At 38.8% G+C, this 71345-nt stretch overlaps 3 protein-coding genes across 4 annotated transcripts; 1 reads left to right on the top strand and 2 right to left on the bottom strand.

Annotated features, from left to right (window-relative positions):
- Positions 1-2530: 2530 nt before the first annotated feature.
- On the bottom strand, positions 2531-21435 carry LOC141788079 (RNA-binding protein, mRNA-processing factor 2a). 2 transcript variants are annotated; one of them, XM_074666906.1, is made up of 8 exons: positions 20787-21435; positions 19006-19083; positions 18059-18097; positions 16674-16736; positions 15624-15774; positions 11851-12014; positions 7023-7095; positions 2531-2782 (listed from the first exon to the last, which is right to left on the bottom strand). In XM_074666906.1, exons 1-7 carry the CDS (start codon positions 21054-21056, stop codon positions 7030-7032), a joined length of 831 nt encoding a protein of 276 aa, XP_074523007.1. In that variant the 5' UTR covers positions 21057-21435; the 3' UTR covers positions 2531-2782; positions 7023-7029. The 2 variants fall into 2 exon arrangements, with proteins under 2 accessions (XP_074523007.1, XP_074523008.1); XM_074666907.1 differs by having other exon boundaries at positions 11866-12014; positions 20787-21408.
- A 37095-nt stretch (positions 21436-58530) lies between these two features.
- LOC141787896 (proteasome subunit alpha type-4-like) lies at positions 58531-61221 on the bottom strand. Its single transcript, XM_074666599.1, has 9 exons — positions 61142-61221; positions 60689-60713; positions 60556-60598; positions 59902-60064; positions 59717-59794; positions 59548-59636; positions 59302-59432; positions 58886-59009; positions 58531-58761 (listed from the first exon to the last, which is right to left on the bottom strand). Exons 2-9 carry the CDS (start codon positions 60689-60691, stop codon positions 58607-58609), a joined length of 786 nt encoding a protein of 261 aa, XP_074522700.1. The 5' UTR covers positions 60692-60713; positions 61142-61221; the 3' UTR covers positions 58531-58606.
- A 168-nt stretch (positions 61222-61389) lies between these two features.
- On the top strand, positions 61390-67431 carry slc25a44b (solute carrier family 25 member 44b). Its single transcript, XM_074666597.1, has 4 exons — positions 61390-61714; positions 63686-64354; positions 64455-64582; positions 66098-67431. Exons 2-4 carry the CDS (start codon positions 63727-63729, stop codon positions 66287-66289), a joined length of 948 nt encoding a protein of 315 aa, XP_074522698.1. The 5' UTR covers positions 61390-61714; positions 63686-63726; the 3' UTR covers positions 66290-67431.
- The last annotated feature ends 3914 nt before the right edge of the window (positions 67432-71345 follow it).

Consider the following 71345-nt stretch of genomic DNA (forward strand, 5'->3'; position numbering starts at 1 on the left):
TTTAATTTTATTGTACTTGTTACAATGACAATAAAGTTCGATTCTATATAAATTTTTCATCATATAACCTTGTAATGCTGTGTTCATGTCCAGCATGGAAAGTCACCTTCTCTTTCACTCCCTCATAGTCACAAGGATGCGTTCAGGTACCTAAACATGGTACCTTTTGGTTTTACATGAATCAGTACTTGGTACTTTTGACAGAATTCAGTCGGTACCTATAAAAGTTCCTGATTCGGTACCCATTCCTACTGATTAACTCAATCTATTCATCAGCTTTTTCTTTTAAAGTCTTCAAATCAGACATTTATCTGGACCAATCAGGTGATCAAGGCTCATATTTAGTCTAATAAGATAAATGTCCCTGAAAAAAAGACAATTTTTTGCTTGGGTTTCTTTTTTTTGTGTGCAAAAACTAAAATTGTATCAAGTTTTTTTTTTGTCTTCTTTGAGGCAAAAAATTGTCTTTTATACTCAATATGAGCCACATTCACCAGATCAGTCCAGAAAAATGTCTGATTTAAGGTTATTTAAAGACAAAATGAGGTCTGAATCGCTGTGATGAGGTTGAAAAATCTGCCTAAGGAACAAGAAAAAAGTTATTCATATTTTATTTTTATATTTTTAATTAATCACTATTTTAGTTTTAGCTCCTTTTTTTCCTCATTTTAATTCAAGATACTGTTTCCTCAGTCCATTATGTTTTCTGTCAGACTTTCCTTTTTATGTCTTTGTGTGTGTGTATTGAATGTGGTTTTGGGGAGGGGAGATTGCAAGATCTTATGTTTTCATTTCCGTTTTTTAATTTTAAATTTTAATTTTTTTACGCAATTTTCTGCTTTTGATTCCACTTCTTGTAATTTTATTTCATTTTGTTTTTTATTTTTTTTTGTTGTAAGGCACTTTGTATTACAGTCATGTATGAAAAGTGCTATACAAATAAAGTTTTACTGATTGATTTCAAGCAAATCTTTGAGTAATTTTTTTTGTTCCAATTCAGACCTAATTTAGTCTTTAACTTTAAAACAAGAAATTTTTCTGTATACGCGTCAGGTGAATGTGGTTCAGATTGAGTCTAAAAAGACATTTTCTGCTGAAATTAGACAAAATCACTTAATAATATTTCAGTTTGTTTACATTGTGGATCCTAGTTTCTCCCATTGTAAAAACATTTGTTGTTCTGAGGCTCGTTGAATCTCTTTAAAGCCAAAATCAGTGATTTTTAAACGTTTTCTTCTTAGCCGTAGTAAATGTTTCTGCAGTGAATAGTTTGGTTTCCTTTGTCTCTGACCTGATCAGCAGTGACGATCCTTGTGTCTTTGTGCGGTGAACGATGAACACACTTCTTTAAACCGTCGGCACCGTCACCACATCGGCACAGAAACCAGCAGCAGCAGCAGAGTTGCTCCTACCATGAGGCAGCTGGTGGTCCGGAGTCACTTAGGAGTCCCTGGAGGAGGCGCCACGCTCGGCTGGGCAGAGCGCCTCTGCAGCCGGCGAGGTGAGAGCGTGGAGGTCGACGCCGCACATGATGCAAACAGACACTAATGCAGCAGGGCGTTACAAACGAAAAGTTATCCTGAATTATTGATGCCAGCAGCTGATGTCTGCAGAGCTCACTCCTCAGAGTCAGCACGCCGTGCGTGTGAGGGCGTTCGTTAGCGCTGATTGGCCGAGGCCACAAACCACAGATGCAGAGGTGCATTCACTTCTTTTATTCATAAGATGGGAACATTTTTACATCTTATGCACAGCAGATACAAAGACAAACATGTTCTAAACCACAAACTAAAGTCCTCCATCACTCTGATCCTGCTTCCCATTTCAACATGGCCGCTCAAAATAAACACGCTTTCGTTTGTAGTCCAGTTTCACATTCTGAAAGATCGTTTTACAGCAATCTCAGTTTAGCAGAACGGCTCCAGCCACCTTCAGAATACTTCCTTTAGACAGATACCCATTCCCCTTTAAACAAATTGCACTTTTTTCTTCTTTAAAACTACGTCAACAGGATTATAGGTTCATAAAGTAACACCAAGAACACAAGAGACGACTAATCCATCCAACTTATACAGGTTTCATTATTTAGTTGCACAAAAATGCATAAATATACATCACGCAAAAAAGTACAAAAATACTTGTACTTTGCTTTGCTGAAATAATGACGGACACTGATATGATCAAAGGGACTGGGGTTGTCATCCAACGTAGGGAGGCATTCACGAGGTCCATGCGAGATAAGCCATTTACACAACAGCCTAGCTTTCACAGAGGTAAGACCAAGGAGCTACAGGAAAAACAAAACGCTTCGCTGTCTAGGCCAAAGTAGGGCGAGGCAACACAAACACTAAGAAAATGAGGATACACAGAACTCTGCGTTCTAAATTCATGCCAAAAAGACTAACATGCAATGACTCTTAACGCCTCTACACCTCCGGCGAGCAGCGCCCAGCCCCGGGAGGACTAGCTTAACAACGGGAACTTCGATTCGTCAGGTTTTCCTCAACAAAAATGATCCGTGGAGGTTGGCGCTGGGCTGCATGAGGCTGTACTGAGAAGTGCTAAGATGGTACCGCAACAGTCGCCAAGGAGAAGCTCAGATTGTCGACAGCAAGATGGTTTCAACTCAGGCTCCCCCCACAGGCAGACGGACGATCGGGGGGAGGTATAAATACTGTTTGTTTATAGTAATGCACATTTGTCCATTAAATAAACCTGATTAAATTAATGACGAGCTTGGCAAACCTCACTTCAGCTGGACAAAGGTGTGGTTTCCAGAGACCTGAGGAGAGAAACAGGAGTTAGCGCTGACGAGAAGAGGAAACAAAAACCTCAGTTTGACTGTTTCAGATCTTTATCGACACATTTAGTCTGAATCTCTCGCAATTCAAGACATGAATCAAGAAAAAAAGCCTCCACTGTAAAGTTTCATCTTTAAAAATGCTTGTTAGCAAAACGGTTAGCCACTAGAAGCTAAAGTCAAAGGTGAGCATTTGTTTGGGACCATTTCCTGCCGAAGCATCAACGCTGTGGAGGAACGACAACGTGAAAGTGATGAAGAGTTTTTTCAGAAACACTAGAGGAAAACAGATGTCGGTGTGATTTTTTATCGTGTCAATATGAAAAAACAAAATGTACAGAAACCGGACACTGAGCTCAGCTGTTGGGTGTGTTTTTCACAGGTTAACAGGTTTTGACATTTTTATCCTTAACAACTAAAACACAGAAATGAGCTGAGGTGTTCGTTGGTGTTTTTAGCTTTTTCTCTGTTAGCGCTGTAGCTTTAGCTCTTAAGTGTTTCTGGTAAACTTTTTGCGGCTCTTAAATCTGCACGTCGCGCTTTTTGATCCTTTTATTTCATCAATTCAGCTTTGATACAGTGAAAACTGTGTCACAACTTTAAGACCTTCTTAAAGACTGAAATTCCTCCATCACAGGAGCAGCCAGAGTCTGTGCAGTAGAGACTGTGAGGGATTCTGGGAGAATCTGAGTGGAGCTGGGTGACAAAAATAATAATTACTTTTTTCTTTGGAGAGTCTAATCACTTCCTGACTCTACCTCCAGACATATTTTACAATCCCTGAAAAAAATACAAGAGAACGTCAGCTGTTAATCATCGATAAACGTGACGTAAAACCTCATTTTTAACCTTGTATAACTAATGAAAACGAAACTTTTCAGAAAAAAGAGGACTTGGATACAAGACAGCAAAATGATATCTGTAAATCACCACAACAATCAGACGTGATAAACATTTCTACCAGGTGTATTAATTTTTTAAAGTTTGACCACAGCCCATCTGGAATGACTGGGGAGATGGATTTTTAAACCTATACTGCAGCCAGCCACCAGGGGGAGCAGTTTTTGTGGAGACTTCACTTCGAGCCGAGCAAGCGGACATCCATTTTTTTTACAGTCTATGATTTGGACAGCACCAGATTTTTACACTCACATTATCTTAGCAAAAGCAGATAAACGTCCAGTAGACGTCATTCCCCTCTCAATCCATCGTATTTTCTTTCTTTCACTGCAAAAAACTGAAATCTTATCAAGTGTTTTTGTTTTATTTTTTAAAAGAAAGTCTTTTTAGACCTAATCTGAGCCACATTCCCCTGACCAGTCCAGAAAAAATGTCTGATTTCAAGTTATTTAAAGACAAAATGAGGTCTGTTGTTTTGAGACTTTATTCTAGTTTCAAACAAATTTTTGAGCAATTTTTTTTTGTTCCATTCGCAGATTTTTTTTCCTGTAACAAGAAATTCAGACCTCATTTTAGTCTCTAAACAACTTGATACAAGACATTTTTCTGGACTGCTCAGGTGAATGTGGTTCATATCAAGTATAATAAAACAATTTTTACTCAAAATAAGACAAAAACACTTGATAAAATTTCAGTTTTTTTGCAGCGTTCAAAGACAAATCTCCCCCAATTTGTTTGTAAAACTACTTTTGACCACACGCAGCAAAAAAAACCCCGTCGGTAAGTGTGGCTCAAAGCACGCCAAACCCATGTGTGTCAGTGTTTTTCAGATGGGAAACCTGTGTCAGCCAATCAGAATGAGCCTTGTTATTTAGCTGTGACGCTTGAATTTGAATTTATCAAAGGATAGCCCATTGAGATGCAGCATCTCATTTTCAAGGGGTCCCTAAAGTAAAAATTTTCAGAACCAAAAACTCTGTTTTCCGGCGGAAACACAAAACCACGAAACCAGAGTTTTCCAAAATCTTCACTTTGGCCGGAGTTTTCAGAAAACATTGAATTTAGTGACATAAAAGTGCTGTTTTTTTGTGGACGACAGGTGTAAACAAGTTAAATAAAAACAAATCTGGTTTCCTAGATCCTCGGCTACGTGTGGACACGGCCTTGAAAACATGAACCAGTCTAAGTGTCCACACTTTCTTCCTGTTCAGCTGGTGAGCGCTGAGGACCGACCCACTCTGAAACCGCTGAGCGTGAGGGATCTCGCACTGACTTTTTGAGTCCTGAGGGAATTACCCAGAGTTCAAAGCAACGTGACGTGAAGCCCAGGATTCCCAGGGGAACCCGGCAAGCGTGACGAGGTCAATAAACGCTGTAACACGGAAATTAAAAAAAGAGACGGTAAAAAACAAGAAGCAGGAAAGGAACAGCTGAGACGATAAAACCACCACAGTCAGCTAAATCTATATTTATACATCTGTCTGTACGTGCTGTTTGATGATTACTGTGTTAAAACTGTTTAAACCTCCTGCTGCTCAGTGTTCACATACAAACGTTTCTCCCTCTCAGACCCACAGAGCTTCATTTCTTTAAACTTTACCGACTGGAGACACGGCTCACGCCATCTTGTGGGGATATCACAACATTACACACAGCATAATTAAAGACAACACTAATAACAAACCCAAAACACAAATAACCAAACTACCTGTACTAAGACCAGGTGTAGTTTTTATACGTACTGGGTCTAACTTATCCCAGACAGTAAGGAGGAATAAAAAAACAAACAGGAGCTCAGGTCTGAGGAGGTTAAATAGATTCGACTGTTTGGACCAAAAAAAAAAAGTGTGTTGGTAAATATTCAGTTATTCCTTGATGAAATGAAAGTGGTGAAGTTTTTTGGGCCTACGACTTGTGGAAACTCAAAATGTCCAATAAAAACTCCTGAAGCTGCTCAGGTGAGCGACGTGCTGACATGCAGGTTGCCTGAGTCTGGTCCCGTTCCCAGTTTAACCATTTTGACCCCTCGAAGCCTCGCCGGGTCCCAAAGGGTTCAGGCTTTGGGTTTAGGGAGAACGTTAAGAGGACAGAGAGGTGCATTCTGGGTTTTGACGGCAGCGTTAATAAAGAGTCTCATGCACATTGGGTGGGCGGTGGACGAGAATGGTCCCAAACAAATGCTCAAGTCTCTAAACTGAAATCTTATCAAGCGTTTTTGTCTTATTTTCAGTAAAAATTATCTTATTATACTCAATATGAGCCACATTCACCTGACCAGTCCAGAAAAATGTTTTTTTTTTTAACTATTTATTTGGTTTCTGAGAAAAAACAAGGACAGAGAACAAATCTAAACAATAAAAGACAAAACAAAAACAATTCCTTACATGATGGGATTAATATAGGTCCATTTTTTAAAACATTTTTTTTAAAACTAGACTAAATTTGTGAACACTTTATTTCAAATGGTCATGAAAAGGGCCTTTCTAATTCATTCAAAAACCAAATTATAAACAGTTCACCAAAATAAAATAGAAAAAAAATTCAACAATAGGAGGGAAAGAGAAAATGCACTCAAGTTTTGTTTTTGTTTTTTTTGGATTTATATTTGAATTTAATTTATTTTTTTATTGATTTAAATATTATTTTATTTAAATATTTAATTATTTTTATTATTTTCTGGATTAAGTCCAATAAGTCCAATAAGTCCAATGCTCCAGCCCACGCTACATTTACCACATTGTTTTTTCATTTAGTGTTTTTGTTTGTTTTTTTTTCTTTAAGTCTTGTTTCAAGTTATTTAAAGACAAAATGAGGTCTGAATTGCTGTAACAAAATGTGATGTTTTGGGTTTGTGGTGTAACACCAGTAAAAAAAATCTGCCAATGGACCCCAAAAAAATTGGTGAAAAAAATGAGCTTAAAACTAGAATAATTTCTTGATACAAGAAACTTTTCTCTTGAGAGATTTTTATTTTGTTACAAACAATTCAGAGCTCATTTTCTCTTTAAATAATTTGAAATCAGACATTTTTCTGGACTGGTCAGGGGAATGTGGCTCAGATTGAGTCTGAAACGACATTTTTTACTGAAATAAGACAAAAACACTTGATAAGATTTCAGTTTTTGCAGTGTGCACACATAATCTTACACATTGTCTTTTATTAATTTCTGTGCAGGATCCGTCGACAGTCTATAATCTTTGCATGTGATTTTGCAACATTCAAACATTGAGCCAGAGTCATTTAGTTTGATTTCAGTGATTTCAGTTTGCATGTGATCTGTAAAGTTAGAGAAAACACACTGTTGGACCAAAGGTTACTCACTAAATATCTAACAAAACTGCCGGGACTTCCATCCGGGCTGGGAAGTCTCAGAGGGAGTGGGGTACCAGCGCATCTGAAGAAACACAGATATAGTCATGTAGAGCAGACCAACAGCAGCTGCAGCGCTTCAATCCTGCACATTTTCACACATCAACTCTTTAAAATGCACTTTACACTCGACCAATCAGCTCGGATTACCGGCCAGGCTGATATTTAGCAATTTGAAGCATATCGGCATCCGCCCCTTTTTTTAAATCTGCAGTCTCTGCTCTGATTTTTGGAAAACTTGACTTCCTGTAGAAAACTTAGGGAGGGAGCTATTTGTTTTTTTTTAGTTTTATTTAGCTTTATAATACAGCTGCTGAGCCTGGGAGCTGTTTCATAAACAAGTTATGACACAAATGAATATCGGCCCCAAATAATCGGCCCTGAAAAAACGATATCAGTCGATCTCTGCTTTAGGTTTAGGACGCTGTCCCTTTAAGCCGAGGTCAGTGCAGCCCTGGGAATGTGGGTCATGTAGCCGCTCGTTGAGGACAATGGTCCTTGAGTAATTAACGGGCATGGAAATGTGGAGCTGAAGCTCTCTGTGTGTTAAACATTTCCACCGGGTGATCAGCTGGTATGCTCGCAACGTTTCCACACCTGAGGAGGAGTTACACCTCACACACAGAGGAGGTTATCAGCTGTTTGGAAACGTGGAGACGTCTGAGCCGGCTGGAGGAGAAGTCAGAGCTCTTAAGGGATCTTTCATCAGATTGTGATTAAAAAGAAATCCCTACAGCAGCTTATACTCCGACAGGAGCGTGGACAGCCAGTTGGCACCTCCAGAGGAGCCCATCAGGTCCGACCGTTTCTCTGAGCGAATACCTGACATTCCTGCGCCTCCTGTGCCCGTGTAGTATCAAGGCTGCGCTCCCTCTGCTCTTACACACCGCTCCAGGAAGTTAGATCACAATGAACTCCAAACGACCCAACCGGAGAAATATTTTCCATTGCTATTGTTAACTGAGAAAGGCCGGCCCACTGCGGCGAAGTCAGCAGCACTACAGCTGGAGCGTTTAGACTGCAATTAGCTTACAATGTAAACACGGAGTGCTGCAGATTTATCTTCAGGAGGCTCAACGTAAATCCTCAACAGGAATATCTGCAAACTGGATCTAAACATCAAATTTAACCTGTCAGAAAGTTAGAATGATGAAGCAAAGACGTGTCCCCGTTTTCTCAGACGGACGTTCCTCTGCCAGAAACCTGACGGACGGTGACTCAGAGCGCCGTTAAAGGATAAATTTATACCTCCACGTCTGAGGATCGTCCATTAAAGGAGGCCAGATGACAGCCACACAGAGGGATTAGAGCTAAGTGCATGCTGTTGTAACGTTAGACGACATCAGAGAATGCACGCATCACTTCCTGTTTTCCATTTCACCACGAATCATTTTACGACCGTATAACTCATGGTTTTTTAAACCCTGCTCAGGTTCTTGTTTCTTATTATCAAAACGAGGAACATACTGTACAGCCAACAACATCTGACACGTGTGCTGTTGTTGTAATACCTCTGATGACCACTGGGGGGCACCAAGAGCATCATTTGATAATAACCAGGAAACATTTCTTACTGTGCGTTCACACCAAAAGAGGCAAAAGTGGCAAAAGCAGCAGCACGCCGGAAGTTCATTCATTTTCAGTGAGAGCCGAGAGCGTCCTGAGCGGCTAAAGCAGCTAAAGTGGCTAAAGCGGCTAAAGCAGCTAAAGCAGCTAAAGTGGCTAAAGCAGCTAAAGTGGCTAAAGCAGCTAAAGTGGCTAAAGCGTCACCAGATGAGAAGTTGAGTCTTGGTTAACTTTATGTTCATTAGCTTTGACGCAGTTCAGCAGCAAACGGTGGTAACCAATCAGAGTAGAGATGTCCTTCGACCGAGCGGGCCCTAAAGAACAACACATGTAACTTTGGTTCCTAGTTCCGTCATGGATACAGAAAAGCTCATAAACTGTGTTCAGGCTCATCCTGTTCTTTTTAATATCCACCTTTTTAGCTACAGACACCAACAACAACAAAATGTGCAGCAACAGCAGAAAATAGTGACGTGAAGTGTAGTCTGTGGCAAAGACGTAGCCTAGCCTAGCATGCTAGCATTTCTAGCTTCATCTGAATGAGATGACACCAGGGCTCCAGACGCCGGGGGTGCAGGTTACTTTATTACCAAACGGTCTCTGCTGGATCCTTCTGGATCCTTCTGTGGATGGCTTCGTCAAGATTATAATATTTAACTAAAACGAAACTAAAAACAAAAAACTAAAATTTAAAATACATTGCAGTTAACTCAAACTAAGAAAAACTAGAAAAGAAAACAAAAACGATAAGTAAACTAAAACTGTATCTTGTGTTCACAAAACTAACTGAAACTAACCAAAATTAAAGACTAAATTTCGTTAGTTACAGTTTTTGACAATATCAATCGCCTTGAGGATTTAAATCAATCCGACACATTTTCCCAACCAATTTTACGACAGTTTTCGGCAGTTGTCAGCGCCGTACGGCACCATCATAGCGACGTACTGGGACAAGCTTGTTTACTGCACTGACTGGCTGTGCTCTGTGCTGAGACCAAACATAGAGGAGCAACAAATCAGAGCATCTGTTATAGTTTAATTGTTACAGAGTCCAAGTTTTTATTTATTGAAGCTCATATTAAATTGTTTTTTTTAATTTATGTTAATATTATTTTCATGTAATTTATGTTTATATTTTTTATATTAAGTTGATATTATTTTTATATTATTTATGTTTATATTATTAAAAAAAGTTTATATTAATCTTATATAATTAATGTTTATATTTTTTATACTAAGTTTATATTATTTTTATATTATTTATGTTTATATTATTAAAAAAATATTTATATTAATTATATATAATTAATGTTTATATTTTTTATATATAGTTTATATTATTTCCTTGTGTTGAAGGCAGCAGCCAACAGTTCAGTATCAGCACTGACTGAGCAGTGAGCTCTATGTTGGACTGAAAATAAACAGTATTACAAAATATTTACTCTGACCTTTTTGAATCCTGCACCTGGTTAATAAGGTATGAAAAACTAAACTAAACTAAAACTAAACTAAACTAAAACTAAACTAAAACTAAGCCTGTTGGAAAAATCAAAACTAAATAAAAACTTGAATGCCCGCTCTAAAACTAATCAAAACTAAACTGTGATGGAAAACAATGTCAAAACTAACTAAAACTAAACTATAATGACAAATCCAAAACTATTATAATCGTGTGCTTAGTACTGGACTGTGCACCAGGATCTGAACGGACGCCGGTGACCTGGTTTTCACTTCCTGTTTTGGGCGACCTTTTCTCTTCCTTGAGGATTTATCTTTCGTTTCTTGTGGATTAACGTTGTTTTGTGTTACGTACTTAAGAGGACCAGAAAAAACAGGATTAAAGGAGCGTTTAAAATAGTGTGAGGAAGGACAGCTTGTATTTTTTCATTAGTCGGAACTTTTTCATGATTTTGGTTTTATGAACATTGAGATTATTGTTATGTTTTGGTTGTGATTTATTTTGGAACGGGGAATACACACGGGGCTACGCAGGGGTTTAATTTATTGAATAAAAGATTAACATTGAGTCCGACTCCTGGGTATTTTTCTTATATTTTATTATTAGTTTTCTTCGTTGATAAATCAATATTACCTCCTTTGTAAACTGCTTCCTGCCTGTCAATCCGCCCGTGACTGATTAGACCAGGGGTGGGCAAACTTTTTGATTCGTGGGCCACGATGGGGTCTAACATTTGACAAAAGGTCCGGACCAGGAGCAGATGGATGGAGCGCTTTGGTAACTATCAGGGTAACATTCGTTCATTCCATATCCATTTTAGAAACCAAAACTGGAAAACGGATAACGACTTGTTATTCAATTTTTCATTTTCAAATCAAAAATCAGAAAACAAATAACAGTCTATTTTTTGCTGTTTTGATTTTGTTTTGAAATTAAAATTAGAATATGAGAGAATGGAATTGTAATGGGATTTTTAATCCGTGTACGGTTCGTTCTTTCGTTATTCTGTTTCAAAACAAAATAGAAAATTAAAAAAAAAAAAAAACGAAAAAAATGACTTGTTTTTTTGTTTTTCTGTTTTAAAACCAAAACGGAAAAACGGAATTACAGAAAACCACATTTTTTCTGTCCTGGTTTTAAAAATGAAAAATCGCTACAGAAGGGCTGATGGGTCAGAAGGTAAAGTGCAAAAGTGGAGTAATAGGCCTACGCTTCACCTCAACAAAGCCAATGTATCTACAGTGCGCCATCTAGTGGGAAAACATCAGACATGCAGGGAAAATAAAACATTAACAAGGTTTATTCATTTAAATTTTTCAAGTTCGGCGGCCGGATTAAAACGTTTAAGGGGCCGCATGTGGCCCCCGGGCCGTAGTTTGCCCATGCCTGGACTAGATGGTGATTTTATTACGTTCATGCTTTAAACTGAAGTTGAACAACAGAAAGCAGCTGCTGCTGTGAAGAAGTCGCTGTGCGGCTCCTTGAAATGACAAGAGCGATTTTCCTCTGACGTCGGTCGTGTGAAATATTTAGCCTCTTTGGTCGCTGTCCGCTTTCTCGGGCGTGCTTGCTGCTTTTGCCTCTTTTGCCTCTTTTGCCTCTTTTAGTGTGAACGCACAGTCGGTGTTAAATCCTAATCAGCAGTAAATATCCTTCATGTATCTCTGTGAACGTTCTGTCCTGTGTGGAGAAAAATGAACCGTGAAGAAGAGAACAATGAACCGTGAGAGAAGAGGAAGATAAAGGAGCACACACCGGTTGGTCCCTCACCTGGGCGTGGAGGGCTGCAGCAGCGGCAGCGGCGGCCGGGTAAGTGAAGGCTGCGTGAGGGAGGCCCGGGGTCAGCTCCGTGGTGTACAGGGGGTACGGAGTCCAGGCATCCGGGGATGCTGGGATCAGCGCTGCCCCCGTCAGATCATCTGGGGAAGTACAGGGCGGGAAACACAAAGCTGACTAACGAGGACGGGAAAATGTCGAGGATTCACTAAAAAAAATCTTCAAATAAGAAAATGTTTGTCACAGTTTGTGCTGTCATGAGGTTTTTAAAGACGTAATTTACTTAGAGCCTGAATTATCTGTGGTGATGGATCCTAAACGACTTAATCCTCCTAAAAAGGTGCAGTCAGACCAGATTTCAGATTCTGAAGCTGCCGCTAAAGGACGGGTCTTTGGCCCCGACCCAGATCTCCTCTGAGCCCCAGCTCGGCTCTGCAGACTCTGGTTGTGTTTGAGTTTCTAAGAAAAGAGCAACAATGGAGCGGTGTAAACACGTCGCCTGGGAAGTGGGTCATCAATCATTTCTTCATATCGTTCCTGCTCTCGCTAACGAGATGGAAGCAGCTGCTCTGAAATTCACCAGGACAAAAGTTTTTGAGACGTGAACCACGTTTTATCTCTAATCTTTTTCAACACCAACATAAAGACATAATTTCTTCACATCAGAGTCAAATCAAGCTCGTCTGTTAGTTTCATTTTCTTTTACAGTGAGTATTTAAAGGTTTGAGCTGTGTCCACTTCACAGACGGTTTCATCATAAAGACTAACGATGTCATTGCTGTGATGTCATTACAGGGTTAAACATGTTTAAAATAACTAACATTATGTGATAATTAGAATCTATTTTTTCATTAAGTGTTTTTTTTAGTCATGTTTTAAGTTATTTAAAGATAAACTGAGGTCTGAATTGCTGTAATAAGTTGCGATGTTTTGGGTTTTTGGTGTAACACAAGTTTAAAATAAAAATGCTGGAAATTAGCTCGAAACTAGAATAAAGTCTTAATACAAGAAACTTCTCTCTTGTTCCTTTGGCAGATTTTTCTAACTTGTTACAGTTTTTTGTCTTTAAAAAATTTGAATCCAGACATTTTTCTGGACTGCTCAGGTTATAATAAAGACTAACGACGTCATTACAGTGGAGCAAGTTAAACATGATGCTTAACTCTGACCTAAGATTAAAAAATAACTAACATTATGTGATGATTCGTTTTTTTAAATTGTAGTTTCATAAATAAAGATCCAAGCAAAAAGAATGCATTTTTAGTCGATAATCAAATCCCAAATTTCCCCAAAATAAAGTGATAAAATTAAACATCACTCCATCAAAAATCATTCTCTGGGTTAAATCCAAAACCCCAATCCACACTATATTTACCACTCTACTATTAAATCTCAAATTATATCTTAAATTATCATATTTATGATATGTATTTTATTTACTGTTGTTTAAATTTGGCCAATTTTTGTAGAGTTTCTTTTCAGTCTGAATCATTTTGTGACGTAGATTTAATATTTTAAAGATTAAATATTAAATAGGTTTAACACTAGACATGCACTGATCGATCGCTGCTGATTTCCTTAATTCTGGGGGATTGGTGATCAGAGATAAGAAACCGGTGATCTTATAAACCTCCAGGAAGCTCTGACAGCCTTTGTTACACTTTTCTCTGAGACCTAAAACTCCGGACACTTTATTGGTTAAGTTTTTTTTCAGTAAGTAGTAAGTGAGTGGTAGTAGTAAGTAAAATAAGATTGGAACATTGGAGATATATGCTGTCAGTTATAAAAAATAAAAATCGGTATCGGCTTTTTAAAGATCAGTGATCGGACAGAAAATCGTGATCGGTGCAGCCCTATTCAACACATGTATCAGACCGCCTGTCATTAAAAACAGGGAACCATCCAGCATCATGAAGAGTTTTAACGCTGACTGTTTGTTTAGATTTTCCTAAACTGAACCCTTTCCAACAGGAGTGAAGAGTTTCAAACTGAACTCATGTTTTTATTCCCAGGTTTGAGCCAGAAAGTCAGAAATTAAATCAAGAATAACAAAGAAAAAGATCAATTAAAACAGATTTTTTTGTTCAGAAACACAAATGAATAAAATAATTAATCTTTTTAATAATTCCCAGAATTAATAATGAAATTGGTCGCAAGTCATTTATTTCTAAAGCTCCACCTGACTGAACCAATCTGCCCCAATCTCTCAGATTATCTCATCTTTCCACAGCTCTAGGTCAAACCTGTTGATTTATTTAAAACAAAGATGCTCCTGTTTGAGTTTTTATGTTAATCAAACTTGTTTCAGTGGGTTTGCAAAATTATATCAGTTACCGTTTACTGGTGTGTGGGAATCTACATGTGCAATTTATTTATATGGATATAATGTTCTATCTATAGCTGCATGTTTGTACACATGTGAAAAATGTTTTTTTAGTATTTAGAAGCTGGAGATGGGTTGAAGAGGTTGGGTTAGTGGGAGAGCGATTTGCTTGTTTTTTTTTTTTGTTTTTTTTTTTTTGTTTTTTTTGCTTTATTTTATTTTTTGTTCTCTTTTTTATTTTATTTTTTTTTCTTTTTTTATTTTATTTTTTGTTTTCTTTTTTATTTTATTTTTTGTTTCTTTTTTTATTTTATTTTTTGTTTTCTTTTTTTATTTTATTTTATTTTTTCTTTTCTTTTTTTGTTTTCTTTATTTTATTTTTTTATTTTTTTTGTCTGTGTTGTTTTATATTTCTTGTTGGGACCCCTCCTTGAAAATGAGATCCTGCATCTCAAGCGGCTATCGCTCAATGAATTTAAACTAAAATAATCAAATTTTTTTTTTATTAATATTTTTCTGCTTGTTTTTTTAGAACAGCATATCTACAAATTCATGCAGAGCAACAAAAATCATTTTATATCAATAACTGAACTCATTCTGATTAAAGTGTTTGCACAGACTGGAGGATGAACCATCACAGAAACATAAAATATTTGGATTATAAGCAATTTATGTCACTATTTCATACCTTATTCTTAGTATATTCTTAGACTTAATTTCAAATTACACTTATGCTTCCAGTTTGTACTTTTTATATATATATATATATATATATATATATATATATTTTGTTTTTATCACTTTTGAAGGGAGTAACTGTAACTATAAAGTAATTTCCCCTCAGGGATTAAAAAGTATTTCTGATCTGATTAAGCGCTCACAACTTTCTTAATCTGACTCAAACTTCACTCCCGTCTTCAAGGATGATTTTCTTTTTTTGTGTCAGATAATCTGAACTTGTTTTTTGATTGTTGGTCCCAAACACACAGGAAGTATCAGAGCGTATAGCGTAGAGGTTTCCCTCTCAGTGCGAGTGGATTCATGCTTTTTTTCGGGGCAGAAACACGCCAACAGGAGGACACTGAGAGCTGTTCCTGCGTCTTCGTTAAATTCCCTCTGATGAAATCTGGTCTGAAAGCATCTCTGCTCCCTGTTCAACACTAACATCTCCTGCAGGTGTTTCTGCAAACCCTGAGAGGGCGCCGTTCCCAGCTGGACAGAAGCAAAGCGGCTTTAAAGAGTCGAGATGGCACATGCATGTGGAGGTGAGTTAGTCCTTCTTTGTTAGACTCTGTCTGTAACCCCTGACCTCCTAGTCTCCAACGCCTCACTGACACCTTAGACTTCACAGAGAGGGTCGTCTGAGAGCTGGCGTTGCCATGGTGAGAGTGGATGAAAGAGCCTAGAGTGGTGCAGCCGTACAACTTACATGGGTCCCGTGCAATGAAGTGAGCTCCTAGAGCGGGGTGGATATTTGTGGGGTTCGGTGTGGCCATCAGCTTACTCTTTGCCATCTTCGTGTTGGCTTTAGCAAACTCTAAGCGCAGGGTCTGGGGGCTTTCGGGGTCAAAACGGATACCCTGAGGGAGAGACGGAGGAGGGGAGGAGGGGGACATAGTTTTGTAAGGGAGGTGGGCTGAGTTTGAGGGGGCTGCTGCTCACAGGTCTCACATGGCCTCCTTTCCTAGAGCTGTGCCTCCGTACTCAGGATGTTTCCTTCTTTCCTTTCCTCTGGGAGAAACCTCAGAAAGGGAAGACCGAGGGAAACGCTCCTGAAATACTTCAACAGGCTCGCGTCTCCTTTTCCCCCGTGACGGGAGGCCGGAGGAGGGAGGAGCTCGCCGTCACACGAGGAAAAGGAGACGAGGAAAAGTGGCCGAGGGTGAGGCTGGGTGTAAATCCTGTCAGGTGGTTGAACCCTGCGTGTGTTTTGTGCCCTAAGCGTTGTGCCCACATGCAGGTGAGTAGTATCTTGGTGTGTGTGTGTGTGTGTCTGTGTGTGTGTGTGTGTCTAGGAGGTGATGCTCTTAAGGAAAGCTAGAGGCTATGAGAGAGAAGTGTTAGATCTGCCAATGTGGGCTACTGGGTGCCAAAATAAGAGGTTACACTACTGAAGATGTGTCCAGGTAACACTACACATGTGGCTATGACCAGGGTCACAGTAAAGCAGTGATAATATGCAAAATGAGGAAAGCTAGACCAGACTAAGAAGGGATGTGTATCAAGGTCAAAGTAAACTACCGTAAGGCTACGGGACTCTGGCCTCTTTCCAAAAATGGCCCTGCCATTGAATTATAAAAAGACACAAAGGGTTGGCTTTGGGGAGACAACTTTTCTGTAAAGTCCCAGTTTCTCTTCAGCTTCAAGCAAAGGTTAGAGCAAATCCAAGAAACACAAAACAGATATTTTTAAACACATAAGAGGGAAATAAAGAAAGTCTGAAAGAAGTAAACTAAACAGGAAATGAGTGGATGCTTACATTTAGTGAGTTTTTCGCAGCTTCAGCTCCAGAGCGACTGTCAAAGGTTACAAACCCGACCGGCTGAAAGGCAGAGAGGGAAGAAACAGACGTCAAAAAGCATCCACATCCCCTTCAATAGCAACCGATAAAACATCACCTTCTTACTTTGAATTTGGAAAAAATTTCAGAAAAATCAGGAAAAATTTTTGTTAATTTTGAATATTATTTTAAAGAAGTTATGTGCTAAATTATAAAAAAAAATGAGAGAAAATTTTGTCTTATTATAATCTCAGCGTGATTAAATTTGCAGACCTCTAAAGTAAAGTGTTACCCAGTACGGTACCGATGCCCAGTCAGGCAGGTTTATTTATACAGCACATTTCAGCAAGGCTTTACAGAGAAACAATTAGTGAAAAATATTAATAAATGAAAATAAATATTTATTTTTGGATAAATTCAAATATATTTATATTTATATATTTATATTTATATAACAAATAGTAAATAAAAAAATATTTAAGTAAAAATTGAATAAATAAGACAACTCAACATAATAAAAACAAAAAAAGAAATCTGGTGAAAGATGATAAATATTAAAAAAGGTAAATTTAAATATATATTTATTTTAAATAATAAATAAAACAATTAGAATTTAATTAAAAAGTGAATAAAAAATACAACAAAACAAAAAAAAAACCCACAAAAAAATCTGGTAAAATTTGACAGATATTAAAAAAAAGATCAATTTAAATCTATATATATTTATATACTTATAATAAATAATAAATAAAACAATTAAAATTTCATTAAAAAGTGAATACTAAGACAATACAACAAAATAAAACTACAAAAAAATCTGGTTAAATATGAAAATATGAAAAAAAAATCTTTATGTATTTATATATTTATTATGAAAAAATAAAACAAATAATATTCAATTAAAAAAATGAATAGAAAATAAGACAATTCAACAAAATAAAACCACAAAAAAAAAAATAATACTGTACTGGTACTCAATGGTACCAATTACCTGTACTTTTGTGTTTTTTTTTTCTGGTTAAATAAACATTTGTTTAATAATTAAATCTTAAATTTTGTAACATATTTATTTCTTATTATATAAACTTGTAATGCTGCATTCATGTCCAGTAGGAAAACTGCCTACTCCTCCACTCCCTCACCGTCAGAAGGATGTGTTCAGGTACCTAAACACGATACCGTTTGATTTTAGATGCCTATAAATGAACCTTATTCAGTACCCATCCCTTTACAGGAGAAATAAAATGATGACAGGAGGATTTAATTTTTCACAAACACTAAAATCAGAGCCGACATGAAATGTGTTTACGTATCTGAATGAAGCATTAAAGCCGTTTGTTCCTCTGGTGGGAGGCAGATCTCACCTGTTTTGATGTTAACTTAATCAGTGACCCTTCATAACCCTGTGGGGAAAAGAGATAGCCAATTATCCACCCTGCTGCAGTCACATGGAGGAAGTCAGGCATGAACATTTCTCGCTTCATCAAGAGGAACCTGTGTGTGCAGGAAAGATCCTCCACCATCAGAGCCGTCTACTCACATATTTAAAGAGTTAAATAAAATCAAAACTGAATGATTGAGCTTCTAAAAACCTGGGAAAGATTAATCCTGAGGAGTGAAATTAAAACTAGAATGATGTCTTAATTCAAGCCTCATTTTTGTCTTTAAATACCTTAAATAAAACATTTTTCTGGGCTGCTCAGGTGACTGTGGCTCAGATTGAGTCTAAAAAGATATTTCTGCTGAAAATCAGACAAAACCAGCTGATAAGACTCAGTTTTCTGTGTTTCCTCACTCTGCTCTGTTTGCCGGCCGTGGATTTAAAAAAAGGCCCAAAAGGTGAAAGTGTCTCAATGACTTAAGAAAACAAACAGCTCCGGTGGTTTCTCAATCCACGGCGTAACGAGGGGAAGCAGAAACGTCTCCACAGCGAGCGAGCGAGCGAGCTGGGTCACGGAGAGGGTTGGTTGGTTGGCCAATGGCGAGGGCTACTCATTTACACATTCCCCGAGATCATCCATGTGCGAGGGATACCACTTCCAATTTGGTTAGTTAGGACACGGGCAGGAGGGAGGGAGTGGTGTTTATGGAGGTGGAGCCCGGTCCGAAACCCGGACGAACAATGCTGTGGCCTCATTTCCATAAATGCAAATATCCGGAGCTCCGTTAACGGGGGATTGTTGGATGAAATGTGCAGAAAAGAGGAGGATGGAGCCTGTCAGACACTTTTCACTAACAGCAGCTGCTTTTTTTATTCATTACAGCACAAAATCACCTCTTAAAGAAGGACGTAGAAATCACTGCGACCTACCTTGAAGGGTCTGAAGAGCAGGTAGAGCTCCCGTGGTTTGATATCCACAGGTAGGCCGCTGACAAACAGGGTTCGTACCTGCAGACACGGAGAGGAGAAGAGACACGTCTTATTATCAGAAACTGGGAAATAAAAAAGGAGACGATAAGAAAAACGGCCTCATATCTGAGAGGCCACAGAGGTCAAAGGTCAAACTGCTCAGGTGTTATTTCTGCAGAAGCTTCCTGAGTTTTAATCTGACTGGAAAAAAAGCTGAAAGCAAATCTTCAGAGTGAGAATTCAACGTTTTATTTTGATAAAGCCGGACGTGAAAGAGTGGAAAAACTGTCCAAGAAAGAAAATTTCAGCCTGCTCAGATTGATCACATCTTGTGAATCTCTATTTTACGGCTTTTATTTTGAGATTTGATGAAAAGGAGATGTAAATAATCCCACAAGGTTTCATATTTCTGCTCTCGCTCCTCCAATATGTTAAAGATCCCCTCAGCGGCGAACTGTCCGAAGGAGCGTGCGGTGCGGGGCCTGTTACTTCCCCGTCGGTGGGGAGGCCTCAGTACAATGGGGCTGCCAGAGGAACAGCAGCGGACAACAGAGCTCAGCGTGACACCATTTCCTTCCTCTGACCCGCGGCCCCGGCCCCACCGGCCCTCCGGCATTTTTCAGGTGGCGCTCAGCAGCGTTTCCCAGCCTGGACGTAAACGGCTCAGCTGGACGCAGAGTGGACGGAGACGTTTAATGTTTTCATCTAATAAAACACAAAATGCTTTTTCCACTTTTATCCCAGTGAAGCTCTCTGAACGACCAGAGCAGGACGCAAACAAACGTCTCCAACAACCGCTCAACCATTCAGGCCTGTTTGCTTAAACTCTGTTCCCAACGCCAAGGAGAAGAAAACAGCGAAGCACCGAGGGTGAAAGAAGTCAAGTGGCCACGCGTGTCTTTGTGGTAAGATAATGGGAACAAAGGAGGAGCAACAAAAGGCCCGGTGCTCCCCTCAGAGAGCCTCCGTGAGGAGTCATTACAGAGGAGAGCCAGCCGGCCACACAGGCGCAGACTGACAGCTGGAGCAGAGACGACACGAAGTTTAAAACAAGGCGTTTCATTTTTAAAACATTTTAATATTTTTATCTGAAGGATATAAACTAAATCTAATGTGTGTTAAATCCCCAGGATGCTCTAAAGCTTCCTGATGCTGAAATTTGATTGGATGTTGGATTAGAAATCAACAGAGAGAAAACAGTTAAAGCACGGACGACACTGTAAAATAAACTGAAGCAAAATAAGTCAATTAATATAGAAAAAAAAAACAGCCTGAGATGTTTTTTTAAATATATTTTTCTGGGGATTTTATCCTTTATTCAAGACACATTTAACCCTGTAATTATATTTTTAAAAAATGTCTTTATTTATGTTATAGTCTGATTTAATCACTGTTATTTCTAACTAATAAAACACATCATTATGACTCATTTTTATAAAAAACACAATGAATAAAAGAGGATTAATAGAATAAAATGCAAATGTGCATTGATAAAAGAAGGTGTTAAATTGATTTGCAGTGACTGTGCACACCTGAGGTTTTAAACAGGTGATTGGAAATTAAGAAAATTTAAAAAAAGGCGTCATATCAGGGAGAAATGAGCTTGAAATAAATTATTTGGAGGTTTTTTCTTGTCTCAAACTTTCCCTCTAAGATTGCTTTAGCTCTCTGGTCTTAGGACCTGCTCCAGTCTGACTGTGGAGCCGGAGCAGGAGCAGCTCAGAGACTTGTTCCGCACTCACCTCCTCCTCGATGGACACGTTGTTGTTGGGCTCTGCGTCAGCTTTGAGACTCATGTTGACGGTCGCCTCAGCCGCTGCTGCTGCTTCAGAAAGGATCAGGAGTTTCCTCGTCGAGTGATATTTCCCCCAAGTGCGTCTGAAGCTGCTGTGAAAGTCCTGGTGGCGCTTGAACTTGACCAGAGAAGATGTGCCGAGGTGAGGTCGTGCGGACGCGGACGGAGACGAAGTGTCCGAGGAAGTCTTTGCAGAAGTATTGCGAGAGAGAATCATTCATAAAAGGGAGGAAAAGGAAAAGGGAAGGAATGACAGACGCGCTAAACTAAAGGTGAGAAGGTGGATTTGTGCTCCGTGTGTGAGGGTGAAAGATGGGGGAAGAAGTGCGCGTAAAAAACTCGGAGCCTCTGCGTTCACATCAATGCCCTCAGCTGCGGGACTGTGCGGGGGAAGAGCAGGAAACTTTTCTCATTGGAGCGCGTCTCTCTCCTCCTGTCGGTGAGTGAGCCCCCTCCTCCTCTTTCTCCTCCTCCTCCTGCTTTTCAATTAGGTCATCAATTATGTTGGAGTCCGCTGTGAGCCCTAATCAGGCTGGAGATCCGCCTCAGCTGTTGCAGGAAGGGCCGGCCCCTCCGCGGCCGCATCACCGTTTCTATGGAGCCCGCGGAGCCAATGGCCGGGCCCCCCTGACCCCTGCAGCACAGGTTCATGGGAGACACAGAAAATACATTTTTACTGTTAATGTTGATTTTAGTCCCGTTTAGTGTCTTTATCTCGTAATTTTCATCGCCACAAAATCAAAGAGGCCAAAGAAGAATAAAAAAATAGGCCTGTCAAGGCTTTACTCAGGGATCAGACTATTAATTTTTTTTAATTTTCCATTTTTATCAATTTTTCTAAAAAAGAAATCAAACAAAAGCTCAACATTAAAAAGTATTTAAAGGAGAATTTATATGAAGATTTTTTTTTCAAAGATGTTTAATGTTTCATATCAATTAGATGTGTTTTATCTAAAAAAAAAAAAAAAGCTGAAGCAAGAACTAAACAATAATATTAATTATTATATATTGTTTTATATAAATGGACCCTTTAGTTTAAAGTCTAATTATTTCTTATTAATTTGTTTTTTTTAAATGAAATGTTTTTGTTTTAAATTATATAGAACAATACCTAACAGTGGTAACTAATCAGTGCAAGATAAAAATAAATAAATAAATAAATAAATAAAAAGCTAAAATGAGAAATGAAATAAAAATAAAATAAAATAAAATAAAATAAAATAAAATAAAATTAAATTAAATTAAATTAAATTAAATAAAATGAAATAAAAACAAATAAAAAAAAGTAACCAGACATTACATTATATAGAACAATACCCAACAGGGGTAACTTATCAATGTAAGATAAAATAGAAAATACAAAAAAATTAATACAAAATAAAAATTAAATTAAATTAAATTGAATAATAAAATAAAAAAAAATAAAATAATAATAATTTTTAAAAAAAACACCTCCCCAACAACCTGACAAACAAAAATTGAATTCAAAATTATTTTATATACAGGACTTGACTACATGGCTATATGTAAATAAGAATAAAAGGAATAGAAATAACATATTTCCACAGCTGTTATATTCCAGATTAGACTGTATGGGTTTAAAATCTGACATTTTTTATGATTGAGAAAATATAGATGAAGGATTGAGACAGCTGTGGTTTAATTGTTGGATTAAAAGGATATTACCTTTGATTTTCATAAAGGTAATACATTTATTTTTATTTATTTGAGCCATTACCAAATCTGTCCAACAACACTAATAATTGCGTAGCCACAGATCGACTCAATCCTCTGGGCTCACGTTGGCGTGGGTGGGGGAGCGGCCTGTGTTGTGAACAGGACCCGGCCCTGGATCTGGACGTGAGCCCAGCATGCAGTGCGTTTCCTCCCAACAAGCAGCTCTGAGAGGCCAGACGGCTTCCTGACTTTGTGTAGGAACACAATCAGACCTGCAGGACCAGGAGCGGAGGGGGGGCGGCCTATAGTCTCTGTACTCCTTCAGATTCAGTCTAAAAATAGAGGAGCTGTGTTTGCTCTGTGTTTCGGCCCCGGTGGTACGTATGCTGAGGAGGGGGGGCAGTACACGGCCTATAGAGGAGGGAGGGGTCAGGTCAGAGACACGGTCGCTCACACAGAGGCAGAAAATCAAATTCTTTACATGAAACAAACTGAAACAGGACCACAGCAGCAGACTGATCAGTGAACCAAACGTTACCCTGCAGCAGGGTCTGACCTGACCCAGGATGGTACGGGGCCTCATGTAAGAGGGGCCCGCTCAGATAAAATGATGATGTCAGAGCAGAGAAAGGGGCCATGAGGCCTTCGCTCAAGATGGATCATATTTTAAAGCGATGACTCTCATCATTCAGGACATTTCTCTCCAACTAAAATATAAAAAATGCCTCTTTTCAGACTCTACAGTGAAGATAGATCTGTGTGTGATGAAAGTCTGTTTATTTGTTTTGCATAACACACATTTCTACATTTATAGATTTGAGTCAAATCTCTTCAAAATTGTATAAGCTGCTTTCTTTGTGGTTTAGCTGAAGGCCTCTTTCAGGAAGTGATGAGAAGATTTTTGCACAGACATTTGTGATTTAAAGCTCCCATATCCTGCTCCTTTCCTGCAGTTTAATCTGGATCATTGATGTCTTCATGAAATGGTAGTAACATGTTTTGGTCCAAAAAGCCAATAAATCAAGCACAGCAGCATTGTTTCCAGGCTCTCATAGCCCCTCTGTTCAGAACGCTCTGATTTAGTGGGCGTGGCCTTCATATGTAAATGAGCCACCGCTGATACCGCCCCGCTCTTCCACGTCACTGAGAGCGGCGCCACGAGCTCCGAGTGCACAATGTTTAGAAAACAGTGAAGCTCGTTTACCGTAACATTACAGGCTAAAACAACAGGCTAACTGCAGCTAAAGTTAGCATCCTGAAGCTAACACAGAGACAGGGGGGACACTGAGGAAAAGCTCTTCCATCTGCTCCACAGCACACAGCATTTAAAATACTCACATTTCCAGGGTCCCAGGTTTGTTGGAGGATGGTTGGTAATGCGCCTGGATTCAGGACCAGTCTATTGGCTAGCCCTCTGTTGGACTGTCCAAAGTTGGAAAAGCAGTCGGCCGTGAAGTGACTAGCACACACATGCTCAGTTTTACTGAGTGTAGCTGGAACATTTCCTGATAAATGAACTCTAGACACTTAGTCTGTCTTCTTCTGAGATGGGAAGCTTGAGCATGGAGCTATGTGGCTGTTTACAGCCAAAAACAGAGCAGTGATGGCTCTACAACTTTGGCATTCACCCCAAAATCCAAACAGCTGGTTTTAGGTCAGGATTTTACATTAACAAGCTCTACTAAGAACAGGTTTGGTCATTAAATATCACATTTTGTGGGCTGGGAGGAAAGACAAAGACCCACACATTTCACTAAAAGACTTAATAAAGTGATTTTTGCAGAATGTGGGACCTTTAATAAGCTGAATCAGATAAAAGCTGTTGGATAATGATAGATGACTGTGATTCCAGTTTTTCGTCATGTTTACATTAAAGTCAGAGTAAGGAGCCGATCTTTGTCTCATCAGATCAAAACAGCGTCTGTGAAACGATGGAGTCCTTCTTCTCCGTCTCTCTGCAGCAGCTGAGCTCCATCTTTGTCTGAAATGACAAGGAGCAGCGTTTACACGCTCTATTTGTTGTTGAACTTACACGGCTGTGTATGAAATATTGACTGAGCTGCAGTGTTCATTAATTCATCCGGCACATGCTGTACATACAGTTTGTAACGGGGGAGCTTTATGCACAGGAAGTCTTTGGGTGTTAAATCAAACCTCATTTACTCTCCGTACAACAACAAAACAACTCAAAGAGACACATCCGTTAAATATTATTGCTGTTAAATTAGATTAAAAAACAGCTTTGATGCCTTTACTTCCTGTAATCCAAATGTTTTCAACCAGAAAATTTACAAAGAACAATCCATCGTGCCAAAACAAAACATGTTAAAACTGACATTTTTCTATTATTCATCATATTGCTTAAAGATGAGAGAAACTCTTTTAAAGCGTCTGTGTTTATGTCGTTCAAAGGGTTAAAAGCAAAAATGAGTCACTGCAGCTTTTACATCTAAAGATGTCCCAGCATCCTCTCCTCCAAAGATAGCAGCGTGGACGCTCAGAACAAATATGTCTTATTTATACGTCACCTCGTCGGTTTAAGGAAGGTTTGGTGTTTGGAGATAAACTCACACAGCTCTCTGCTCTGAGCGTTAGCGTGGAGGCTTTACATAATTCAGAGCTGGGACTTTTAGAGATGAAATCATCAGGAGATGTTTTTTTTTTAATCTAAATGGACCGACTCACAAAGTTAAAGAGCTCAAGTGGTGGCTGCTGCTTTTCATTAATTAAAGAAAGTGGAGAATAAGATATTTTTCTGTTGGGCCTGCCAGAGGATTTCTGTCTCATGCTTTCACATCAACATGAATCCCACACGTGTCCAACGCCGTTTGGAAAAACTGTGGAGGAGGGATCGACTGTGACAGGTCAGGAGGCTGGAGAGTCTAAAAAACTGTTCGCCGTCTCTCCTCTGAACCAAACCTTGATGTTAGAAGGAGCTGGACTTTACATCTTTCTTTTTGGACTCGACTTTTTGAATCTGCACGCTATCACATGTGACCTGTTGTTAAAGGCTCGTGGCCATGATCTGAGGAAAACAATGATTTTTCTTCCCTACTTCAGTGAGGGAGCAAACTGAAAAATAAAAAACACAAAAAAACTCCTAAACCAACATTTAATACTAAGCACAAATGAGCAAGGTTTGCACATTTAGTGATAGGACACATTTAGTTTCTGTTTGGTGTCACAGAGAGGGAGATGTTCATTAAAAAAAAAACTAACATACAATTCCAGGTAAAGGAAAAACTGTTCAGTATTTCAATAAAGAACAAAGTCATAAATGATTCATTTTTCTTCTAATGAACTCTTTGGTTTCATCTATTGACTCCCTGTGATGTTCAGAGCTCAAAGCAAACACAGACTCAGTCTTTTAAGGCTTTTCTAAGTGGCTTTGGTTAATCCGTCTGCTCTTGACTCAGGATTTAAAATGAAATCAGCCCTAAACAGGCTAAAGGCTAAAACACAGGCTAAAGGTGAAAATACAAGTTTAAGGCTACAACACGGGCTAAATCAAAGGCTAAATGCTAGATCAAAAGCTAATGGCAAAAACATAAGCTTCAGGCTATTACATGGGCTAATACTAAAACAAAGGCCGAATGCTAAAACATATGCCCATGGCGAAAACATGGGTTAAAGGCAAAAACACAGGCTAAAAGCTAAAACAGGAGCTTAAGGGTAATACTAAGGCTCAAAACTAAAATAAGAGCTTAAGGCTAAAACAGGGGCTAAAGGCTAAAATACAGGCTAAAAGCTAAAACACAGGCTAATGGCTAAAACATGAGCTTCAGGCTAAAACACAAGCTAATGGCTTAAACATGAGCTATAGGCTAAAATACAGGCTTAAAGCTACAATACAGGCTAAAGGCTAAAACACTACCTAAAGGCTAAAACAGAAGCTAAAGGCTAAAACATGAGCTAAAGACTAAAGTAAGAGCTTAAGGCTAAAACACAAACTAAAGGCTAAAACACAACTTAATTACTAAAACACAGGCTAAAGGCTTAAGCACAAGCTAAAAGCTAAAACAGGAGTCAAAGGCTAAAACACAAACTAAAGGCTAAAACACAACTTTATTACTAAAACACAGGCTAAAGGCTTAAGCACAAGCTAAAAGCTAAAACAGGAGTCAAAGGCTAAAACACAGGCTAAAGGCTAAAATACCAGCTAAGGGCTGAATCAACAGCATAAGGTGAATATATGAGCTTCAGGTTATAACATGGGAAATGGAAAAAAAACATTAGCTTAGGCTAAAGCATAGGCTTTAGGCTAAAACACAGGCTACAGGCTATTATAGGAGCTTAAGGCATAAACATGGGCTAAAGGCTAAAACACAGGCTAAAAGCTAAAACATGAGCATTAGGCTAAAACATGGGCTAAATGCTACAACACAAGTTGAAAGCTAAAACGCAAGCTAATGGCTTAAACATGGGCTATAGACTAAAATTCAAGTTTAAAGCTACAACAAAGGCTAACGGCTGAAACGCGACCCAAAAGCTAAAACACAAGCTAAAGGCTCTAACATGAGCTAAAGGTGTGTAACATTACACGTTACAGACACGTCTCAGAGCACCGGGCTGAGAGGAACTCTAACAGAGAGTCTGCTCAGCTTCAGGACACAAAACTACAACCTGAGATCACAGAGTTTGACTGGTGTCACCTTGTAGACAAATAAATACCTGACCTTGTTGCGTTGGATCCTGGAAAACTTGTCTTTGTCAAAGAAAAGAAGAGATAAAAAAAAGATTTGCTCTCAAAAACAAATGCATGCCTTGGTAAGCATCACATCTTTATGACAGTGGGTGAAAGTGCTCATGGGAAATGGAGTCTTTGACCCAGAAAAACACAAATGATTGTGGATTGGGAACAGTGAGGGTGTGGGTTCAAATCCTCACATGGATAAATAGTGTGAATATTGGGATGGTTGCTGGCTGAATAACAGTTTACTTCCTACTCATGAGCAAGGCACTGAACCTAAACAGCTAAGGAGGGTTGTTTAAGTGAAGCCTCTTCACTTTGGCATCTCTCCTCTGAGGTCCTGATCATACACGTACAAATTTCTAAATGTAAAGTGTGTTTTTTTTAATAAACAAAGAAATAAATAAATTAAAAAAATTGAATTCTCTGAAATATCTTGGTAACATCTCTCTCATGCTTTGCAGCTCATGTTTTTAACTCCAAAGATCTGATTTGGTTTCATGGCCTCACTGATTCAGCAAAGTCGAACAAGTCTAAATTTAATTCCAGTTTAATCCCTCAGAATAAATTATTTTAAAACCTTAATCATTTTCTCTGTTTCTATAAAATGAACATATTTAAAGTGTGAATTCTGGAAATGTGTGCACAGTGTTTTATTGATCATTTCACTGGATTTTAATCTTTTAGTTTTAATAAGAAGCTCAAACAGATTCTACTTTCTGCAGCTCTCACAGAGTCTACTGAGACCCTTTCTGAGCCATAAAAGCCTGTTTAAAGGGGATTAAAGAGTTAAACTGGACGTAAAGGTGTTAATAGGATTCTTTTTGACCGGTGGACGACACGTTTTACAGAATTAGCCGTCATTGTGTCGAGCAGCTAATCCGGACAGTTTCAGAGCATTAAACCAGATTTACCCCCCTCTCCTCCTGCCCACCAACACCTGACAGAAACCGAGACTGTGCAGCTCAGAGGCTCTGGGTAAGCCTCATGTTTTATTTGCGAAAAGCGGCCCCATTGTCCCATAAGTCACCTCGCACAGCACTCTTCTGCTTCACGCCACACTGAGCCCGTCCGACCGCGTTAGCATCACCCGCTGCTAAAGCACTTAGCTTGTGTTCGCGGTGTCCTCTGTGGTACAGCCAAACATCCATTTGGAGGTCCTAGGAAACTTTGAAGCTTTTTCACCCACACACTGAGCCGGGGACGCACGGGATGCATTTGTGACGTTTCTTTGTCCAATAAATAGCTCTGTTCACGAATACATTAAAGCTAATCAGCGACGGCTCTGCTGCTGCGCTCCCCGCACAAACCCCGAGAACTGGACGGTTTAAAGAAAGGGAACTTATTAAAAGAGTTAACAATTATACGTTTGATGGCTTCGTCACGTGTGATAGCACCAGTTATCCATTTGGTTGGCACATTTTATCAGTCGCCTGTTTTTCTTAACACTTGTCAGACACGGTCACAGCAGCTGGAGGGCTGAAGGAGGACACACACACACTGCAGAAACTGAAACCTTATCAAGTGTTTTTGTCTTATTTTCAGTAGAAAATGTCTTTTTAGACTTAATGTGAGCCACATTCACCAGAAAATGTCTTATTTCAAGTTATTTAAAGACAAAAATTAAGTCAGATTAATGTCCTTAAACGAGCAGCTTTTCTCTTCGTCCATTGGCAGATTTTTTACAGCATTTCAGACCTCATTTTGTCTTTAAATAACTTGAAACGAGACATTTTTCTGGACTGATCTGTTGAATGTGGCTCATATCACGTATAACAAGACAATTTTTACTTAAAGAAGCTGTGAGGAGGAAATGTTTCAATTGAACTCCCTCGCCATCTTGTGGCCTGGAGGCTTCGCACACTGTCATAAATTACTTTTAGTGAGATGTGTGTTTGTTTTGGAATTAAATGGAGATCAGATTGAAACAAATGTTCTTTGTCCAAGACAAATTTTGAAATGTAACGTTAAGCAGACGTAGCAGCCGGCTATATGTAGTGCTATCGGCAGCCTGGTGCTCCAACGTATCTGTAGGCTGACATGACAACAAGCTAACGTTGTCAGTTTGTAGCGTAGTTTAGCAGCTGCTATATTTCTCTCTCCGTACAGCCCGGTGCTCTGAGACGTGTCTGTAACGTGTAACGTTAGTGAATCCTGGTTCTGTCCTACCAGAGCTCATCTACCAACTCCAACCTCACCAAGCAGAGCTAACGTAACCTGGCTCTTCATTTTATTGATAGACTCTCAAGTTTGAACAGACCACTGCAGAATAACTGCTGACTGTGGGTTGGAGGCTACATTAGCACAAACACATTAACCTGGGTTTTAGCCTTTAGCTCGTGCTCTATCTCTCTCCTGTTTCTCTTTCTTCTGCTCTTCTGTCCTTTTTCTGTCCGACAGTTAGGCTCCAGTGTCCACCATCACTACAACATTAATCACAGAAATCATTTTCAGCAGAGAAAAACACAGATCTCTCTTCTCTCTGTTAAACTTCATCAGCCGGCGTGGTGTCGTCATAGAGACTTAGAAGTGCCCTAAATCAACCTGGTCCTGGACCACCCCGAGCTGGAAGCTAAGAAGTAGCAATTTGGAAAACTTTGTAACCAATATTGGCGCTTATAATCTCATTTTAAAGAAGCAGAAAGTGTGTAATACATAAATCAGTCCTGCTGTGTTGAAATCTGAAATCCAGGAGACCAAAAAGTGTCTGTACACCAGGGGCGGTGTCATGGGGGGGCCCAAGGGTCCCAGGCCCACCTCAAACTTTTCTGTAAAAAAAAACAAACATTTTTTTTTCTTTACTATTATTATTTTTTTATCAGTTTTAAAAAGGAATCTTATCAAATTTTGCTGCTTTACACTTTTTTGTTTCCGTTAGATGCCCTGTCTTTATAGAATGAGCCATGTTTGGGTATTTTTTTAGCCTGTTGGTAAAAAAGTTGTGAGTCATTTAGCCTCATGTTATAGTGGTAGAACTGAATGATGTTGGAAAAGACTGTAGGTTTTTGTCTTTTATCTAACTGTGGTTAATGTTGCTGCTCTTACAGACTATAACACATGGGAAGTTGCAGCCTATTGGTGCGTTAGAGCGCCACTCTTTGGCTGATGTGGCTAAGCGCTGCCCTGTTGGTTGTCACTTTTGTGCAGCAGCAGCTCTCTCTTCTTTGTCCGTTTCTTGTAATTTTTTTCATCATCTTTGTATTTGGAGTGGATCATTACTTTGTATGGCTCATTTGTTGGTCATGGACACCAAACTTTTTGTGTCTTCAGTGATATTTTTACTACTTTTCTCCTGTGTTTGTCTGGAGATCCTACATGTAACCATGGCTGCATTGTTTACATGTGAAATCAGCTGTTAGCAGCCTGTAGCATGTCAATGCTAACTGGTGCTAGGCCAGATGTTTCCCCACAAGGTGAGGAGAAGGAGGTGAGGACGACGTGCTGGTTCTCAGGTGTGAGCTAAGAAGTGACGACATGGACCTGTCCTTCCAGCCATCGTTATTGGGAACGTAAGATCTATCTCCAATAAGATGGACGAGCTAGCTGTGCTAACCCAGCAACAGAGGGAATACCAGAGGGCAGAGTAGCATCATGCTATTCACAGACATGGCTAACAGAGCTAACAGCAGACACCAAGGCCACATGTGAAGAGCTTCACCTGCTGTGAGCAGACAGGATCCAGGAGACAGAGACTGAACAGACTGCTGAAGAAGCTCAGTCCTGGACCCTGTGGAGGTGGAGGCTGGCTGACTGGACAATGATGGACAAGCTGTCAGCATCGATTTTCTTATGGAGCTTTTTGCACTTTCTATACACTTTCTTACTTTGGTTTTCTTGATTGCTGCAGTGACTTCAATTTCGTTGTACTTGTTACAATGACAATAAAGTTGACACTGAGAGCCATTATCATTTGATGCACTGAAATTTTAGCTAACATTCAAGGATTAAAAAGCAGCTAAATCTGTTTTAAAACATACAGAGTAACAATACTTTATCTATATCTACAAAGTAATATTCATTTACTATCTTTTGTAATTTAAGGCCCCCCCAAATCTGAAATCCTGGCTCCGTCCCTGCTGTACACTGCAATTATTCTCAATATGAGCCAAATTAAACTGACCAGCCCTGAAAAATGTCTTGTTTTAAGTTATTTAAAGACAAAGATGATTTTTCTGGACTGCTCAGGTGAATGTGGCTCAGACTGAGTCTTAAAAACACATTTCAGATTTTACAGTGTAATCAGGTGAGCACGCTGTAATAACTTTCACCCAGCAGCTGGAAAAAGCTGTTTTCTCCCTCCGTCACATCCTGGACGCCCTGACTGTTTATCTGTCGCTCCTCAGATTGTCTCGCTGTGAGAAAAAGGTCACAGCTTAACAACAGATGCCTAAAAAAGCCTCTCAGTGACACTGATTATGTAAACTGTTGAATTAAGACAGGCTGTGTTTGTGTCCGACCCATCACCATCGATCATCGGGAGAGAAAGAAAAAAAGGTCTTTGCTGAATCACAGCCTCGATAAAAACATACTTCCTGTCTCTCCGTCTCCTCTCTGAGCTTTGCTGAACGCAGTAACCCCAGTTCGTTGCCTCCATCACTCCTGGATCTCAGGGTTGTTTTGTTTTCCTACAATGACAACAAAGCCTGTGCCAGCAGCAACTGTGTTTATTGTTTTACACAGAGCACAAAACAAAACTATGAGCTGAAAAATGTTCGGGGAGATTTGCCAGATCAGGGGGAGACTACTGTGAGATTTACTGTTTACAACACAGAGTCAAAAACAAAGCCTTTCCCTTTCCTTTTCTGTCTTTCTGTCTGTGTTTCTCACACATTTCCAGCGATCTTGGAGAAATGACAGGACAGAGATCATCCTTTTCAAGCTCTTACACGCTGATATCAAACTACGGGGAAATACTCCCACTCTGAAAATTCCTAACAAGAGGAAACGTTGCAGAAAGGATCCATCGGGGCCGTTTAAAGCTCACTTTTCTCATGGAGCTGAACTAAATAAAGATAAAGACGAAAATCCACCGAGGATTTCCTCCAACACGGGAACAACATGTGAAAAACACTCAAACAGTGATTCACGGCAGAGGACACAGAGTCAGAGCTGAACAAAACAGAAAGTACCAACAAACTTGTTGGAAAACAAACACTTTCACAACATCCTCCCTCCGCATAAGGTCTCCACTTCCTGTTTGTGTATGGAATATGGGACATGGAGGGTTATGCTGTTTAAACCAAAGGGCAGCAGATTCCCAGCTCGCAGGGCCTGGTCTGGGATCTGGGAGTCTGCTGCCAGCTTCTCCAGGGGATATGAAGTGGGTGGGAAAAGGCAGAAAGCAGGAAAAGAGGGAAAACAAGATAATAACGCAAGAGACGATCGAGAAGAGGGTAATTAGCCCGGGGGAGGGGATGGCGAGGAAAATGACAGAACATGATATCAGATCTTTCCATGAAGCTTTAGCTAAAAGTCCAACAGGAACTTTAACAGAACTTCATGTTTGTGTTATTTGACTCAGTTTGAGCCGTATCTTTATCATAATGCAAAGAAATGTTCAAGTATCTGAAAGAAACGCTGCTTCTTACTTTGTTGATCTGTTGGGATGAGAATGACTCTGTTTCATGCATAGCTTGTATTAAAAAAAAAAGATGGACATCATAAATGCTCCCCAAAAGTGAAGCTAAAATGTTTACAGCTCCCTCTAGTGGCTGCCTACAGTAAGGTCTAACTTAAAATTCAAAGTAGAAAATGTAATCATATGTAAAGGACATTTTTTTACCACAGAAAAGTTGGAGAAGGTCGTTCAAGACGCAAAACTAGCGTAAAGCTATAAAATGACGCAAAACAGACACAAATTGGTGCATGAATATCGTTCAGGATCAGAAATATTTTGATTTGCAGGTCAAAAATATCTGAATCTGAAAACCAATCCTGATCAAATCTAGATCCTGATCCTGCCATAAACCATCCTGACATATTTCCGCCAAAGCGCCCCCTGATGGAGAACACGTTCTTTGGTCAGAAGCAGAGTTTGCTGATGATAACGTAATGCGTAACACTGCAGGAAACTGACCACTGATCATCAGGGATCCCTTAAGGGACAGGTGAGCTGTGATGTCATCAGTCTGTGACGATGGAACAAGGAGGTTTAAGCCCACTAAAAGACAAGAAAACGCTAAATTAAAAAAGTTAACTAATGCATAGATGTTATAGCATATTAGCGGCTGGCTCTTAGTCATTTTTAAAGAATCGAGTGTGTCCCTCTTTGGAAAAGTTTGGACTCCCCTGGATTGAGCTGTGGACTTTTCTGACCTGAAGAATCTTTATATGTTTAACGTGTCCAGGTAAGTTTCTGGGGCTGGAGCTGTGAGAGACGATTTCAACCCAAACTGACTAAAGCAGCACCAGAAAGAGGGATATCATGCTTTCAGTGAATTTTTCAAAGGAGCCATTTTTCCTCAGCTCACCTGGGTTAAAGTCACTCAGGAGCCACAAAATCTACTTAATCTTCACAATAAAGACGATATAGTGAATAAAATTCTACACACAGTTAAAATCTAGTGAATAATTAACTGAATAACAAAAGGAAATTTTTTAATTTATAAAACTGTTTGTGTGATATCCTGATTTTTTTTTTATTATTAATAAACTTGAAAATATTTCTAAAGTTTTCTAATTTGCCAGAACAAAAATAAATAAATGAAATTATATATATATATATATATATATATATATATATATATATATATATAAATTGAAATTTTAAAAAATTGCAAAAATTTCAAAAAGTTGTGATACTTCCAAAATTTTTGAAATGTAAAAAAATGTAAAAATTTTATACATTTTTGAAGTTTCAAAAGTTTGCAAAAAAAAAAAAGTTACAAAGTTCTAAATATTTGAAATAATTTTTCAATATGATCACATATTTAGATAATATTTCTCCACTCCTCATATTTGTTGTTTGCAAATGTCTTTTCACATATCAGTCATGTATATTAATCCAGCGCGTTGTCAGTTAAATGAATCCATCCCCACAGAATTAAAATCAGTCTTTTCTTCCAGATTAGTCTTTTTGTAGATGTAGTTATCTTCCCAGGGCTGTAAAACTTGAGGTTAGCCACAGGTGTATGGAAAGTTGGTGGGCTGTTGATGTTGTAGGAGGTGAAGTAGAGCGGTGGCAGGCTTTATTGACAGATGGGATGAAGATTTAGTTCAACTAAATGTTAACACAGGATTTTATTTAGTGTCAGAGTCTTTAATCATCAATACCCTCTGGAAGAAAAATAACTATTCTTTATTTTAATAATATTTTTTAAAGCTACAAGGAGACACTGCTGAGGAGCCAAAGAGCCACAGGTTGAAGACCCCTGGTTTAGATACTACTCGAGGAGGAAACAGGAAACAGGAAGGACCTGTAGTAACACGTGTGGGATCGCAGTCCAACCTCCTTCAATGGTATTGTCGCACCACACCTGTGCCTCATTAGTTTGACTCTGTTAGATATGATAAACACATTTTTTTGTGGGAAACCAAAACTATTAACATGAGTTTTTTCTGTAACTCTGTCACCTGGAGGCTTTTTATTCAGTGAGAAGTTAAAACATGTAACTCAGAGCACCCAGATTGTCTGTACCTGTGCAGTCGTTCATTATGCACTGAATGCACACAGCTTCTGGAAGTTTCCAGGTCTGCTCCCGTCATCATGGTATTGATCTCCGCATCCGACTCTCAGGAAGTAAGCCAAGCGTATTCTCCAAAATGTTAAATCTTTAAAAACGCCGGAGGCTCTACAGGAACAAGAAAGAGGAAGAAAGTTTCAGTTCACACTGAGACTGAACTACTCTGAAGTTTTCTTATTTATTTATTTATAAAAAAAAATCCTGCAATCATGAGGAGGTGTAACATCTTTGATCTGAGCTCTCTGAGATAAATTTTAACGTTTTTCTGACTGACACGTAATGTCGAAGGTCGAAGATCTCAGGTCATGGTTCGGCAGAGCAGGTACATTTTTTTTTAACACTTTTCCAAACTTTATCTCAAACCTGTGGACAAGTTTTTAAATATTCAGTTAAAACAAACTGATGAAAAAGGGACGAACCATGGAGAGGAGTGGACATACTTCAGACAGACTTCAGCGATGAATCTGTGGACGGAGGAATAAACATGTTTAAATAAACCACTTTGTTACTTCCTCAATCACTGGTTCCCACAAACTCAGACTGAGATTATTTCAGGGCCCAAATGTGCCCAAAAAAGAAATCACAACGTTCAGGTCCATAAATAATGATTATGGTGAATTAAGTACGATAGCACAGGAAAAAAGTATTGAACCCACCATGGAAAGGCTGTATACTTTGGACAGGAAATGCACCATACCACCTGAAATCTGTCAGTAATTATTACTTGAACTTCCAATTAGTGCAAACCAACATCAGCTGGGCTAGAGCAAATTGATGGTCCTATAAAAAAGGTGTTTTTTTCACCAAGCAGTTAAATAGCACACACCTCATGATGGGTAAAGGCAAAGAGCTCTCTGAAGACATTCACAACCTGATTGTTGCTCAGCATCAGAATGGAACTGGTTACAGACTTATATCAAAGCACCTGAATATTCCAGTCAGCACCGTTGGGGCCATTATTCACAAGTGGAAGAAGCACCACCTTACCATCAACAGGCCACGCACAGGAGCTCCTTGAAGATTTCTGACCAGGGAGTCAGAGAGATAGTCAGAAGAAGACTCAACCAGCCAAGGACCACCCTGAAAGTGCTCCAGAAAGACTAGGAGGCAGCAGGTACAATTGTTACAGAGAAAACAATAGGCAATGCACTCCACCGCCATGGCCTCTATGGACGCTCAGCCCACAACACTCCATTCCTCAAGAAAAGGCATGTTGAAGCTGGTTTAAAGTTTGCTAAACAGCATCTTGACAAGCCTGTAGAATACTGGGAGAATGTTGTCTGGTCAGATGAGACCAAAACTGAACTTTTGGGCTGTCATACTACAGACCATGTTTGGAGGAGAAATGGCTCTGCACATCAGCCAAAAAACACTACACCAACAGTGAAGTTTGGAGGTGGAGCATCATGGCATGGGGTTGTTTCTTATCTCATGGTGATGGCAAACTTCATATAACTGACGGAGCAATGAATGGAGCCATGTATGGGGAAATTCTTGATCTGAATCTGCTGCCATCCACCAGGATGATGAAGATGAGACGTGGCTGGACCTTCCAGCAGGACAACCATCCAAAGCACACGGCAAAGTTGACTCTCAAATGGTTTCAGAAAAAGAAAATCAATCTGTTAGAACGGCCTAGTCAATCACCTGACTTCAATCCAACTGAACATTTGTGGAAAGAAGTAAAGAAAAGGGTTCACCAGAGGGCACCAAAGAATATTCCAGATTTAAAGACAATCTGTGCAGAGGAATGGGCCAAAATCACACCTGAGCAGTGTGGGCCATTAGTTCAAACATACAAGAAGCTTCTGGAAGCTGTCACTGCAAACAAAGGCTTCTCCACTAAGTATTAGATGAGTCTCAGTTAGTGTGTTCAATACTTTTTTTCCTGTGTTATCGTACTTAATTCACCATAATCATTATTTATGGACCTGAACGTTGGGATTTCTTTTCATGTGTGGATTATTTGAGTTAATACCAATGTCTGGGAGAAATTTTGTTTTAATTGCAGCTTTGGAAAAAAATGTTGAAGTGTTAAATACTTATTTTCCCCACTGTACTTTGCAAACAATTTTTTTGAAAAACCTGAGATGTTCCCTGATTATCAAATCACTCTTGTATACTTTTCAACAGGATAATGGATTGTAGCACAGGAAGGCACGTTGATAACATCCCTCTCCACCCTCTTGGCCTGTGGGCACCCAAACCCAGCAGATGATGATCTTCGGTGAAGTTAAGCCGTGTTTGGACAGTTTGGGCTCGGCGGTGAGTCACCGTCATGTTCTGGTTTTTGGGCAGCGTCTGAGGAATGTAAACGACCCACCACCCCACGGATAAACACAGGAGACTTCATAACAAGTGTGTGACGGGGTGCGTGGTGAAAAGAGTCATCACAGCGTTAATCAAATCAGAGTCGTCCAACTGGAGACGACGTGGAGCAACGACGGTCGTAGCTGCTGGGTGTTATTTCTCAGGGGGGGATTCTCTCAATGAAATGTGCTCCCTCCACTTATTAGATTACCTCTGTGTGTGTGTGTGTTTGAGGCCATCTCGTGGAGGCGGATGTGTGTTTATTATGTTTGGATGAAGACGTCCTGTGTCATAATGAAGCCACTGGACTGAACCTCTTCATTTTCTCACTTCAAACTTTTCTGTTTTTTCCCGACGCTCTCACAAACAGCAGTTTTTGCATATTCCCGTGGACACGTTGCAGTGATTAAAACATAATAAACAAACCTCCAAATGTTTCCTGCAGCTGTCAGTGCACATTGAGAATAAGCTGTTTGATAAAAACTGGACCATGGCCTAAAAACCGGATTGAGCCTTAAATCCTGAGCAGGCTTAAACTTTAAACTCTGATTGTTGAAGGAAATTTCAAACTACTCTGCTCCATAAATTCCTCGTCCTGGTGATTTCTCTGCCTCTCTCAGAGACGTGATGCAGACTGACTGAGAGAGGCTTTCAGAAACAGCCCAACATGCTCCGTCTACCACCAGCGCGTGCTGTTTCAGTGGCGTGAGGAGATGAGGCAACAGCAGAGAGGATATTAAAGTTTCAGCCCTTCATTGTAGACATGGACCTGTGATGTGATGGTGAACACAGAGTCAACACGCAACAATCTGCAAAAACACAGCACGGCGAGCTGCAGAGCCTCAGAGTGAGCGTGGGGTTGGAGGAAGTCAGGGATGAACTATCAGTGTCCTAACGTCAGCGCTAATTGTCGCTACATGTGACGTAATGCCTCGTTTTTAACCCATCATAATTAATGAAAACTAAACTTGATGTGAGAAACATTTCTACCAGGTGTTTTAATTTTTCAAAGTTTGACCACAGCCCACCTGGAATGACTGGAGAGATGGATTTTTTGACCTATACTGCAGCCAACCACAAGGGGGAGCAGTTTTAGTGGCGACCTCACTTCAAGCCAAGCAAGACGACGTCCATTTTTGTATATGACTGACAGGAAATTACCAAAACAACCTTTGTAAGTGGCCACCAGCAATTTTGCTGCCTTGCATGCTCTGTGCTTAGGTGGCGTGCCCTGGAACATGTATAAAAACTGGTGTGTAGTCTATGAGGATGTCTGGTCTATGAGACAAAGTCAGAAGTGCTTAAATCTGCTGTTTCTCCAGTGTTCGCTTGAGGCTGGCTCCAGAAGAAGCGGAAGTCACAAACACACCAAGCTAAAAAAAGCAGTTTTCAAAGCAGAAATTAACCTATTTACAGCCTGGTTCAAAAACGTCTCCTGTCTGAGTCGATAATTTTACTACCAGCTCCCACTGTACGGGGGGTGAATGTTTTTCTAACTAAGCCGTTCAGAGGAAATTAAGATCGGGAGCTCACCCAATCAGAAACAGGCGCCCTATAGCTGTATGTGAAGCCCTTGCCACTACCAATAGCCGATCTGCTTCGTTTTCTGTTTCTGAAACAGATGGGTGACTTTGGGGAGACTACGTCCATGTTTTATACAGTCCATGGGTAACCTGCCAACTTTAAATTGAAGCCAGGATCACGTGGTCTTGAATTTGGGAATTTGAAGAAAAGGCAATGTAGCATTTTATCTTTTGTTTTTGTTTGTTTTTTTTCTTTGCTTGTTTAATTTTATTTGTATAAAATGTATTTTTTTTATGTTTGTGTTTTGTTTATAAAGCAGCGGTGATAAACACAGGAATGAGTCCTCTCTCGGTAAAATTTTGCACCCTTGGCAAGTGAATTGAGGTAGATGTATAAGTTCTTTTGCACCTCAGAGTTTCATGATTCAGGATTGTGCCAGTGTTTGATATTTTAACTTTGTATTAATAGATGATGATGTCATTGACGCTGAGGGCAGCTACAACCTTTGTTTACATTATTTGGGACCCCCAAAAATGAGATGCTGCATCTCAAGGGGCTATCCTTTAATGAATTTGAATTTAAATAATTCAGCAAGAGATTTTTCAGCCCAGGACAACAGTTGGGAAGAGGAGCTTTTTGCCTGCAGGGGGCGCTACAACTCATGAAAGTCAAAAGTTCCTCACAGGAGCTTTACTCCAGTGGTCCCCAACCCTCAGGTCGTGGCCCAGTACTGGTCCATGGGTCAATTGGTACTGGGCCGAACATAAAAAATACTCAACTAACTTTATTTCAGTTTGTTTCAGTCTTGACGCCAAACCCCCCAATCTAGCAAAACAGACGAAAAACAAAAATCTTTGGAAAGTTTCTTTAGGCAGGGTAAAAGAGCAAGTGAGGAGACAGAGGAATAGCCGGTCTGTGAAAATATTGTCTGACGTTAAACCAGTCCGTGGTGTGAAAAAGGTTGGGGACAGCTACTTTACGCTGAAGGTCCAGGAACTTTTGATACCTGTTAAAACATTCACCAGAACTCAATTATTGGGGCTGAAGACCTGGATGCAGGGGCGGACTGGCCATCTGGACGTTCTGGAGAAGTCCAGAACGGCCGGTGCTGCCGGTCTGCTGACGGCCGGTTCGACTGGTGACAGCCGAACCGAACAGCACCCCCCCACGACAGCGGCGGCCGTCGTCGGGCAGAACCGGCCGTTCATACACTAGGCTTGTAGTTCTCAAGACTGGTCTTGGTCTCGAGACCGGTCTTGATGGGTCTCGGACTAACATGTCGGTCTTGGAGGGATTAGAAGCGAACGATATGTCCAGGCACAGTGCTGGCTTTGTACAGCACAACTTTCTACAATGGCTTTTATTATTTTTACGCGCCCTTTGAGTATTTTGTGACAAACGTCTGCGCTCATCCTGTTTGTGACTGCGGAGAAGCAGACGGGACCCAGATGGGCGATCCACATCAATTTAACTGGAAAGAGAGAGAGACACGTTGCATGCTTGGGGAGTTGTTTGACTCTTACCTGAGGAAAGTTAAGTCCCATTTTGCGTTGTAACTCCCTCTAATCCACGAGTTGAACCCTCTGTTCAGCATAAATCTATCTTTTGATGAGCGAAGCAACATAACGTACCTGCAGATTTGCAGATTTGCAGATTTGCAGATTTACAGATTTGCGCTGACGTGCAGGGGTGTGTCCAGATATTTTCGAATGGGGTGCCCCGACCAGGGCACTCGCTATGTATGTATTAAAAATACAGGATTGAAAGGATACAGCTTTAACCAATTACATAAATAATTAATTAAATAAATAAATGACAACAACAACAATAATAATAATAATAATAATAATAATAATAATAATAATAATAATAATAAACACAACAATAATAATAATAATAACTATCATTGAAACAAAATAAAAAATTAAAGGGACTGTGAGGACTTTACAAATAACCTCGAAATAGTTTCTGATCTATGCCTGATTGTAATACACAACTTAAAATAAGACTATCAGCTTCAACATAGCTTATTTCCAAATGCTATTTCTCAGCTTCCCCATTTGGTCGGACAGGACTGGATTGATTTACAGAATGCCGAAATCTTTATGACAACACCACGCCAACTGACAGAGTTCAGTAGAGAGAAGAGAGATCTATTTTTTCCTCTGCTCAAAACAATTTCTGTGATTTATTTTGTAGTGATGGTGGACATATTCTATTTGATTGTTGTATTGTTGTTTATCTGTGTGTCTTGTCTGGACTACTGAGTTCCTGCCTGCAAACCAAATTTACCGCAAGGTATAAATAAAGAAACCTTTGACCTTTGACACTGGAACCTAACTATCAGACAGAAAAAGGACAGAAAGGCAGAAGAAAGAGAAACAGGAGAGAGAAAGAGTGTCAGCTCAAACACTGGCTAAACTTTGTGCTAATGTTGACTCCAACCCAAAGTCAGCAGTTATTCTGCAGTGGTCTGTTCAAACTTGAGAGTCTATCAATAAAATGAAGAGTGAGGTTACATTAGCTCTGCTTGGTGAGGTTGGAGTTGGTAGATGAGTTCTGGTAGGACAGAACCAGGATTCACTAACGTTACACGTTACAGACACGTCTCAGAGCACCGGGCTGTGAGTAGAGCTAAATATAGCCAGCTACTAAACTATGCGACAAACTGACAAAGTTAGCTTGTTGTTACGTTTCAAACTGTAGCTCTACCTAACTGTTGATAAATATCTTTACCTTGTTAAATATGTAGAATATGATTATTTTAAACAGAAAATGGGCATTTTTGGGTGGTGTCAGTGCACAACTTCCTGTCTCACTCCATCTGCTTTTTGTTAAATTAACACATCACTGCTCCAGCATCTGGCAAATATAGAATTGTTAAGTATATGCCTCCTGCCTGAACTGGGCCATACCACGACGGACACATTAATTCACAGTTCACACACAAGACATGCACCGTCTCTGTACTGAAATAATACAATTTCATATTTGTACCATGCAGCTGAACCCCAGGGTGGTGCTTTTGCTCTTCAACTCATGCAGATTATGGTGTAATATTAAGTCCAACTCTAGACTTTTTTCTTCTTTTTTTATGGTCTTGGTTTGACTGAGTCTTGGTCTTGTCTTGGTCTCGTTACCTTCTGGTCTTGGTAGTGTCTTGGTCTCTGCTAAGGCGGTCTTGACTACAAGTCAACGATGGGGGGGGGGGGGGGGGGGGTTCATGTCAGTGTATGAACGGCCGGTGAGGACGCGTTAAAGTCCAGGGCTGTTTTTCAGTCCCAGTCCGCCACTGCCTGGATGGATTATACCAAATGAGACAAAGACATAGGGAGGAAAAATAAAGGTAATTGCAAAACATCAGCAGACCAGTAGAGGGCAGTAAGACAAAAAAAACAGGTCTTTCAGAACTCCCAGAACTAAATTTAGATCTGAGTTTGTACGGATGAAATGCTGATAGTTCCTGTAGCTTTTTAAAAACATCAGCTGAAAACTGAGGGAGACAGACAGTCGTTTGGATTTTTAATAATCATGATGATTTATAGCTCAAAGTTTTTTCCTAATCTCAGATTGGCATCTTCAAAACCCTAATTCCAGCTACCGCCTCTTTAAGAACCTCTCAGCACTCAGGAAGCCTCCTCCACAGTTGCCAAACAGATCGAGCATTGACATCTTTTCACATTCCATCCCAGCGCAGCTTTCCAGGCCCAAACTCCTCAAACACAACTTTCTTTTTTTCTCTCGGTCTCTTAAAAAGTAACATTCACATCCTGCAGCTCAGATCGCCGCGCAGCACGACCTCTAAAAGTGTCGGTATGTAAATCTCACAGAGCATCCATCACCGTCTCCGCTCCAAACACATGTGCCGAGCGCACATTGTTCTGTTTCTGCACAGAGCCGGGGCATGGATCTCATCTAACGGACAATAACGAGGCTCCTAACGGCAGCAGGACGAGGTTCAGGCCCGCTCAGAGACACTAAATCAGTCTGTCCCAAATAAACAGACGCTCTCTGCGCCACTTGCTCATCCTGAAACCTGAGTTTGGAGTGAGACATTCCTGATTTATTGCTATCTAGTGAGAAACAGATGAAGACTTTTTTCCTACCTGGATAAAAGACAGTAAAACATTTCTGCTCTTCCTCACTTCTCCGCTGATAATCGTTTACTGAAGGTTAAATATCTCTCCATGAAAACATGCAGTCCTCAGACAGTCAGAAACTAACCTTACATAAGTTATTTATCTTTTACTTTGACACAGCTCGTACTCTGAGGTTGAAGTAGTGCCAACATAATGAAGTTTTCCTGTGAACATGAACACACTTTCTTAAATGAATTAAACAACATTTTCTTACAGGACAAATCTTCAAACTGTTATTTTTCCTAAAGAGCCTTATTATAATTTCATGATGCTTTTAGACAGACATGACAGTTAGACCCAGAAACAGTCTGTCTGAGCCTCTGCTCCAAATGTTTGTCGCTTCAGCCGAAGAGGTCAGAGTCGTGGTGTGAGGAGGTCCTGACACGAAAGTCAAAGTTTTCAGTCTGAAAGGCCCAGACGCTCTCCCTGTAAACTTCTCTTAATGAGTGAGAAATGTTTTGAAATGAAGAGTCAGTGTGAAAACTTTCTGCAACTAAGACAGAGTCAAAAAGCCAACCTGACACATTGTGAAGAAATCAGTTTGTATCGAGCAGCTGATGATAGAAACTGCAGTTCTTCAAGTGTCCACTAGAGGCTGGCTTCAAATGATGAGGAAGCTCCATCAGATCCAGTGTAAAGAGACCAAACTTCACAGCAGAAATAAACAAATTTACAGACTGGAACAAAATACAGTTTCAGTCCCAATAATCCTCTACATGAGCTCAATGCGCAGAAGATGTATCGAAGGTTTGTTGTAAGATATAAATCAATGTAAATGTCATAAGGAGGCATTAACTCTGTCACTTTACCTCTCGTTAGGACGCCACAAACTTTGTTGGAGTAAGTTTCAATTTCTGTGACAGGACCTCCTCACTGTCCGCTTTTAAAAAAAGTCTTAAAACCCATTTTTATTCTTTGGCTTTTAACCCAGTTTAAGACTCTGCTCATGTTTGGTTGTTTTATGGTTGTTTTAATTTTTATTAATTGTTTCATTGTTTTAAATTATTTTTAGAACAATGTTCAATTTATTTTACTATGTGCAGCTTTTTTTCAATGATTTTTGTTTTTATTTACTAATTTATTCCTCCACTACTTATATGTACAGCGCTCTGTTTCAACTGAGGTTGTTTACAAGTGCTTTTTAAATAAAGTAGAGTTGAGATGAGTTACGTTCTTAAAATATATGATTTTTTAAAATTCAGGTATTCTTTCAGTTTTTTTTTTTTTTTTTTTTTTTTTTTTTTGGGGGGGGGGGGGGTTGAATTTCTTTTTTTTTTTTTTTTGCAAATTTATGAAATAAAAAAATACATTTTTTTGCAAATATTTTAAATGTGTTTATGTTTTGTTTTTGCAAATATTTCAATATATTTATTTTTATTAATTTTAAATTTTTACAATATCATTTTTTTAGGTCTATGGGAATTGATGCAATTGATGCAATTGATGCAAATATTTAAATTTTCTCAAATTTATTACAATAAAAAACTAAGAGATCAATAATACAGTTTCATAAATTCAAAAAACTTCTCGTTTAGTTTATTTTTCACTATGTTTTAATTTTGTTAAGTTTTGAAAAGAATTTTATCCACTTTTTTGTCTTTATTGTGAAGATAAAGTAGATTTTGTAGCTCCTGAGTGACTTTAATCCAGTTGAGCTGAGGAAAAATGTCGACTATCAAAGTGATGGTTGCTGACCCCTGGTCCAACGTGTTAAAATCCAAGCAATTCGACCCTGTGCCTGTCACTACAGGTGCATTTAAAGGGATAGTTCAGTTTTTTTGAAGTGGGGTTGTATGAGCTCTATGTGACCACTAAGGACATTAGATACAGTAGAAAGTTGTCTCCTCTCCCTCAGTAAGACACAAACTTTAATCGATGGTGACGAGGAAATAGACGCTAACGCTGCCTACAAGAACTAAAATCAAAAAGTAATACCACAGTTTAAGAGTACGCTACATAAAATATTTTTTAAGTGCATTAAGTCTTTGGAAATATAAACATTTATCTGGACCTAACTAACTCGTGTGTGCAGTGCTAGTGCGCTCTGTCCCCCCTCCTCCTTCCAGCTGTAGGGAATGTAAACAAGCTATGCTTCGGGCGCTGGTTTTAGCCTCGTGTAAGTTTGATCAAGTATCATAATTCTTTTGTTTGTACTCTAAGGATTGTGAGGCAGCGAAGGAAATTCAAAATGAGTGACTATGACAGCGACGATGAAGTTTCATTCACTTTGGAACCAAAAGGATACCTGTATGAACCGGAGCACACAGAAGAGGAGCTGCTACAGATGGAGACTGAAAGGAATACAGAGGAAACATCCACGGACGATTAAACTGTGGTATTACTTTTTGATTTTAGTTCTTGTAGGCAGAGAAAATAGCCTTTGAATTTGGTACCGTCTGTCCCTGTTAGCGTCTATTTCCTCGTCACCATCGATTACAGTTTGTGTCTTACTGAGGGAGAGGAGACAACTTTCTACGGTATCTAATGTCCTTAGTGGTCATATAGAGCTCATACAACCCCACTTCAAAAAAACTGAACTGTCCCTTTAACTGCTATGTATGAATTTAAGAGAAAAGGTAAAACTTACACTGACTACAAGAAGACTAAAAGGTTTTGAGTTTTTTCAGAAGACAAAAACTTTGACCTAATCTGAAGAAGCCGATAAAATGATCACCGGTTGACAACATCATTTCCTCCTTACCACCATCACTGGGCCACAAAACTTCACTTCAGAAACCAGGGGGTGTTGATACACTGCAGGGTTTGAATCAATGTGAGACAGATATGTGGTCGACGAGAGGGAAAACTACAATAAGTAAATCTCACACACACTTGTTAAGCTCAGCATCCAGAGCCTCGTCCTCTGCATCGTGACTTAATAAATGATTCTGCTCCTAACGGGCATCACTGAACCACCCTGGTTATTATTTCAGCATATGACGAACCCACCGAGCATTACACTAAATAAATTGGGGCTTCATCAAGTTTCCTCAAACTTATTATTTATTACTGACTGTTACATGTTTCACAGTGAGTGGGAGAGACACCGGTGGGAGGTCGAGGGTCCCACAGCAGGTTAATCCCTCTGTGATCTCAATCAGAGTCGAGTTGGCTCTGCGTTTTAAACAACACAGCATCAACTTTTCCCTCTTTAACTTGATTTAATTTATGTTTTAACTTTTATCCCCTGGAAGACGTGAGTCAGGCGTGGAGAAACAGAGACGTTACAGAGGAGGACGAAGCATCAGGAGTCACTCGTTTGGCTCCTGAATATGTGCGCACACAGAACCAGAACAAACATTTACTGCTTCACAAACGTCCTCAGCCTCTTGTGAAACTCCAACATGTTTCACAATGACAGCTACCTGTGCTCACAACAATGAGGCAGCTGCTGCTGCTGGAAGCCGTATTTTCTTAAAGGCAGCGTTTTCTTCCCAAATCGCTTTAAATTGTCACTCATTAGGAGGGAAACGAACCAACCATTAACCAAAAAGGCTGATTTCAGGTTGCAATTTAGGGCTGGGAGGCATTCAGCAGAAGTAAAAGAGCAGAAAGCAGAGAGCAGAACTAATTTCATCAAATATTAAACTTGGTTAGGAGACGGAGCGGGGCAGGAGTCCTGGGAGATTCCCCTACAGGAGGAGAACTGGAGGATCATGGGACTTTTCCACAGGAAGGAGACCTGTGGGGTGGCCATCTTGTAAAAAAGAATAATCATTCAAATATCATTGAACAGTTTCAGACCTCACTCCTACAGCTGTGCAGCTTTTTTCCCTTTATTGTTGTTTCTGAGTAACAACTCTTCATGTTCTTCATGATCATAACGTGACTTTTATTGTATAAATCTGAGTCCCAACGCCCAGTTGTTTTTATGTCCCGGAAACAGTTTTGAACTGCAAAGTGGCAGAGTTTTAAACATGCATTTAAAAACATGATCATTCGTTCATAAGTTTTGAAATTCTGTGGTTTAATCCTGAGATTAAATATAATAATATCAATATCAAAGAGCCATTTTTCCTCAGCTCACCTGGATTAAAGTCATTCAGGAGCCACCAAATCTACTTAATCTTCACAATAAAGACAATAAAGTGTATAAAATTCTAAACATACTTAAAATCTAGTAAAAATAATTATCAAAACCATAAGTTTTTAAAATTCTATTCAATATATGTGATGTCTTAATTTTTTTATTTTCAAAATATTTGCAAAATTTCCCAAAATTATGAAATAAGGAGAATTTGCAAGTTGCAAAAAAAATTTTGAAATGTAAAATTTGAAAAAATAATAGATACATAAATAAAAAAATATATAATAAATAAATAAATAAATAAATAAATTAAATAAATAAATAATTACATACATACGGAAATAAACAAAAAATATTGAAAGTTTTTTTTAAAAATCCCAAAATGTTGAAATTGAAAAAAAAGAAAAATTCAAATCTTCTTTATAAATTTCAAAAATGAAGAAAAAAAAATCTAAAATTTGAAAAAAATTCAAAAGTTAGAAAAAAAATGGAATTAAGAAAGCGAAGAGTCTTAAACATTTGGAATGTCAAATTTGGAAAAAAAAAAAAAAAATTGAATTTCAAAAATTTGCAAACTTATCAAAAAAACTAAACTTTCATCAATTTACAAAAAATCAAAAAACTGGAATTTAAAAAATTGCAAAATATTGAAACAAATTTGGTCTTAAAAAAAAACTGAAAAATATCAAAAAAATGACATCAATCAACTCATTTTTTTGTTTGCTAGTTCCTTCCAACATGTGCAGCAGGTACATTGAGCCCAGACACTGTCAGTTAATTTGAGTTCCCCTAAAAAATCTGAAATTGAAAAATTTGCAGAAATAATGAAATAAAAAGAAGAAATTTTTAATTATCTTCAAAAATTAAAGAAGTTTTTGAAAGAATACTTGAGTTTCGCAACATAGTTGTTACCATTGCTTTACTCATAATTTTTGGTTGTTTGCTAATGTCTCACCACATATCAATCATGTATATTAATCCAGCACGTTGTCAGTTAAATGAATCCATCCACACAGAATTAAAATCAGTATTTTCTTCCAGATGAGTCTTTTTGTAGATGTAGTTATCTTCCCAGGGCTGTAAAACTTGAGGTTAGCCACAGGTGCATGGAAAGTTGGTGGGCTGTTGATGTTGTAGGAGGTAAAGTAGAGCGGTGGCAGGCTTTATTGACAGATGGGATGAAGATTTAGTTCAACTAAATGTTAACACAGGATTTTATTTAGTGTCAGTGTCTTTAATCATCAATACCCTCTGGAAGAAACATAAAAACTCTTTATTTTAGTAATATTTCTTTAAAGCTACAAGGAGCCACTGCAGAGGAGTAGATGTAGATATGAAGAGAGAAAGTTACACAGTCTCATTACAGATTAAACGTCACTGAAAAGTTTGAAGTGATTATTTTAAGTCTTGTGATGGGATATGGTTTTAAAGTCAAACTAAGCACTTCCTGTCTTTGCTCGGTGTTCATGCTATCATCTCTGGAGCGTGCTCAAAGAAATCATCTGGCTCATGTCGAGGCTTCACTTTGGATCTGTATTTCCTCTTGTTGCTGGGAGTCTGCAGCTTTTTAAAGACACTTTCAATTATTCTCAGGAACTCCTTAAACTCCTAAAATATACGGATATGATGAAAGTTTAAAGGATTTCTGCACAAAATCCACTTCAGGCTTGATTTAAGCGAAGGAGAAGTCATCTCTGCACTCTCCTTCCTGGTTTTATTCTGGGAAGTGTTTCTTCTTCTGGACTTCAGGTGGAGGTTTTAGGGCCGGGCAGGTGCCTTGCTGAGAGGCGGGGGGCAGTAACGGGGGAACTGAAGGAGGTTTTTTGGGATTAAAGTGAAGTGCATTACCCGTGGGCGTCCAATAGGCTGGCACTATCCCGTCGCCCTCCATCGCCTCGCCTCAGCTCCTCCAGCTGAGACGTACTTAGCACCATCCATAATGCATGCTCGCCACCCCCCCACGCTCAGGCCTGTCATGGCGCGTTCCCTTCGACAACTCAGCCCAACTCTACTTTTACCCCTAAGAGGACGCCGGCGGCTGCATAATTCAGGAGCCGCCCGCTGTTTTCTGGGCTCATCTCTGATCAAAAATGGATCAGACGGACTTTCTGGGGGAGTTTTATCTGAAGGGGGGCGAGGGGAGATGTTCGCGTTCAGACAATGGACGACAGCGAGGGCTAAAACTTCTCCAACTTCTTCCCTGAAACTTTCCTGAAACACGGTGACGTCAGTGCTCTGCAGGCCGAGTGCACACATGCAGACATGACACAAACCCCCACACGGAGAGGAGCAGAGACATGCTCTGCATTTTTTAAAACCCCAAACTGTTTGGATTGATTCAAGGAGACAAACAAGAAAACCTACTTTCCTTTCTTTCAGGTAAAACCTGAAGCCTGTCTGAGGCTGTGTCTGATCAAACTTCCTCTCCTTAAAGACGCTGTGTGACAGTTTGTCTCTGAATGATCAAAGTGAAACATATTTAATAAATCAGAGTTTTGTTTCAGTGCCGTTGGTGAAAAGAAACAAAAGACTCATTGAAGGAAACTGAGAGCAGCTGGCCACGGCGCCGCAGTCAGACAGGTCAAGGTGACCGAGGTCAGGAGGAGAAGAAAGACTTAAAGACGGACGACCAACACCTGCTGGAAAAACCTGCTGAAAAACCTGCTGCACTGCGTTTACAAATCTGGACCAAGGTTCTATCCAGGGCTCTGTTTACTACCAATGAAAAAGGATGTAAACACACAGAATAATAATAATCACACAACACAACTACAAACCACAAAAGGAGCCCAGCAACAAAAAAAGAAAACATGACGATCAAAAAGAAAAGAAAAAAGAAAGCGCAACAAGAACAAAGTACACACAAACAAAATAATAAAAACAAAAAATTTGCACCCCCCAAAAAAACGTTACGACAAAAAAGACAACACAAAGACATAAAAGACAAAAGAAAAAAAAAAGAAAAGAAAGAAAATGGTCTAAAAAAAACCAACACAAACAAAACAAAATAAAACAAAAATTATTTAGTTAGTTTTTATTTTTGTTTTCACCTTCTCATTTTTGTGGTAGTTGTCTTTTTATTAAAGTTTTCTCGTTTTAGTTTTCTCCTTTCTTGCACGTTATTTCTTTTTTTTTCTTTTTTTTTTGTTGTTATAATCTTTTAATATTGTCAAGCCTTTTTTGTTTTTCTGTATTTTTTATTGTCTTGTTCCCTTTCCGTTTTTCAGTGTCATTTTTGTTGTTGGTTTTATAATCTCTACTTTGTTTTCATTTTCTCCTAGTTGCTGCTGTTTTTAGCACTAAAAGGTGAGAACACCCTAAGACATGAAGACAATAATAGAAACTTGAAGCCTTGATCCCTGTTGTGTATTTATTTATTTTTTTGGTTTAATTATTTTTGTCATTTTTTATTTTATTTTGTAGCAGATGTAGTTGTCTTTTTGTGAAAGTGTTCTCATTTTAGTTTTCTTCTTTGTTGCAGATTATTTCATTTTTGAGTTTTTAATTGTTGTAAAAAAAAAAATGGAATCTTGTTCCCTTACCATTTTTAAGAGTCATTCTTATTGTTGTTGTTTCTATAATCTCTACTTTGTTTAAATGTTCTCCTAGTTGTTGTTGTTTTTTGCATTGTACAGAAAACCTCAAGACATTAAGACAAAAATAGAAACTCAAAGCCCTGTTCCCTGTTGTTAATTTTTTTTTTTGTCTTTCTTTTTTTGGGGAGTAGTTGTAGTAGTCTTTTTGTTGACGTGTTCTCATTTTAGTTTTCCCATTTGTTGCAGATTTTTTGTGGGGTTGTTTTTGTATTTTTTTTTTTTTTTAGTGTCAACTCTTTTTTGTTTTTCTGTATTTATTTTGTTTTTGTTCTTGATTCTTTTTCAGTGTCCTTTTTATTGTTGTTGTTTTCATAATCTCTGCTTTGATGTCATGTTCTCTTATTTGTTGTTGCTTTTTGCACTCCAGGGCCACCATACAAAATACCTAAAGACATGAAGACAAAAATAGAAACTTAAAGCCCTGTTGAATTTATTATTTTTATTTATTTTTGTCATGTTTTCTTTTTTTGTAGTAGTTGTAGCTTTCTTTTTGTTGACATGTTTTTATTTTGATTTTCTTCTTTGTTGCAGATTATTTATTTTTTGTGTTTTTTATTTTTGTTTGTTATTGTAATCCTTTTTTAAATGTCAATTCTTTTTTTGCAGTCTTGTCTCTTTTTCAGAGTCATTTTTGTTGCTTTTGTTTTCTTGTTGTTTTCACATTCTCTGTTTTGTTTCATGTTCTCTTTGTTGTTGTTGTTTTTTGCACTCCAGGGCCACCGTACAGAACACCTTAAACTCTGCTCACATCCGGTAACATCTGAGCCTCTGAGCACACTTCTTATGTAATTTATGATGTATAAAGATATAATTCCAGCTTCACGCGTCTATTTTTAGGACTCACTCACCTCTCCGCAGACGACCTGGTCCTTACTCGGCGAGCAGTGACAGCAGAAGAGGAAACAGACCCTGGTAAAAACAACAAGTGAAAACGATGAGAACAGCTCGTCCAAACCGGCGATAGTTTCAAATAAATAACTGCTGATAATCAAAACAAACCGTCTCCGTCAGGTTTATTTGGAGCTTTAATGTTTTCTCAGTGCAGGGAAAATAACTTTCTTTACAGAGACGTAGCTTTTGTTTTCATTTCATATTTTTCTTGTGTTTAAGATGAATCTGACCGCAGCGTAAAGGGGTCGAGTGTTTCCATGAATAACGATGAAAATCATCAGCAAACTGCACAGAGTTTGTTCCAGGTTTGAAGTTATTTAAAGAATCTCAGCGAGTGAAACACGGCGTCCTGTCCCATCAAACCTGCTTTATGTTCCAGCAGCAGGAGCTCATATACCGCTCCATAATAGGACACATCAGCTGAAGGCCTGGTAATTACTGTTTACTGCAGCTCGCCTCCATTTATGGTGAACCGTCCTGATGCGGTGCTGAGCAGAGGGTCTGTAATCTTCAGGATTTGGGGAGCTGCTCTCAAAATTACTGTCATGGATGAAGAGATTATTTAATAACTCATGATTCCCCGTAAGGTGGGGATTTCACCCTCCAGTGAGTGGCCTCGGCTTTGAAAAGGAGCCTGACAGTAAGCGGTGTGGTCAGTGAGAGCTGTAATGATGAATGAAGTGACTCACGGCTCTGGACACGTCTCTGCAGACTGAGCTCAGGTGATGCTGATCAGAAATGTCCCAGACAGCTCATTGGCTAATCAGAAGCAATGTGAGCTTTGTTTTCAGAATTTGTGTATGGGTGAACACCTCCGAGCTAAGCATACAGGCACAGCTCACCGGATTGATGTCAGGGGGCAACCGTGTCACAAAAGCCACCTGTAAATAACACAAAGCTAAAGAAGTCATAGCGCTTTAACAAAAATGGACCTAAGCGTATTTTTGAAATGCAAAATAAAGAAATCTTTAAATGTGATTTTCCAGTAAAATTCAGTGATAAATCACAAGATGGCCCTCTGTAGGGCGCTCACTGATATGCATTGAAATTCACAATGTCAAAAATTTGTTGGAAGTCACTAAAAACTTTTTTTGAACTTCTGTGACATTTTTTTTAAATTCTAATTTTGTAGTTTGTGTCGCCGCTGGCTGACAATCTGACTAAATCCTGGCACACCGTGGAAGGCTGAGCATGGGAGTGTATCATGGACGTGCTCTCACACAAACACACATCCACCTCCAATGCGTGGTACTGGCTTTATCTCTAACGATGCACAATCTAGCAGAAGCTTCAAACAAATTAAAAGATGAAGCATGGAACAGAAAAAACAATTTAGTGTAGCGCCAATGGTGTGGCAAAGCGTGGCTTAGCTTGGAGTAACGGGACATGGTAAAGCTTAGCTTGGCATAAAGTAACATAGTGTGGTGTGGCTAGCAAGGAGTAGCTTACCGCAGCGAAGCGTACCATGACGTAGTGTACCATGATGTAGTGTACCGTTGCTGGAAAACAGTGGCGAAGCGTACCGTGGAGTAGTGAACCGTGGTGTAGGATACCGTTGGAGTAGTGAACCGTGGTGTAGCGCACTGTGGTGTAGCGAACCTTGGTGTAGCGTACCGTGGAGTAGCGTACCTTGGTGTTGCGTACCGTGGTGTAGCAAACTGTGGTGTAGCGAACCTTGGTGTAGCGTACCGTGGTGTAGCGTACCATGGTGTAGTGTACCGTGGAGTAGCGTACCTTGGTGTTGCGTACCGTGGTATAGCGTACCGTGGAGTAGTGTACCGTGGAATAGCGTACCGTGGCGTAGCGAACCTTGGCATAGCGTACCTTGGAGTAGCGTACCGTGGTATAGCGTACCATGGAGTAGCGTACCATGGAGTAGCGTACCGTGGTATAGCGTACCGTGGTATAGCGCACCATGGAGTAGCATACCATGGAGTAGCGTACCGTGGAGTGGCGTACCGTGGAGTGGCGTACCGTGGAGTAGCATGGCATGGTGTCGCTGAATGCGTGTCTGCTGTGAACCAAATTGCCCTTCGAGGGACATGTAACAAAATGACTAAGGCTATGACTAGCATGGCGAAGCGTGGAGTGGTGTGGTGTACCTTGTACCTAGGCATGGGTACCTTTCACATTTGAAATGATATGGTTCTGATTCCCAGAACCTGGCAATCGGTACCGGTACTCAGCGGTACCGATTTTTGGTATTTTCTGGGGTTTATGTGGAAAATAATTTAAATTTGTTTAATAACAAAATATATGTTTTTTTTTTTTCAATTTAGCATATTTTTGGCTCACGAGTTGCATATGACTCTTTGATCTATTATTAAATTAAAATTAAATAAACAAAATGTTGTTATGAGTAGTGGTGTGCCAACCAATCTAAAATATTGATCAATTGATACCATCATTGGGATCAGCGTTGATCAATAATTGGGTGATGAGACTGATACTAAAGTTTCAGTTTCTCTTCTCTACATGAGCTCCTCTCAATCGCTCATACACTCATATCTATCCAGCTAGATAGATAGATAGATAGATAGATAGATAGATAGATAGATAGATAGATAGATAGATAGATAGATAGATAGATGGATAGATAGATAAATAGATAGATAGATAAATAGATAGATAGATAGATAGATAGATAGATAGATAGATAGATAGATAGATAAATAGATAGATAGATAGATAGATAGATAGATAGATAGATAGATAGATAGATAGATAGACAAGGCTCCAAGTATGAATTTAAACACACTTACAAATAGGGATGGGTACAGAATCAAGTACTTTTACAGGTACCGACCAAATTCTGTCAAAAGTACCAGGTACCAATTCATGTAAAATCAAAAGGTACCACGTTTGGGTACCTAAATCCATCCTTATGACTGTGTGGGAGTGGAAAAGTAGGAGATTTTCCATGCTGGACATGAACACAGCATTGGAAGATTATATATTAAAGAGTAAATATGTTAAATTGAAAAAAAAAAGTACTTCATTATTAAACAAATTGATATTTTTACCACATAAACACAAAAAAGTACCGAAAATGGGTACCGATGAGTACTGGTACCAATTACCAGGCATCAGTACAGTGTCATTTCAAATGTGAAAGCTACCCACCCCTACTTACAAACACAGTAAATCTCGCTTTGAAAATCGTAAATGTATTGATTTTCATTCTATGTCATTTCCTTTGGGTGTGAGAGGAAGTGTGTTTGTAAGACCAGGTGTGTGATGTGGGTCTTTGTAGTACTATGGTAGTTTTTGTGGCTCTTGGTCTCTGACTGGTTGGCCACATTAGAGTTATCTGTAGAGAGTATAAACAGACTTTAAAGCCAGCTCAGAGTTGTAAATCAGTCGTCTCCTGCTCTCTAAACCGTCCTGGACTTGCTGCTGGTGATACGTGTCAGAAAGTCTCAGTATGACTAACTGGATCTGGATCAGGGACTCTGAGCTGCCTGGACTCTCATGTCATGTTTAGCCTGGTATGCTCGCTGCTGTTTTCTCCTCCGGGACGTTGATTGGTGGAGGGACACTCCCCCTCGTTCCTGTTTGTTTCATCCCCCACTTTTTTCTCTTCCTTCCTTCTCTATCTCCTCCTCCTGCTCCTCCTGCTCCTCCTGCTCCTCCTGCTCCTCCTCCAGGATAGCACCCCGCCCGCCTGCCTGCCCGCCCTGTGTTTGGATAAGTTAATGCTGAGATGTCATCCTCCGCTCTGATGTATACCACCTGCCTTGGCCTCCAGCTGACCTCGTCCTCCAGCTCCCACTGCAGAGACATTCCTCTGCTTTTCTGGGGCTGTGTTTACACGGCTGCAGATTGGCCGGCTCTGCCGCTGTGCTTCATCACGGCGGACCACGCAGGGCCTCTGATCCGGAGTCATCCTCGTGTGATGGTGTCGAGCTTTAGGAGGATGAAGAGCGAGTCAGTGAACGCCTCACAGACCCTCACAGGGAAGTTTTTAGACGAAGTTTTGGAAAAAGAGGGAGTCAGTGAAGTGGACGCGTCAGCCTCATGAGGGGAGGCCTGCTGACGGCTTCAGTCACTCACATGCCAAGATCCTCCTCCTCCTCCTCCTCCTCCTCCTCCTCTGCTCATGTGAACGCCGTGACCTCACCACGGCTGCCCTTTAAATGAATCAGCTCTGTTGATTTACAAGTTTAAGTCCACGCTAGATCCTGGGCGAAAGATTGACGTCAAAAGAAAAGAAGTTTTCATTTGGGGAGGCTGGCCAGCTCTCTTATCTTGGATGGGACTCAAATAACTCGATCTCTAATGGGGCACGCCACTTACTCAGTCTGCGAAAAGAAACTTGGCAAGAGCAGACGTTTTTTTTCTCTTCCTGTTAGTTTATGGAAAGGGAGACGAGTTATTCTGCCGCTACAAATCAGGTTCAGGTCATCTTTCTGTAGCTAACACGCTTTAAAGGAGGAGTTAGTGAAGAAAACATTATTAAATATATTCAACAAACGAACCAGCCTGGAGACACAGAGTTAAAGTCTAAATACTGAAAGTTAAAGTTTGAAGCTTCTCGTTTTGCTTGGTAAGATCAGCTGTCACTTCAACATTACCAACAGCTGCTGTCAGTCCACCTACACTGAAGACCTGATCCTCATCACACACACAAACAACACACACTCAGCTCCCGTCCCCTTCAGCACACACACTCTGAGACGACCAAACATATCGATCGAACCCTGACATCATCATCGTCTTGCCACTTCCTGCGAGGGATCTGTGTGAGACTGCGGCGTGTGACCAAACAGCGTCTCTACCTTCAGACAAAGGGCGCAGATCGTTAATAAAAGATAATTCATTCCTAACGAGGTCATGTAGAGGCATCACCATCAACCTCAGTCTGTTTCATCACCAGATATAATCTTATCTTTTTGGTCCTCCGGCTAATAAAGTGATGTTCCTTTGTCAGTAGTTGGATTTTTTGGCACTATCTATATAAAATATTGATTGTAGCTTTAAATTTCTATTATTTTTGGATCTAGCAGTGAAAAATCTGACAAAAAAAATTACAAAACAGCCCTGATGCAGGATGAATAGGGTTTACAACATGAATACTTGAATGTTTTCAAAGATACACAGCACAGTGCTTTCCTCCAGTGTACAACATCGCCATCAAGTGGTGAGAAGGAGAAATTACACTGAAAAGGAAATCAGTGTATGTGTATATGAACTGAATTTTCCTTTTTATTTATATGGACCTAAGGGTCTGGAATAGAGTATAACTAACTAACTATACACATAGAATAGAATAGAATAGAATAGAATAGAATAGAACAGTGGCAGCTGCTGGTCAGTCAAGGAGGAGAAGCTCATTTTTTTCCTGCCTACATCATAAATTTGTTTATTTATTTAAACGTAAATCCTACCCTCCGTGCCAGCTTGTTACCAGCTGTAGCTGCTTATTGGAGAAAAGAGAGAGAATCTTTAAACACAACGCTCGACGTTTTTAAGAAAAGTAAACTCGCTGGGGATCGATAAAACCTCTGGATCAGTCCAGAACAACTGACTGTAAAACTGAGAAGATGCTCCGGTGGAGGGTTATACTTCAAGATCTCTGACTGGCTCATTTCACTGTCAATCAAAAAGGGATTCAGCCTCAGACAGATCATCCAATCATCATGCAGAAGCCCAGCGTCCAGGCCAGCCCACTGCCTCATAGACCCCCAGAGACGCTGAGCGTCCGATGGGCGGGACAAAGCCCAGCGTTTATCCAATGACCGTCCAGTTTCCACAGTGGAACAACCCACTCTACGCTTCCCCGCTGAAGTCAGAAGACGCTCAGCGTCCGACTGTGTGAAAGCGCTGAGACGCTGCGGGGATGAATGAGAAGGAGGTGGAGTCAGTTACCTGTGATAGGAGCTGATTCTGAACTAAAGATGAAGGAATTCTAGCTCAGATTTTATCAATGAAATGTTCACACAGCAGAACATATCAACACTTTTTAGGGACATTTTAGGGGAAGCTGAGCTTCACTTGCAGTCTTAGAGCAATTGCCACTGGAATTGAATATTCTTTATTGATCTCCTTTTTGTCACAGCGGCTCACAAAAAGTGCAGTAAGGCAATAACTATAAAAATAAATTAATGATAATAGAATGTATATGCAAATAACTTACTAATGTCAGTGAAGAAATGTTGCTGCTTTTTTAACTTATTCATTTTATTTTTTTATAATTGTCTTTTATTTTTTTATATCCCTTTCTCCCCATATTTTAAACCCATTCTGTCCTTTTTTTGGGGTGGGGGGTGGGAATAAGGTGAGGGCAAGGATGTTTGGTTAAAAAGAGAAACTGTACAAGCCATCTCATCACTGATATAGTATCAGGATAGACATTTTTGTTGTATTGTACGTTAATTTATTGGAATTAAAAATGTTTTCTCATTAAAAATAAAAAATAAAAATAATAAAAGGAAATCAGACTGGAGATGTTAACTGGTGCAGCACACTGGGTCAGGCAGGTGGAGCTTCTTCTAGTGAACATAACACATTTTTGGAAAGTTTTTTCTTATTATTGTTTTATAAAACTAATTATTTTCAACTTTGTGTGAAATTTAAATTCATTTCTCTTCAGATTTCTTTCCTCATATTATTGTATTCAAAGATAAAACATAACAACAAGATACAACTATAAAGGAACTGTTCTCTCCATTTTTCGCGTTCTTTCAAGTATTTATTTCCTGATTCAGCTTCTGTTGGAGAAATTGTTTAAAGGTAAAGTTTCAGAAATCATTTAGGCTCTTATTTTATCTGTGCCTACCTTAAAGTAAGATTTACAAGTGAAGAAACAGCCTCACTATTTCTAACAAACGTACAGTACAAATCATAATAGATGTTGTAAAGTTGTCTTGCTGGAGTAATACTGACACCGTGTGGTGACAAGCAAAACTACAACTCAAATACACAAAGCCCAGGCAGAAACTTTAAAACAGCTTTTCAACCAATAAAGGCTGAAACAGTTTGAGCTGTTTTTGAGTTTTCGACTTTGTAATGTCTCATACAGTTTATATCTGACATTACAATTTATTTATTGTTTCTGAATTTAACTTTTTTGTCCACCAAAGTTTTTAGTTCCTACAAAAGCTTTTTTTCACCATTTTGTTTCAACAAAGTCACAACAACAACAACATGTTGATTTCATTTCAACCTTTTAATGTAAAATACAAAGCAACACAGGATTTGGTGACATGACGGACACATTGAGTCATTTTGCTCATTTGTCCTTCTCCCTCTGCTCCTTCTCCTTCTTTTCTTTTTCAGCTTTGGCTTCCTCCGCCTCGTGCTTCTTGATGAGCTCCTCAACTTCTTTCTGTTTCAACACTTTGATTTTTGTTTTCCCCTCTTCCCGTGTCAGGGTAGCAATCTCCACTGAAACAGTTAATGTAATGCAAAACTTTGTTAAAGTGCAAAAAAGGCGCAGTAAAAAAAGAAGACTCATACATCCAAATTTTAATATGATAAAAACATAAATCAGAAAGCTTTTAGAGCTCACCTTTCTCTGCTGACAGCTTGCTGACATCCATGGTTTTGTTGAGAACTTTGATGGCCAAAGCCAGAGCAGAGGACAGAGTCATTTCTCCCTCTTTGTAGTCCTGCTTCAACATGGACACTGCAGCCTGAGACCAAAGAAATCAACACATTAACCACTGAAAAATATATGTTTGAGCATCTATTTACTGTTGTAACCTCTAATTCTCACTGAAAATTTTGGGATCTGAAATTCTGTATCAGACCAACACTATCTACATGTGTCATGGTCTACAGGAAACATACAAAAAGGTACAGTCCAAACAGATCAAATAAAAAAGAGGCTTTAAAGATATAAAAAATAAAAAATAAATTAATCTTCACACAAAAAGAAAATAAAATGTATTTCAGATATTTAGGACAAATATCACTTTGACTCACAGCACTGTTGTTGCCAATACAGGTTGCCTTCCAGCCTCCGTAGTTGCCACTGGGGTCACTCTGGTACAACTGGAAGCCATAGTGTTTGTCCCAGCCCATGTAGAGCAGAGACACACCAAACGGTCTCTTACCTGTTTAAAAAAAAAACACAAGAGCTGTTAGAAAATAAAAAAATAAAAAAAACTCAAAGAGAAGACTCACATCAATGCTGATGATTGATTTGAGATAATAACAGACACGTCTTACCTCCAAACTGTGTGTATGCCTGTTTGATATCACACAGAGCTGTCACCAGCTGCTCACAGGGTATCGGTTCCTGGTACTGCAATAAAAACCTGAAGACACATTTTGTAAGCTAACAATTGGGACAGGACTAATTAATCATACAGGCTGGAAACTTTCCTCTGGAACTCACCTCTGTGCGATTAGCCGTAGCTCGTTTGTCAGTACGTTAGCATCTGATGTGATCCCAGCAACACTGCACGCCAAGTCACTGAAAAGGATATTCACACAATAATAAAATGAGTATTTTGACAGCCTGTGGGATCAAAATGATCCAGTTACTGAAGGAGAAAAACTTCCTCTGTTCACTTTACTTACTCGTTGAGTTTGTAGATTTTCTCAGAGAAGAAAACTTCATCAAGAAGTTTGTGAATGTTGCGTCTCTCTGCTGCTAGCAGCACGCCGTCATTAGCCAGGATCCCCAGACATGTTCCAGCGTGACCAATGGCTTCCATCGCATACTCCACCTGATACAGACGTCCTGGAAAATACAACAACAGATTTTACATCAATATACCATACTTAGCAAGGAGTTTAATATCTGACTTTAATAACCTGGTTAAGTAAAGAAGGGAAGTGAAGTAGAGCAGCTGAGCAAGTTATTGTAAGCCAGGGTCTAGAAAATGAAAATATAAATGAGTCTATTTTTTTAAGCAGACCACTGCTACTAAAATAGGGCAGAAACAGGGTCTAAACTTTATACAATGCACTTCTTGCATCCAAAACCCCCTGGAAAATCACATTACATGCTATGAAACTTTAAAGTACATTTCAAGTTGTAGCATCTTAAGCAAAAAATAAAATAAAATGCAGAATCATCATGATACTAAAAAAAAGCAAAAACATTGTAAAACAGTTTTAGCATTTTTCACAATAATATAATGCAATAACCAGAGATTTGCGTGTAGCATCTTGTATTTGATCATTTCTCGAAGTAAAATTAACAAATAGTCCATAAGACTTGGGACCTACCCTCAGGAGAGAATATTGTTGTTCGGGAATCATATCTTCGAGACTGGACAACAAAAGATACAAGGTTTGTATAAACAATGACAAGACTTATAAAAAGCACATATTAAAAAAATCACATATTAAAAGCACATACCATTTTTTAGGCCCTCAAGACTGTCCTGTAAAGCAAAACAGTTGTAAATATGTCAGGCAGTAGAAATGAAACTGTGAGAAGAAAGCGTTTGCAAAGGTCTTAGCTTTAATTTGTAGTACACGAAAGTATTGACTAAAAAGTATTCATCGAAAGAAATCACTATAAACTGTTAAAAACACTTCATGACCCCATTAACTCTTCAAAATAACATAATCCGTTCAGAAAGTTAAAGTCTCAGTGCTTCAGTGCATGACAGCTAGCAGCAGAATGAATCTGCAATATATGAGCGAGCTAGTTTTTTAGCATGCTAACTAGCTCACAATGAGGCAACATCTCTGGATTGTCTCATTAAACTTAACATGTACTCACACATTGTGCTGTTTTACATGATATTATTGCTTAAATTAAAATATCAGCTAATTATTCAACGTTAAATGGTCTTATTTTACTCACTTTTTCCACAAGCGGAGATGTTCAGCACTTTCAGTTTGATGCTTCCTCAACACACCGGGGTTCTGTGCATGTGTAGTAAGCGCTCAGCAGCGCCACCTTTCTCTCGGAGGACCGTTGTGTGAGCCCACACAATGGGAACGGGTGGATTTTCAGGTGCCTTCGACCAGTGTCAAGTTTTTTGACGCAAATTGGACAAAAATACAATATTATATGAAAACCGCTCTAAATATTCAAGAATTCACCTTACCTTTGGAGATAAGAGGCGTTGTTCCCGCCCTTGGGATGGCGGTCATTTAACCACCGGCTACTGCTGTAAAATAATTCAATCAAAGAAGAAGAACGTGCTCTCCTGTGATTGGTTGTTTCAGCAGCATGGCGTTTGAATGGGAACAGGAAGGAGTTTCACAGCTAGCTGGCTAGCTCATCAGGAGCTAATTCTGAAGTCTCAATAACTGAATGAGCTGTAAGTCATTGAAGGACAACACTCCAAATGTATTAATGAGCTGAGGACGGGAGTTTGAAGACAGATCAACGCAACGGAAATGAGTGTTACATATTAATCTGTCCGAAGAGGTGAGTGTTTGATTATTATACCGATGCTAACAGTCAGCTAACACAACCCTGAGCAGAACCATCCTCAATCAAGTGATTTTCTTCATGTTGTAATATTTAAACCGAGTCTCCTTATGGTTATACTTACTTTAGTGGGTTTTATGACTGTGTTTAACCAGAATGTGACTGGTTTTGGTGATTAATATTTGGTTCCACGTCGCTTTGAGATCACGGTGTCCTCTGGCGGCCTCTGGGACACAAACCACTGCTGTGAACCAAAGATGTGGAGCTAATTTTATAAGATCATTAGGAATGTGAAGGACATGGTTAAAACACAAACTGACATTAGCTGCAATCCTTCCTCAAGCTTTGGATCAATGACACTAGTCCTCCTCGGACAGCCACGACCTTTGAACTGTCCCGCTCAGATAACAGGGGTTAAATGCCACTGATCAAAGAGAGGTTAAATTATAGTCTGTGTTAATAACAACAGTTTATATAATATAAATATATATAGTTTAATCTTTCTGACACAGTTCTGTAAGTTCTCTGTGACTCAGCACCAGAATACAGCTCTGACATGTTTGTGACATTTGAACCCTCCAGGATCCTGAAAACATAAAGGGCTGGTCTACATACTGTCCTAAGAATAAGATTTTTTTTAAAACTGAGATTAATGACATTGCTAACTAAATTCACTTTGAAAATTTTCTGATCGTCGTCTCATTAGAATTGTATTTGTTTCTTTTAATGCTATCAGTGTTATTGTTTTTCACTCTGCTGAATTGCTCTTAGTAGGGCTGAGTATTGGCAAAAACCTCTTGATACTGTGCGCATCACAACACTAGGGTCACGATAGTATCAGGATATTCCTTAATATCACAATATTTTTAAATATTGTGATATTCTACATGGTTAACGGAGAAAAAAATAGAGATGATGTTGATGTAAGTCAAAATATTACTGAAAATTAAAAGCACCAAAGAAAACATTGGTGTCTGAAGCATACTATAGTAATAAACTTAATTTATATAGCACTTTTCAAAACAAAGTTACAAAGTGCTTTACATCATAAAAGTAACCAGTAAAAAATAAGAAGAGAAGAAGTGAAAGAGAGATAAAAGAGAAATGTGAGAAAAATACAAAAATATATAAAACCACCACCAATTGAAGAAAGGAAAACATCTGTAAAAATAAAAACATTAAGGATTAAAACAATTAAAACAACAAAGGATAAAAAAAATATAAAAGGATTTAAAATAATAAAAATAAAATAAAAGCAGCATTTTGAGGATTAAAACACGCTCAGCTAAAATCTCCAATGAAAGCACATCTATAAAAATGTGTCTTTAAAAGAGGATAAGAGTCTGACTTGCTTACCCATTTTAAATATACTTTAAGATGATATTAATTATACCGTTTCTGGTCAACATACAGTGGAGGAGCTCTTCTGGGCCATATACTGCAGTGGAAGTAAAAGAGTTGTATCTTACTTCCAACTCAGCTGAAATATGAATTTTTATTTTGCAAAAATATCAATATTTTTTTCCACACCTCTAGCTCTTAGTATGAATAGTGCTCTATAAATAAACTTGCCTTACCTCCTATACCTCCTATACCTGCCGTCTTGGTATTTACATATCTCCCTCTCAGTGGGAGGTCTGTTAAAACAGGTTCTTCTGTCGTCTGTTTCAGTCATGTTACTCAACACGCTCGCTCCTCTTGTTGCTCAGTAGTTTCTTCTGTAGTATCTAGGTTAAGTAACAAGGGCAGCATATAAAACAGACAGGTCACGGAATCAAAAAGAACTTACATTTATAAAGGAAATAAAATCAAATGTAGTCAGAGATCAGTAAAACCAGTAAGGAGGTCACAAAATCTCTGTTGAAAGATGTTCTCTCAGTTTTGTTTCAGTGTCAAAGCGTCTGACGTTAACACTGAACTTTAAGATAAACTCTGTCTACATCAGCTCTGTGTTGTCTCTGCTCTCAGGCAGGCGTCACTCTGATGACGGCGCATCTCCAGCTGGCAGGATGCACGAGAAAAGGAACATCCAGATCATCGAGTGGGAGGACCTGGACAAAAGGAAGTTCTACTCCTTCGGGGTGTTCATGACCATGACCATTCGGGCCACCGTCTACCCAGCCACGCTCATTCGCACGCGGCTGCAGGTGCAGCGCGGCAAATCTCTCTACAGCGGCACATTCGACGCCTTCTTCAAGATCCTCCGTGCGGAGGGCGTCCGAGGACTTTACCGCGGCTTCATGGTCAACACCTTCACGCTGATCTCAGGACAAGCGTACATCACCACCTACGAGCTGGTGAGGAAGTACGTCTCCCAGTACTCCACTGACAACACGGTGAAGTCTCTGGTGGCGGGGGGCTCGGCCTCGCTGGTGGCTCAGAGCATCACTGTCCCCATAGACGTTGTGTCTCAGCAGCTGATGATGCAGGGTCAGGGCGAGCACCTCAGCCGCTTCAGACTCAGCTCCAACCCCGAGAAAGGAAAACAAAAAAAAGTGTTTGGACAGACCAGGAACATTATGACGCAGATTTTTGCTGCAGATGGTTTCAGGGGCTTCTACCGGGGATACGTGGCGTCTTTACTGACCTACATCCCAAACAGCGCTGTGTGGTGGCCTTTCTATCATTTCTATGCTGGTGAGTGTCTGGATCCATCACAGATTTAACGCCTTATCTGTTCCTCTCTCGATCTGTGCCCTGTGGTTGACCTGATACCTGTTTCTGTTTCGCTCCACAGAGCAGCTCTCCAACCTGGCTCCCAGCGACTGCCCTCATCTCATCCTGCAAGCCACAGCCGGACCTCTGGCTGCTGCCACTGCCTCGACTGTCACCAACCCCATGGACGTGGTCAGAGCACGAGTACAGGTGACCGTCACTTACAGAGCATCTAAAAGCTACAGAGGATGCTGTGTGGAGCAATTCAAAACCCAATTAAGTTCAATTTTAAAAGATTTTACTTCATTATCTAATGTTTGAGCTTAAGGTTTGAAGATAAGATCAAATTAAATAGTAGTTAGGTCTCGGTTTAAGGCAGCAACCTGCAGCTCTTTAAATTCTTTGCAGTAGCTCCTTGTAGCTTCAAATAAATTATTGTATCTTCATATAATATATAATTAAACTTTATTTGAATCAAAAAAAAATTCTTAAGGGGTGGATTGATAATGAAAGACATAGACACTTAATGAAATCATCCTCAATTTGTGTTTATCAATGTAAGTTGATCAAAAGATTATCAATATATTTATGCTTTCAAATTCAAGTATTCTTTCCATTTTTTTCAAGTTTTTGAAGATTTTTGCATTTTTTTTACAACATTTTAAATTTTTAAACTTTCTGGCAAAATTTTTAAAAATTTCATTTTTTAAATCTATTTAATTGTTTCACATTTTCAGCAATTATTTTACATTTTTGCAAATTTATTACAAATAATAAACTTTAGAATTTCAAAAGTTTAAAAATTTTTGCCATCTTTTAAATCTCAACATTTTTTTAAACTTTTGCATGGCTCTTAAAGTTTAGGAATCTGTGCAATATTTTTAAGATTTCCCAAAAAATTTTGAACATTTTTGGAAATTTTTTCAAATGCAAAAAAATAATATTTTTTTTATTATTATTTTGCAAAATTTTAAAATTTCATTTATAAAATAAAAGTATGACATCTCATACAAAATTTCATAAATTCATTAAAAAATGTTGCCATTTTTTGCAAATATTTTAAATATCTTTTTTTTTTCAATTTTTGCAAACTTTATACAAGTGTAATTTAAGCAAATTTATTACTAATAAAAAACTTTTGCATTTCAAAAGTTTTTGAATTTTTGCAATCTTTTAAATCTCAACATTTTTTGAAAATTTTGCACAGCTCCTAAAGTTTTAAAAATCTGTGCAATTTCTTTAAAGATTTCAAAAAAACTTTTGAACATTTTTGGAAATTTTTTTCAATTGTTAAAAAAATACAATTTAAATTTTTTAATTATTTTGCAAAATTTTTAAAATTTCATTTACAAAATAGAAGTATGGCATCACATGCAAAATTTCATTAATTCATTAAAAAATGTTGAAAATTTTTGCAAATATTTTTTTTTTTTTTCCTTTGACAAGTTCATTTTTCATTATGCAAATGTATTACTAATGAAAAACTAAGACATCACATGTACAGTTTATTACATTTGAAAAAAACTTCTTGTTTAGATTATTATTCACTAGATATTAAAACTCAATAGAATTTTATACACTTTCTTGTCTTAATGGTGAGGATAAAGTAGATTTTGTGGCTCCTGAATGACTTTAATCCAGCGGAGCTGAGGGAAAATGGCTCCTATGAAGGTAAAGTTTGCAGACTCCTGATTGTGTGTTTTTCTGTATCTTTCTCCTGTCCAGGTGGAGGGGAGGAGTTCAGTCATCGAGACGTTCAGGCAGCTGATCAAAGAGGAGGGCGTCTGGGGAATGACCAAAGGACTGTCCGCTCGCATCATTTCCTCCACTCCCACCGCCATCGTCATGGTGGTCGGGTACGAGACGCTAAAAAAACTCAGTTTGAGACCTGAGCTGGTGGACTCCAGACACTGGTAGACCACAGACGTGTAACGGTGGACCATGTGCCATTTTTACCCTCTCGTCCTGTGACTGCGGAGGACGAGAGGAGGGCGTGTTTTTAACGACAGCCTGGGGAACAAAACAAGACTCTGACGTAAACGTGTAACTAACAGTAGTTTTAGATCAAACGCACAGCAGTTAGCATTCACACAGGATCCAGCTTCATAGTTTGTTTGTGTTGCTTTGGTGGAGCTGTGGGTGTTTAATGACTGAGACGATCAAGTCGACAGATCTCTAAAAAATCTTTAAACGGAGAAAACAAAATTAAAGACTGATGAGAGATTTTTATCCCAAACCAAATAAACGTAAAGAGTTAAAAATGTAAAATCTAAGCTATGACTACTGAACCAAGATGATATATTTTGCTATAATCGATTCAGCTTCAAAGAAACAGAGATGCCGCTGGGTATTTCTGGTCGTCGCTTCTGATTGGATAAAACCTCAAACACAGTGATCGGTGATTTCAGATCATTTCAAAGTGTTTTCCAGCTCTCACTCCTTGCTTCATTTCTCCTTTGAGCTCAGGAAGCTCCTCGTTTCTCTTCTTTCTGCCTTCGTCCTGCGTTTCCTTTCTCTCTGCCTTTTAATCTTCTGCCTTCATGACACGATCAACACGAGCAGTTTGCTTTTTAGTTCGTTTTTTATTGCTCAAAGCGTGTGAGAGGAACGTCAGGTTTTTAAAGCTGTGCGTCGCGGCAGCCTCTGTGCTCGTATTTAGTCTTTAAATCTGAAAAAACTCCAGAGAGGAGGAGCTCCACGCCGACAGGAGGCGAACACGACGAGGAAGACGAAGCAGTTGGAGGAAGGCTGATGTTTGAGTGCAATAATGTAAATGTTTTATTCTCTTCTGTGTGATTGTACATTTCCTGTAAATGTTGTGAATAACGTGTGAAGAAGAGTGTTTTACCTAATTTATTGTCCTGTTCAGGGTTGAGGGGATGAAGACCGCTGACGTGTCTCAGCTCCTCTTCTTCTTCTTTTGTTCGTTCTGTGTTTGTCGATGCAGTAACTCCTGGTTTCTGAGGGTTTTTAAGGGAAGATGAGTCTTTATGAAACAAATCAAATATAAAATCAGAAAATGATCAAAGCTTGAAGATATTTTCTAATAAAAAACTGTAAATATGTCATAAGATGTCATATTATAGAGGAAGGGGGAATGTAACGGGCTGTTTTTGCTGGATTGAGAACAAAAGTTTGGTTTAATAAAGTTTTGAACAGATTCGCTCAGGTTAAGATGGAGAGCTTTGTAAATCCATGCTTGTTGTTTAAAGTTTTTGTTTCTGAGGTACAGACACACTCCTGCTCTCCTCCAGCTGCTCCTCTCTGTAACGACCAGTCAAAGCAAAGCAGCTGCTGGAAAAAGACAAAAAGATGTTTCTTAATTTTCTCTGCACAGATTTTTCATCACTTATGTTCAGATCACAAACAGAGAGATGAGTCTTGTGTTGTGAACCTGATACGAACAGAGGACGTAATGTTTGTCCCGTCTCATCGACTCAGTCAATAAAACATCAACACTGCTTCACACCTCGCTGTTTTTCATCGTTTGCTCCACAGTGGTTCACTCCCAGGGTCTGTGTTCAGCAGGGAGGGGAGGGTCACTCTAAAAATGTGATCCAGAACAATTAAAAGTAAAAAATTAAAAAATCTATTCAGTAACTTCCTCTAAGTATCACAAAATAATGTACCTGATAATTTTTTATCTAATTTTGGATTACTGCAATACCAAACAGATACAAGATGTGTCTACTCAGTGATTTTTTTAGAGAAACAATAACCTCCTTTACACTTTTAACCAATCAAGTGTCTTTAAAATGAATTTTAAAAAAGGAAAAAAACAAAATTAAGCTATAAAGCAAATTCAGTCAGTAAACCTACTGATTCCAAATCATCCAAGTATTTTCTAGGGATAGACTGATGATTATCAGCATATTGGCATTTTATACATACATATATATATATATATATATATATATATATATATATATATATATATATATATATATATATATATATATATATATATATATATATATATATATATATATATATATATATATTATATATATATTAAACTTTCTGGCCATAATTTTGGCCAAAATTTTTACAACCTTTTTTGTAATGTATACAAATTTTTGCAAATTTTTCACAAATTATAAATATTGCATTCCAAAAGTTTTTGCAAGTTTTTGAAAATTTTTGAAATCTCAAAAACTTTTGAAAATTTGGTATGACTGTTGAAATTTTAGAATCAATTTTTTTTAAGATTTCAAAAAAAATTTGAACGATTTTTTTTATGTTAAAAAATTGAAGTTAAATTTCATTTTTTATTTTGCAATTTAAAAAAATGAAAAAAAAAAAAGAAAGTCAGACATCACATGTACAATTTCATAAATTCATTAAAAAAGTGTTGAACATTTTTGCTAATATTTTACATATTTGCAAATTTATCACGAATTATAAACTTTTGCATTTCAAAAGTTTTTGAAATTTTTGCAAATTTTTGAAATGACAACATTTTTTGGAAAATTTGGTACGGCTGTTGAAATTTTAGAATCAGTGCAATTTTTTTAAAATTTCAAATAAATTTTGATTTTTTTTTAAATGGTAAAAAGTTGAATTGAATTGATTTTTTTTTAAAATTTTGCAATTTTTTTATTTCAATTAAAAAAAGAAGTAAGACATCACATGTACAATTTCGTAAATTCATTAAAGAAGTGTTGAAAATTATTGCAAATATTTTCATACTTTTTTCTTTATTTTTGCAAACTTTTTACAGGTTTTTTTTTTTTTAATCCAGAAGTTTCACTCATTTTGCAGGATTGTTAAATAATCAAATAGATTAAGAATTGAAATTGTGACATTTTTTTGCCAACATAGTCTTACATTTTTAATTAAAGCTCCTCTGAGGAACTCTGTTTGTGTTGATTTTGGCGCCCCCTGTGGCCAAAGTAATATCTAATGTCTTTGATTATTTCTTGTACTAATGTTAGTTGTGTTTTCTGATAAAAAGAAGCCACCCTGCTGTATTAAAACAGTGAGATACTCTTATCTAAATAAAAAGCTCACAGTAGCTTTAACCTGAGCTTTAAAGCAGACGTCTCCCTGGTGGACGTCCCCTCTCCTCTCAGAGATCAGACCCAGCAGAGACAAACGTGCTGATGAATGAAACCAACAGGGAGGCCGTCTCTGAGCAAACGCCTCATGGAGCGATGACGGAGTGCTCGCCGTCCTGCTCGCCGTCCTGCTCCCTACATTCATTACCCGCCGTGTCTGGAAGGCGCTTTGTCAAAGAGACGGATGAGGAGCCGTCAGAGAGGAACAAATCTGCCCAGGCCGGGGTTAGAGGGAGGGCCTCCTGCTCCTGGGGTGGGTGTGTGTGTGTGTGTGTGTGTGTGTGTGTGTGTGTGTGTGTGTGTGTGTGTGTGTGTGTGTGTGTGTGTGTGTGTGTGTGTGTGTGTGTGTGTGTGTGTGTGTGTGTGTGTGTGTGTGTGTGTGTGTGTGTGGAGGGGGATAATAGGTATGAGAGCCAAATCACAGAGAAACTACAGGAGCTGCTTTGAACAGACTGTGTTGCTAGGCTCCTTGTTTCTTCACCCGGGTCTTAAAAGAAGTTTGTTTGGGTCGTTTACAAAAGAATGGGAACAATTTCTTACCGTGAAACCTCTCACCATCTCTCTGTGGTTAAGGCCATGAACGTGCTACGTGACCTAAAACAGATGATAAACACAACATGTATGAACACTTTCCTTTAAGCGTGTCAAATAAACCTGAAAACAGTAGATCTACAGTCTCTATCGTAACGTCAGGGCTGGACTTTACTCTTTTGAAAGAGTGATAAGTAGAAACACCATTTAAAAAGTCAATTTTACCAATATTACAAAAAAAACATGAAAACAAAAGTTTTTGTAGCAACGATGGAAGATTATTACAGTTAGTAAAGGGAGGAAAAATAAATCTCTGTCATTTATTTTGGGAATGAGATGAAAACTCAGTAAAAGATCGATTCTGCTTATCATATTTTATTGATTCCCTTATCAATTACTGTTGTGAATTTTCTTGGTACAAAAAGTATCTTTACAGGTTTTCTGTGTCAACAACATTTCATTGAGTTTATACTGTAAGTGAATAAAATGTAACTGGTCCCTGAGTCTGGATATTTCTGGGCATAATTAAACAGAAACAGGTAAAAATTTCACACAATGTGACGTTGATGTTCTGTGTTAGAATATATCATTAATTCAAGTAGGCCATCTAGTGTCTCAAAGTGGTTATAGCAATAGTTTAAGTTGTTTGGAACCTTTCCGTCAGCCATTAGCCTTTCATTAGCCTGTTAGCTTTTAGCATTTGAAATTCTCAGTATTTTTTACAAAGAGTTGATGTGATATGTTTCTGTGATGAAAGTTGAAATTCTATCTAGCTGAAGTTATACTGATGTATGCTAACTGCTAGCATATCAATGCAGTTTCCCATATACGTTAGCATCAAGCTTGTGCTATTTTGGTATTTATGTTGAATGTGCTGAATATGAATCTCCTGAGAGAGAGTGATGAACATTTCTTTATGAAGTCAGTTCTTCAGGAAAACTTCAAGCTGAAAATCCTGAATCAGAGTTTTCTTGGGAAACGTTAGCTAACTGCTAAGCTAAGCTAGCTGCAGTAGACTAGTCGATGTAAGGCCCGGCGGCTCCGGCACAATGTAAAGAATTGATGAGGAATCGTTAAGCACAAAGGCTAACGATATTGATGGATTGAAACATTTCTTATCGATTCTCAACAGGAACCAGTTTTTGATTCCCATTAATTCATAAACAACTTGATAAAATGTTGAAACAAAACAACTGAGAATTATTCAATAAAAGTTGGTTACAGGGGAATTATTAACGATTACTTCCTACATGAAACATGTTAGATATGTGTCCATGTAAAAAAAAACATGAGGGTATTTTAACTAAAGGTCCTTTTTTCAGCCAAAGTTTTTTCTCCAGTTTTTTTTTTTTAAGAAAAAATATAAATTTTTTAATAAAAATTAC

This window comes from Halichoeres trimaculatus, unplaced genomic scaffold (assembly GCF_033239565.1).
Source record: "Halichoeres trimaculatus isolate MK-OKI-2021-1 unplaced genomic scaffold, fHalTri1.1 fHalTri1_scaffold_3, whole genome shotgun sequence".
In the NCBI taxonomy this organism is placed as follows: domain Eukaryota; kingdom Metazoa; phylum Chordata; class Actinopteri; order Labriformes; family Labridae; genus Halichoeres; species Halichoeres trimaculatus.

What these genes read in the sequence shown, in the direction of transcription:
- LOC141788079 (XM_074666906.1), bottom strand. Translation starts at nt 21,056, where the DNA reads ATGATTCTCTCTCGCAATACTTCTGCAAAGACTTCCTCGGACACTTCG. An exon ending in ACGTGTCCATCGAGGAGGAG is followed by an intron (nt 19,084 to 20,786) that starts GTGAGTGCGGAA and finishes CCGTGTCTGCAG; the next exon opens with GTACGAACCCTGTTTGTCAG. An exon ending in CTGCGAAAAACTCACTAAAT is followed by an intron (nt 15,775 to 16,673) that starts GTAAGCATCCAC and finishes TCTCTCCCTCAG; the next exon opens with GGTATCCGTTTTGACCCCGA.
- slc25a44b (XM_074666597.1), top strand. Translation starts at nt 63,727, where the DNA reads ATGCACGAGAAAAGGAACATCCAGATCATCGAGTGGGAGGACCTGGAC. An exon ending in TTTCTATCATTTCTATGCTG is followed by an intron (nt 64,355 to 64,454) that starts GTGAGTGTCTGG and finishes TTCGCTCCACAG; the next exon opens with AGCAGCTCTCCAACCTGGCT. An exon ending in TGGTCAGAGCACGAGTACAG is followed by an intron (nt 64,583 to 66,097) that starts GTGACCGTCACT and finishes TCTCCTGTCCAG; the next exon opens with GTGGAGGGGAGGAGTTCAGT.
- LOC141787896 (XM_074666599.1), bottom strand. An exon ending in AACAATATTCTCTCCTGAGG is followed by an intron (nt 60,065 to 60,555) that starts GTAGGTCCCAAG and finishes TGTATTTTCCAG; the next exon opens with GACGTCTGTATCAGGTGGAG. An exon ending in CAAGCTGTCAGCAGAGAAAG is followed by an intron (nt 58,762 to 58,885) that starts GTGAGCTCTAAA and finishes TAACTGTTTCAG; the next exon opens with TGGAGATTGCTACCCTGACA.